A 69,833-nucleotide genomic window follows, 5' to 3' on the forward strand; every position below is an offset into this window, starting at 1 on the left:
CCAATACCCGCTGTTCTCTGGCGAACTTTCTAAGAGCTTAAAATCCTACTCACCCTTTCGGCTCATTACCATGGATTCCCTGTCGCTCAGCCCATTGAACGAAGACCTCATTCTTTCTCCGCCTGAATTTCCCCTGGCAGTCCTGGATCCGCAGCCTGTATTTCCAAGCGGGGCAGCCGTGGAAAGCCCGATTACCACCGGCCCGTCCGGGGAGCGCTCCAGCGGCCATTCTCGCCGCTCGGCTGTATCCATTGCTCCGAACTCCTCTCTCCGCTCGCTTCAGCAATACAACGGCTCTGGTTGCTGTTCATCCCAGCGAAACTACGACCTCCGAACCGCTATTAGAGGTCGACCCACCTCCAGCAAAAGTTCAAAGCGGAGCTCCACACCGGATCACTCTGAGACACGTCTCCAGCACTGCGGAGCACCCCGGAAATCAAAACCATCTCAGTGTCCAACTCCGAGGAAACGCCGCTGTTCCCACGCCCGGGTGAGGTCTCCCGAAGATTCTTTACCGTCGAAGGTCTCGGACTGGACCATTGCCTGTCTTCAACGAGTTTTGAAAGAGAGAGGCATTTGCTTTCGCCGGTTCATGGACAAAAGAATTTCTGTGGCTGCAATATGACGAGCTAAATAACCAGGGCTGCACATAAGTGGTCCGCAGGTGCGCATTCACTGTCAAAATAAAAAACACGCACAAGGGTTAGGGTTAAATTTAAAAACTGTACTTTTGAGTTAAAATATATATTTATAATTTTAATAAATGACAAATTAAAAAGACATGAACATTTTTTTGTATCGAAAAAATATTGAACCGTGACACCAAAGTATCGAACCGTGAATTTTGTGTATCGTTGCACCCCTAATATATATATATATATATATATATATATATATATATATATATATATATATATATATATATATATATATACGTACATACATACATAAGCTGGGGTCCTCTACCGTCTGTATCTGGAAGTCCCACAGGATCTTAGCTCGGTCATTCCCCATCACCCTTGGGGGCATCTCCCATTTTGACCTCAGGACTTCCAGGTAATATTTGCCACAGATGTTCCTGTACACTATACAGGCAAGGGATACATGAAACACCACTTGGTTATGGCGTTCCATGTATCCCCTGCCTGCTAGCATCTTGCACCCTGCTGTTATGTGCTGGATTGTCTCAAACCCTTGAGGAGTTTGCCCCCTCACATATGCTAATGTGCCACAAACAGGACTTTAATATCACCAACCATTCCCATGTTATTACGGTGTATCCATATAAATGGTTCACCCTGTATATGTCTATGAAGTAATTTTAAGATGAGCTACTAAACAACAGTTACCCAGTGTACTTCATAAAACTAGTGCCTATCGCACTTTGGTAATATAATGTAGATATAATATGTCCAAAATTAAATTCATTGTATTAATAAATGATATGTATTTAATCCATTATATCTCACTGTGAGGCAGTTGTCATCGCCCATTTAAACATTGAGGAGAGTTCATGTTAAAGTTTCAACATTAACTTTTAACCCATGAACTTCCCAAGAGACATCTACTGAACATCCTGATGCAGTCATGTGACAAGTGAGTGTAAACATCGGCTTGTTCCAGCTGTGGGAGTTCACAGCAGCACTGAGCTCAGCCTTTTAACATCCAGGATCTGTCAAGGCAGGGTGGCCAGTGTGTTTGCATAGCGGATGAAAAAGTAGGAACGGGAGAACAAAAAGTGAGCTGTTTATTTGGCTGATAGGAAAAAAAAACACAAAACAAATACAAGGGAAACTGGGGCATAACTAAACAAGAAACTAAATTGGGGAAAGCTAACACTGTCATGGTCCTGGGCCATGTTGGCCCAGTGTTCTTAGTTTTCTTGTATGTTTGTATTTTGTTCCTTGCTTAGGCCATGTTTTCTGAGTTGCCCTGTTGTGTTGTTCCCTAAGTGTTTTCCCTTCATGGCTTTTACCCCCTGTGTGCCCCTCTGTGTATCTGTGAGCCCTCGTCTCTCCTTATGTTTTATTCCATGTTTCCCCTGCCCATTATGTCTAAGTTCTCCCCGTGCTCTCTCTTCCCCCTGTGTGCCCTCTATGTATTTATGAGCCCTCGTCTCCCTTTGTGGTTGTTTCATGTTTTCCCAGCCCGTTATGTCTGTGTTTTCCCCGTGCTCTCTCTCTCCTCCTGTCTGAACCTCTGTGCACTTCCTGTTTACTTTGTGACTCTCACGCCCGTACATGTCATGTTCAGTTCACCCCGCCCTGTCTCGTTATGATTATCAGTGTCACCTGTGTTCCCCGTGTGTTCCCACTTTCCTCGTTAACCCTCTGTGTATTTCTGTCTGCGTCTCCCTCTGTTCAGCGTGACGTCGTCCCTCATGTTGTGTGGATCTCCCTGTGGCTCTCTGCGTATGTTAGTTTACTTTTCCCAGTTTAGTTTTGTATTTCCTATGTTCTGCCATTCCAGCATTAAAGCTGTGATTTTGAGTTCATCCCCGTGTCTGTGAGTTTTGCGTTTGGGTCCTCCTCCTGCCAGCCACACAGCCCAGCCGTGACAGTACGACGTCACCAGATATGGACCCAGCAGCACTCAACCCACCAGAAGACCTGCGTCTGGACATTATCTACTCCGTGGAAAGACTCCTGCATCTGTGGCTCGAACATGAGGGAAAGGAATTTCGCCGTGCTGTGGAAACCAAACTACAGCGTTTAATCTCTGGTCTTCCCTGGCTACTCAGTGCGCTCCACCCACTCGAACAGGATTTAATCCGCAACGAGCTCCACCTTCATCCCCCAGCTGCTACTACCCACCTGCCTGAAGGGCCGGATGTGGAGCCGCTCGGCCCGTCAGAGCCATCATCAAAAAAGAAACGGCATTCACGCCGCCGACGCGCCACCCCACAGCCGGACATTCGGCCTTCTAATTCACCTGCTGTGCTACCAGAAGCTCCGTCGGCTCCCTCGCTGCTACTTCCAGCTCGGTCAGTTCCCTCGCCGCCACCCTCAGTTCAGTTAGCTCCCTCGCCGCCACCCTCAGTTCAGTTAGCTCCCTCGCCGCCACCCTCAGTTCAGTTAGCTCCCTCGCAGCCACCCTCAGTTCAGTTAGCTCCCTCGCAGCCACCCTCAGTTCAGTCTCCTGTGTCCCCGCTAGCTCAGCCATTTACTCCACCACAAGCTCCATTTTCACCTCTACCATCGCTTCAGTCATCAGTTCGGTCTGCCACTCAGTCGCCCTTAGCTCCATCATCCACACTACCACCTGTTTCTCTTCCACCACAACCGTCACTACACCCAGCCACTCAGGCTGCTACTCAGTCAGTCATTCAACCCATAGCCCTGCCGTTACCATACCCTGTAGCTGAGCCACTAGCCGTCCGACCCACAGCCACTTCAGCCACTCCTTCACCCGTTACACCTCCACTACAACCATCACTGCAGTCTCCAGTGTCCCCAGTGCAGTCCCCAGTGCAGTCCCCAGTGCAGTCCCCAGTGCAGTCCCCAGTGTCCCCAGTGCAGCATCCCTTAGCACAGTCATCCACTCAATCACCAGCTCCACTTTCCCCTCAACTATCACTACCACCTCTAGCTCAATCTCCTGTGCACTCACCTCTGGTTCATTCTCCTGTGAAGTCATCTACTCCACTGCCTACTCCACTCTCACCACCTCCGTTACAACAGACATCAGTTCAGTCCCCCGTGCAGTTATCTACTTCACCACCATCAGTAGCTCAGCTCCCACTCTCATCCGCCTCTCCAGTAGCTCAGCTCGCACCTGAACCATTGGCCCAGTCCCCGATAGCGATACGGTCTTCTGTTCGGCTTAACATTCAGCCAGGGGTCCCAAACCTCTCTGGCTCTACATCAGCTCCTGCTGGAAACTCGGATGAGCTCATCCAGGACTCCGTGGCTCCCACGCCGCCATCTACCTCGTCCGCTGGGGGTTCCAGTGAGCCCGGCCAGCACCTCCTCGTCTCCGCTGGAGGGTCCGAGGGGCCCGTTCAGCCTCCTGTCTCCGCTGGAGGGTCCGAGGGGCCCGTTCAGCCTCACGCCGCATCAGCTGGAGGGCCCGAGGAGCCTGTCCAGCCGCCATCTGCGACCGCTTCGTCATCGCCTGGGCCAGCCTCAGCCTCTGCTTCTGCTACGCCTGGCCCGGCCTCAGCCTCTGCAGCTCCGCCTGGCCCGGCCTCCGAGTCTTCGTCCTCGTCTGGCCCGGCCTCCGAGCCTTCGTCTGCTGCAGCCTCCTCAGAGCCTTCGTCTGCTGCAGCCTCAGCCTGTGCTTCGCCTGGTCCCGCCTTGACTGGTCCCGTCTCGACTGGTCCTGTGCCCACCGGGCCTCGGCCAGTACGCCTGACACTGGAGAGCCGCCGCCGCTGCCTTCCGCGCGGCCGGCCCCCTGAACTGCACCGTCATCGCCTGAGTGGCCGCCGTCGCCTTCCGCACGGCCGGCCCCCGGACCGCCTTCGCCTGGGTGGCCGCCGTCGCCTTCCGCACGGCCGGCCCCCGGACCCTCTTCTCCTGGGTGGCCGCCGCCGCCTCCCGCGCGGTCGGCCTCCTGAACTACTCCGTCGTCTCCTTCACCGCCGCCGTTGCCTTGCGCACGGCCGGCCTCCTGAACTGTTTCCACGTCGCCGCCGTTGCCTTGCGCACGGCCGGCCTCCTGAACTGTTTCCACGTCTCCGCCGTTGCCTTCCGCATGGTCGGCCCCCTGAACTGCTCTGTGTTTGGGTTGTTTTCTTGGGCTCCGGTGTTTGCTGTGCTCTTCTTTTGTTTTCTGTTCCGAGCCCTCCGTCCTGGGCCCCCGCCGCCCGCCCTGGGTTGTTTTCTGTTTGGTTTTGTTTTTCTGTGTTTGGGCTGTCTGGAGCCAGCCCTTGAGGGGGGGGTACTGTCATGGTCCTGGGCCATGTTGGCACAGTGTTCTTAGTTTTCTTGTATGTTTGTATTTTGTTCCTTGCTTAGGCCATGTTTTCTGAGTTGCCCTGTTGTGTTGTTCCCTAAGTGTTTTCCCTTCATGGCTTTTACCCCCTGTGTGCCCCTCTGTGTATCTGTGAGCCCTCGTCTCTCCTTATGTTTTATTCCATGTTTCCCCTGCCCATTATGTCTAAGTTCTCCCCGTGCTCTCTCTTCCCCCTGTGTGCCCTCTATGTATTTATGAGCCCTCGTCTCCCTTTGTGGTTGTTTCATGTTTTCCCAGCCCGTTATGTCTGTGTTTTCCCCGTGCTCTCTCTCTCCTCCTGTCTGAACCTCTGTGCACTTCCTGTTTACTTTGTGACTCTCACGCCCGTACATGTCATGTTCAGTTCACCCCGCCCTGTCTCGTTATGATTATCAGTGTCACCTGTGTTCCCCGTGTGTTCCCACTTTCCTCGTTAACCCTCTGTGTATTTCTGTCTGCGTCTCCCTCTGTTCAGCGTGACGTCGTCCCTCATGTTGTGTGGATCTCCCTGTGGCTCTCTGCGTATGTTAGTTTACTTTTCCCAGTTTAGTTTTGTATTTCCTATGTTCTGCCATTCCAGCATTAAAGCTGTGATTTTGAGTTCATCCCCGTGTCTGTGAGTTTTGCGTTTGGGTCCTCCTCCTGCCAGCCACACAGCCCAGCCGTGACAAACACTAACTACAAAAACTATGACATGAGAACATGAACATGAGCAGGAGCATGAAAAACTCTAAGACCTGACATGACATGAAGAAATACAAACAGATGAACCGACACTGAACAAACGGAGCCAGAGGACTTCAATACATAGGAGAGCAGTGAAGGAAGTGGAAACACCTGGGGAAAAACAGCTGACACAAATGAATATGGTTGTGTCCAAATTCATGGGCTGCATCCTCCTGAGGACCCGGCCTTCGCGGTCTACGTGGGCCGGGTCCTCAGAAGGTCGGGTAGGCCGGAAGTAAACTGCTGTGAAATTGGACGGTCTAGCCTTCTGATTAGCGTCACCGCTGTCTCGGTGGAGTTTAATAAACTCAGCCGTCTGCTCCTTGCTATCTAAAATATAACAGGACACTGGCGTAAATTCTCGACCGTCTCATACTTCTCTTTAATCAGTTTTCTGTTTGACGTTTAGTCAGCTGTGTAAAAACCAAGGAGGAACCCACCCGGGTGGTTAATAAAGTTTTATTTTATCTAATCTAATCTAATAACTTTAATCTCAGCCAAACCAATTTACTCACAAACAAACAAAACACTGAAAAAAGCCCAACAATAATATTTTTAGGTTGTCTAAGTAACTTATATATCACGTTTAACCTGAGTAGCGAAAGTCCGCGGTGATCTGAAAATGATGTGCCGGGAGTTGTGCCGTTCTCGGCCGCATCAGTAACCCTCGAGCTCCCGGCTAGCTATCGAGCTGGTGGGTAGCAGACGTCTCCGAAAACGTCGAAGCACTTTTGCAAATATGCGATATCTTGATAAACCGAGCAGATATTTGATGTTTACACAGCTACTTTCTCGCCTGAAAATATGTTAAAAGTTTATTTTGTGACCCAGAAAGATTAGTAAGCGTAATCTTAAAACTTAGTAGCGGCCGCCATTATTGGAAACTGGAGTTTGGCTGGGCCGCGCTATGAATTCTGGGATGTGGTAGGCCACGAAGGACACACCCGACCCATCCTTCAAATTCGGGGAAAAGGAGGACGCATTTGTCGGCTGCATTCGGAGGAGTCTACGAATTTGGACAGCCTTCGGCGCGTCGCTGTGACGTAATCGGTCTACAAATGCGGCCTCAGGAGGATGCAGCCCATGAATTTGGACACGACCTATTATGCCACAGGGGAAGCAAAACTAAACACACTGAACAGGGAAACCAGACCTTTAAAATAAAACAAGAAACCTGGAGAGACACGACATGAACTGGGACACGCAAGCTTGAGACAAGAGACAGAGAGGAGAAGGACACAGAGGAGAGAGACACAAGGGGAACCTTTATAGACAAGGAGATAACACATGAAAAAAAGGAAAAAGACTCATAAACAACGAGACATGGACAACAACATAAACTAGACTAAACTTCAACTAAGACAAGCTAATAATAACCCCAGAACTTAACATTATCTCATAAGAGAAAAAAACCCCCCACAATAACTCAAAATGCTGGGTCAAGGACGCAGGCCCAACACAGGATCTGGATCAGGACCAATCAGAAGTCAAGGATGATCATGGAGGTCAATAACCTGTAGGTCAGTCCGAGTCACCGTGGAAACCACCTGAGAAGATAAACCAGACCCCACTGTGACTGCTGAACAACCCTTCATCCTCTCTGTGGTGTCACTTCCTTCTCTTAAATGTTTATCGTTGGTATTGAGATGGACATTTACCTTAAGCCAGGGCTTTTCACTCACTCAGCAGTATATTAAATTTATTACACGAAGACAGTTGGAAACAATCTCATTGGTAGGAACTCAGAGAATATCTTTCTCTTAAATTGAATGGAGACATTTCTCTGTGGGAAACATGTTTGCTACACCACTAACAATCAGAACTTTGTATACAAACACTTCTCAGCACTATTAAAAAAGCAGACTGTGTCTCACCTAATGAGTCCAGGCCATGCTGACGAAGGCTTCACCTTCATATTTGGACCTGGCAGATCTGCGTCTGCGAGCACCTGCAGGACAAGTCTAAAGACAACGAGAGACAAAGTCCAGACTTTAGAAGATCAACACTGATCCTTTCATTCAGAACTGAATCTGCTGAGAACATTTGAGTTTTTGTGTCAGAATAGAAACAAGAATAAGTGAAAATAATCTGTTTAATGATCGTAACAGAAGAGAGATACATTTGATTGTGTGTGATGTGTTTGGTAACAAAGCTGTACCGGGACACAGTTGTTCTGTTTGGGGCACAGGTGGAGTTCGCAGTGCAGGTAGACTTCACCAGAGCTACCAGTAAACTGGAACATACTGAAGGAGAAGTAGTTGGAGGTTCCCAGTCCGTTGTCCTCCACCTGCACCGTCTGGTCAGCAGGGTTGGCACAGCTGCTCACAGACAGGAAAACACACTTTGTTCAGGAGTCCATGAGAGAGATCAAAACCACATGACTCTCTGAGTCTGTCTCACCCATTTATGATCAGGTCGTATCTCGGAGTGCTGTTAGTTGATGGCTGGTCAGTTGCCCAGCAGGAGTCGGTCACCACGACGACCACGTCGCCATCCAGCCCATCAGTCTTCAGCTGCACCCTGATCTTCTGGATCAGCTGCACTTCAGTGCTGGACTGCACAGCTTGTGTGTGTCCAACATCAGTGGTCGCACACATGGTGAGAGTGTAATCCCAAACTCCAGATGTGATGTGCTGGATCACAGAGCTGCAGAACACAAACACACTTCAGGTTTCTCTGACTCACAAACCTCATGAGAAGCTTCACATCTTAAAGTAATTCAACCACACACCTGTCTCTGATCCTGAAGGTGGCAGTCTTGATGTCTGCTTGTGTTTGGACGCAGGAGAAGTCGATGGAGACTTGGTCGTGACGAGTGATGATGTCAGAGGAGCTGTTCTGGTTCATGATGGTGTTTTTGTAGATCACTTGGCTGTTGTTGGTCTGCAGAGTCACACAATCAGATGTTGTTACTGACTTTTAACATCTGATAATTCACTTTATTAATCCCAAAGTGCACTGAATCAGTTTTATTCAATTAGAAAAAGTGAATGTAAATCATGCTCTGTTTGCTTTATTTGCACAGACACATGAAGCCACGTTAACTTTATTTTCAGTCTCTTTACAGTGATTTTAATCTGAGAACATCAACACTTTGAAGATGATGGACCTCTAACTCAGACGTATGAAGTTAAGTAAGTTAAGTTAAGAAAGTGTCCTTGTTTTTTCAGTCCAATGTTTATGACATCTTGTCAGTGATTATAATCACAGATTTCATCAGAAACAATCTGCTAAATAGACACGTCAAAAACATCAAACTCATTCACTTTGTTCTTAAAAGCAACAACAACAGCTTTAGTCTCCTTTCTGTCTCTGCCTTTGACCGCTCGTGTCACGCAGACAAGTCGAGCACATCAAATGAAGTCACTTTATTTTGACACAGCACAAACATTAGAGAGTTTCTCCTTGTACTGAATCAAACTCCTACTCTGATGTTTCTGTGTATGAACTTCACAGATCATCAACGTGATGAGAAGCCTCAGAGCTCAGAGGTGAAGCTGATCCCACAGAAAGATCTCAAACTGCAGCAGAGCAGGAGAAGCTCAGCAGATGATGGAAGATGTTTGGCTGCTTGTAGAAGGTAAAGAGGAGGAGATGAAACCCACCGTGACCACCGTCCCACAGCTGTTGCTGCTGTTGAAGCTGAAGGTCACCATGTGGGTGAGCTCGTCCACCCGACCCCTGCAGGTCGGGTCGTTGAGGTGTAAGGCAGAGTAGTCGATGCCTTTGTCCTCCAGGAGACAACCGACCAGAGTGACTGAAGCAGAGTCCTGCATGCAGACCGTTGCATCACCTGAACATCACAATATCAGTCAGAAAAATCACAGTTAGAAGTTTTCCTCCATTATTCAGCCCTGTTGTCATGGTGATGTCACAGCTGTCGTACCCAAAGAGTTGTTTTCTTGGTACTTGGAGGCAAAAATGTCCCGACAGAAGCAGCGAGTGTCACCACCGACCGTCTTCTCACCACAGAACTCGTGATCGCTGCAGGTCCTGTCCTGACAGAAGGCCTCAGAGGCTACAGAGGAACACACTGATGTATTATCCTGAAAACATGGGAGCTCTAAAACTCCAGAGTTCAGGTCTTTAACAAAGGAGAGCTTATTAATGTCTTATTAAGGTCTTAATAAGGTCTTACAGCAGCCGGTCTTTGATGTCCAGCCATCCAGAGCGTGGTTGTGTTGACTGCAGGCTCTGGCGTAGGCCTTCAGGAACTGACAGTTGAGTCCGTCCACTGCAGGATATTTACACAAAGTGTCGGTGCAGGCGGTTATGTAGGGCTCTGGGTCAATGTCAGTGTTACAGGAGGAGAAGGGCGCCTCCTTCAGGAGATTACAGCTGTACCACAGACATAAGAAGAAGTTGAAGATAATAAAATGATCATCTGTAATCAGATGTGTTATCTTCTATCTGTGCTGCAGTTATATGTGATGTACCACAGAGATCAAGGTACAACACAGATGTTTCCTACTGTGTGGATCTGCTCACCGTTCAGTCACACTGGTGCAGTCGATCGTGCTGTCAGCAGTCTCACTGTACTGCATCTCACAGCTAGGGGGCGACAAACAACAAAGTTCAGGCTCATTCATACAAACAGAATATCTGCAACATCAGCAGCAGCAGTCAGAGGGACTCGGAGCTTGTGATGAGGTCTTACCTGGTGGAGCTGTACTCAGAGAGTCTCAGGTCACTCAGAGAGCTGCTGGAGTTTCCACACAGACCCTCCACAGATGAACCAGCAGGTCCTGCACAGGATCAGGACAGAATGAGTCAGATCAGCATCAATATTTAAACTGGACACACACAACAGCTCAATAAATAACAGCACAGTTTACAGTTTATGTTACATGAATTAAACTTTATCTTCTGCACCTTCTAAGAGGATCTGTGCGGTGTAGCCGTCAAAGAAGACAGAAATGTTGAGGTTGGAGAGTTCGGCAGTGACTCCAGTTTGGTCCTTAGAGAGCTGCACACCATGAACCAACTGAGATGAGCTGCTGAGGGTCAGTGTGGAGTCGTCCAGCTGCATCACAGCAGAGACAAAGTGGAGGAAACACTGAGTGAAACATGTCAAACACACAAACAGGCTGATTTCACAGCAACAACCACTGAGTCCAGCAGCTCTGAAAGAACTGCTTCTAACAGCCCTGAGAAGAACGATGCGAGGAGACACAGCAGAGGATGAGGGAGGACTTTGGATCAGACTCCACTCTGACACATGAACTGTGGCTGTAGGTCGCTTACCTGAACTCTCCCACCTTGTTCCAGGTGAATGTCATGCCCGTCCACACGCAGCGTCACACTGTCCAAAAAGCTCACATCTTTACGACGTCTGTCCCTGAAGTTCCCCAAAACATGGAAGTCTGGGAGTGACGGAGTCGAGAACAGAGAGTACGCACACCGATCCTGGATGGAGTTAATCTGGCCGTGGACGTCAATGACAGTGGGGCCGGTCACAGTGCAGGTGGAGGCCAACATGGTGTCCAATGTGCAGCTGACAAATGCAGAAAATTCCGCTTCATTCAACTTTATGTTCACCAAATCACAACAGCAGTCACCTCAACGTAAATATTAGAGAGAAAACGCAACAATCATATGACCCCCTGTGTGCAACCACTTTGGCAACAGTGGGAATGAAAAATGGTCAGGAAGAAACTCTTGTGGATTTTTTGGGATGACACGTATACCTATATACACGATATATCGATCTGCACTGAGTAAATATCCTGTAAGACTCTTAAGCAAAAGATGTTTTGCTCTCTCCCCAGATTATTGAGCCGGTACAGTAACAGGGCAGTTAATGCCAGGTAGAGACGAACAACTCCATTTCCAGGTCCAATAACTAACTCCCCCCACACAGCACACACTCTACATTTGTTATGCAGCATAACCAAAGTATGTCTTTTAAAGAAACCAATAGTGAACACATCACAATAACATCACCTTAAGGATCATTACAATACTATATAATCATACACACACACATAAACTATATACTTAGACTGGAGTGTTTATGTAGAAAAGTCAGTGTTTGCATGGACTACATTACCAAGCAGCCTTTGTGCAGTTGTGGGATTCGCTCCTGAGCTGGAGAGCCTGACTTAGTTACTGGGCTGATGATGCTGGAGAGAGCTGCTGGGAACCAAAGCGAATAATCCATCCTGTTTATTATGAATGGTGTGCATCACATAAACATGAGTTCATGTTCCATGTTTAAGATGCTGCACCCTACTACTTTTGTGCATATTGGTTCTAGCTCGTTGTATATAGTGTATATCTTTTTTATTTTGTATTTCTTTACTTAATATTCTTGGTATACTTGGGCTGGTTTCAGTCTTTATGCAAATGTACTGTTTATAATATTGAAGAAACCTGCAGTCAGCTGAGACTGAAGAAGTCACTTGGAGGAGTGATGAAACGTTTCTGCCACTGAAAATGCTATGTCCAGATGAACAGAATTAGCATTTGGAGATTCTTGGTATACTGTTTGTGTTTATCTATCTATACCTACCTGCCTACCCTACCCTACCTTTGGAATATGTGCTAATTAGTGATAGATTCTGGCATTGTTCCTTTAGTGTTCCTGGTCAATTGACCGGTCTGTTTTAACAGCTCTTAAATTAGCATATCAAACATTTTTCACCGTGACATTCAGTTCAGTGGGTTTTTCAGTGGTCGTTTAGTCAACTGGGTGGGGGGAATAAATGAATTCCCATTCATTTCCTATGGCAGTGACTTTTGATCGGGAACACCACAGATGTAACAAGATAGATTAGAACACTCAAAATTCAATGAACGAGGTAATCATCACTTTTATATGCTAAAGTTCATAGTGTGGAAGAAATTATTGTCGTTTATTATTGTTCGATACATATGCGTACCGAACCGAAAGCACTGTATCGAACGGTTCAATATCGATACGAATATCGTTGCACCCCTAATATATATATATATATATATATATATATATATATATATATATATATATATATATATATATATATATATATATATATATATATATATATATAATGTGAAAAAAAAATCCATGAATCCACATGGTAGGATTTGTAAAGAATTTATTCGTAAATTAGGGTGGAAAATAAGTATTTGGTCACCTCAAATAAGGAAAGTCTCTGGCTCTCACAGACCTGTAACGTCTTCTGTAAGAAGCTTTTCTGTCCCCCACTCGTTACCTGTATGAATGGCACCTGTTTGAACTCATCATCTGTATAAAAGACACCTGTCCACAGCCTCAAACAGTCAGACTCCAAACTCCGCCATGGCCAAGACCAAAGAGCTTTCGAAGGACACCAGGAAAAGTATTGTAGACCTGCACTAGACTGGGAAGAGTGAATCTACAATAGGCAAGCAGCTTGGTGTGAAAAAATCAACTGTGGGAGCAATCATCAGAAAATGGAAGACATACAAGACCACTGATAATCTCCCTCGATCTGGGGCTCCATGCAAGATCTCATCCCGTGGGGTCAAAATGATCATGAGAACGGTGAGCAAAGATCCCAGAACCACACGGGGGGACCTGGTGAATGACCTGCAGAGAGCTGGGACCAAAGTAACAAAGGTCACCATCAGTAACACACTACAACGGCAGGGAATCAAATCCCGCAGTGCCAGACGTGTTCCGCTGCTGAAGCCAGTGCATGTCCAGGCCCGTCTGAAGTTTGCCAGAGAGCACATGGATGATACAGCAGAGGATTGGGAGAATGTCATGTGGTCAGATGAAACCAAAGTAGAACTTTTTGGTATAAACTCAACTCGTCGTGTTTGGAGGAAGAAGAATACTGAGTTGCATCCCAAGAACACCATACCTACTGTGAAGCATGGGGGTGGAAACATCATGCTATGGGGCTGTTTTTCTGCCAAGGGGACAGGACGACTGATCCGTGTTAAGGACAGAATGAATGGGGCCATGTATCGTGAGATTTTGAGCCAAAACCTCCTTCCATCAGTGAGAACTTTGAAGATGAAACGAGGCTGGGTCTTCCAACATGACAATGATCCAAAACACACCGCCCGGGCAACAAAGGAGTGGCTCTGTAAGAAGCATTTGAAAGTCCTGGAGTGGCCTAGCCAGTCTCCAGACCTCAACCCCATAGAAAATCTGTGGCGGGAGTTGAAAGTCCGTGTTGCTCGGCGACAGCCCCAAAACATCACTGCTCTCGAGAAGATCTGCATGGAGGAATGGGCCAAAATACCAGCTACTGTGTGTGCAAACCTGGTAAAGACCTATAGTAAACGTTTGACCTCTGTTATTGCCAACAAAGGTTATGTTGGGCTGAGTCATCAGTGACTTCTGCAACTCATTCTATTCGATTCATAAGATCCTGATTTTATCAATCCCTGATTCAAATTGATTCGATTCAATTTTGACTCAGACAGTCACAAATAGTTCTGTGAGCATCGCAGCAGATGTGTCAAAGTGACTGAGAATAAAACTCAGAAAAACATGAAGGAGATTTTCCTGGCCTGGCTTTTTACAGCAGATGACCTTAAAAATATTCTGCAGTAGATCAAACACTAAAGAAAACCACGAATCAACATTCACATGGTTTTCAGCACCTGATGCTGCTGAAGTGGAGCAGATTGATTTGCTATGTGTTGTCTTGCTGTTCATATAATTCTGTTTATTAAACTCTGTCATCACAGCGTTTTTTTGAAATACAAAGAGGATATATTTACATGCCGTTGCCTTGACAACGCTCCAGCGCACCACAGCTGGAGGTGTTGAGGTGTGCAGTCTCATTACAGGTGAAGCTGAAACAGGTTTGTGGAGAGTTGATCACTGTACCAGGTCGATACATCTGACCTGAGGATTGAAGAAGAGTTTATTTTAGTTTAAACATTAACAGATCACCTTTCTGTCGTGTTTTTTAAAAAACTCATAAATATTGTGTTTTACATCTGATTGCTCCAATGGCTTTATGACATCCTCCACACTATGCTGACCCCCTGAATGGCCCACTGAATGACCAAATGAAAGATCCAATTTTAAGACCTACTGAACAACCCACTGAGCTGAATTTGGTTGTGAAAAATGTTTCTTATGTTAATTTAAGAGCTGTTAAAGCCGAATGGTCACTTGTGACCGGTAACACTACAGTAAGGGGTGCACACAACAGAGGGTATTAACAACTGTGAGCACAAACATCTCTGTAACATTCAAATAGTTACATTTTACAGAATCCCAAAGTCAAGTTTGGAGCTTTAGATTCACTTACCTGAGTGTCTGCATCCACTGATGTCCAAGAAACCTCGAGATGAGGAAGTAAGATTGACTGTATCAACTGTGGTTCCACCAACCTGAAGCTCATACACCTGGACAGAAACAAACACAATCAATGTTATGACCACAAAGCAGACAGGTCAAGATGAAAACAATAATTTTTGTCTATTTCATGTAGTATGTAAACATGGCCAGGGTGAAGGGAGTATCTGCCATCAAACAAGAAGACAGCCGCATGTAGCTATGATGATGTTTGCTAGTTCACCTTACGTGCATTAATGTAATAACGTGGTTAGCCTACTCAACGTAAATTACACACGAACAACATTAAGCTACTCACGCAGAGAAGAACGGCTGCTGCTGCCATCATCATCCTCATCATTTCTGCTACACTGGCAGGGCTAGGGGCCAGGACTCTCCTCTCGGCGTTTTTTGGGGGATATTGCTAACTCCGGGTCCGATAACAGGCAACCCACCCTCAGTAGATGCGCTCGGTGTGAGATCTCGCAGCAAGCTATCATATGGCGCATTTCTGGGCTTTTAAAAAAAACGCTATGCGTCGCCAGGTGTTTCATTGGATTTGAGTTGTTACCTCCTTTGACAGTATCACAGTATCAGCTTAAAGCACTTGTTGCTGCTGAGTTTGCTTATTTTGCTGTGAAGTACAGCCAGACTTTTGACCGCTTCGCCTTGGACTTTTTTAATCTGTAGCTCTGCTCTAAAAGAACGTACGTACCTGGGCCCGCCTACTATCCTCGGAAACGTAAAATGATTGGCTAGAATCTAAAGTGTATCACAGCTCAGGAAAAAAAAGCACCGAAATAAAGCGCCGAAATGTGCGCTGCTTTTCGGTCTGGTTACTACCGTTTATGTCAGAACCGGTGCCATCATGGCACCGGACACCGGTACCCATCCCTATTGGTGATATAGGTTACAAGCAAGTCTGGCGCTGAACAGAAATTGTCGCGCTATGCTCCTTTGTTTATTGTGCATAAATAGTGAATTGTCCTGACACAATATTGCGTTTCGCTTCTGTTATTATGGTACATTGACAAAAACATATACTTTTATTCACAGGATAAAACAGGTTTTTTGTATCACTAATTGCCCAGTACGATTACAGCATACAGTATTATTGTCACTGCTACATTTCTGTGATGCTACCAGAAATTATTTCCACTGCTAATTAATTACCGTTGAGCTCAAAGGTCCTATTAATAGACGGTTAATGAATGTGTATTTATGACGACGATTTGTGAGACTGGTAAACTTATGATACGTACGATGGTCTTTACTTTCTACACGGTGCATTTCAAGGTCCTGCACCCATCCGTCGGTAAACTGTACCTGGGCTTGTTGCAGTGACCGGAAGTTACTAAACTTCATGAGTGTATGCACTCACTCCAAGAACCGTATAATTATAAATATGCATATAAATATGCTAAGATGAGATAGTTGACTTCATCTAACTAGCAAATGTTGTCCAGGCTACGTTGGTGATGCAGTTTTTTTTAATATGTATGATATTTTTGTCATGTGATTTTAAAGCCGGTCCTACAACCGCATCCAAGAATAACATGCAGCTTATCTCAGAACCGTCGGTGAAAATTATTCTTGGAGCTAGGTTTAATTGAGCTGCATTTTAAAGAGGTGCAATTTCAAAATTTGTGTATATTTTCTAAGTTCACTATTTTGTCATGTGTTGAGAAAAACACAGATATAAAAATTACATGGTCTAATATTTACATTTAGCATAACTGCAACATTATTTTTTCTTTTTTTTTTTTTAAAGACTCGAAAGGACTTGAAATTCAAAGTTTCAGACTTGTGACTTGACTCGGACTTTTACACCAGTGACTTGAGACTCGACTCTGACTTGCCTGACATTACTTGAGGCTTGACTTGTGACTTGAGGATAAAGACTTGAGACTGACTTGAGACTTGCAAAACAATGACTTGGTCCCACCTCTGGTGGATAGTTGTTTACAAACACTCAGAGACTCACCACTGGATCAGAGGTGTCCAACACCAGAGCTGCTTGTGAGCTGCTCCCAAAGTTTAAAGGATAGAAACCAAACTGTAACCAGCAAACAGAAAAGTTTCAGACACTGTCAGGAAGTTTCCTCTAAAAGCTTTTACAAAACTGTTTGATGTGATAAAACCTTAAATTTTATTTTTGGTTTTCAGTGTTTATACAATTAATTTGAGGTAAAACATTAAAAAGTGACACCAGTCAGATTTAACAATGTGATAAAGAAAAACACTCACACGAAGAAAACTTAGCAAAAAATAGCATTCCAAACTGTTCTGAATGGTTGGAAAATTTTGACGAACATAATCCACATCACCAGTGGAAGGTTGTAGCATTATGAAAAATTGAAATTGCTCTGCTCCCAGTGAACGCTCCACAACACAGTCGCCTCCAGTTTCAGGACTGAAAAAGCCGTTGAAACAGACGGTAACATTTCCAGATGTTATGTTCACCTGTGGAAAATCAGAGACACAACGAGTCAAACATCAACATCTTTTGTGCTTTGAGTCATTTACAGCTGAACTGTTGGTGTCAGAGCTGCTCAGGTTTCAGTCAGAGCTCTCACTCTGCTTCAGGAAGCTGCATCAGGTGATGTCCACATACTCAGCATCACTGCAGAGGACATTAATGAGACTCTGAGCTTAAAGCCAGCTGCCCTCTGTGGGCCTGAACCCGTGAACAGAGAGTGTGTGACCTTCATTCACTGCTGATGTTCACTCAGTCTGCAAACATGATCTCTGCCACAGGTGGAGACTAAACAGCAACAGTGATGGAAACACAAAGATCTGCTAAAACATCAGGCTTCATCCTACTCACATAGAGCTGCTCGTACTGCTGTCCATAATACGTGATGGGACATGAGCTGATGTTGACCACTGAAGACTCAGTGAATGTCTGAGCACCTGAAGACACAGAGACACATGAGAGCTGTGAGCTACAGTCTGTTAGCTGGTCGGACAAACAGGGAGAGCTGCAGGCTGAAAAACTGACTTCATGAATGGATTAAACAGCGTTTGTTCACCAATCAGTGTAAAGCTTTACTATGACATCATCAGTTAGCTTTCTTGGAAACAAACATAACAGGAAACGACAGCTTGATAAACTTCTGGATACTGAAGGTAATAAAACTGCAAAGATGAGAAGTTCAATTGAAAAGAGCTTTTTGTTTTGCTTTATTGTTAAACAATAATAAAAAAGAAAAAGATAAAACTTTGCTGACGATGTCAGATTATTTGTACTTAAAGCTTTCTTCATCGTCACTCTCATGTTTTTGTACTCGAGTATTTTGAGGACACTTGCAAAATGGCTGCCAGGTGTGTGCGTTTACCTGTCAGTGCAATGAGAGCACACAGGCAGAGCAGAGGGCGGAGCATGATGGAGAGGGCCAATCAGCTGACAGATCCCTGAAACACAAACACATTTTGAGAAAACTGCATGAAATTCTAACATTTATAGTCAGTTTATTTATACTTTAAACTTTTCTGTAAAGTTTAACTTCACAAATATAAAGTTTGAAGCCTTCACCATCCAGAGAATACAACATGATCATGTGTTGTAAACCTGTTTGTAACAAGTTCACTTCACTTGTAGTGTATGAACTCATCAAACCCAACATTATTTATTTTATGACTCACAGAGTTCAGTATTTGCCTCGAGCATAAACATAAACATGAGCTTTGTTTCTGTGGAAAACCAACCTGTGCTGTTTGTGATTCTGCTGAAAACAAGACAAAAATCAGTTATTGTAGTTTGAAGTGTTTAATGTATCAAATTATACACAAACACAAACTCTGTCACAGCAATCATGCAAAGACAAACTTATAGATGGCATAATACATTATCAGCTCTATATAACATCACACATTAACAAAATACAAAAAACTTTATTCTGTAACAACAGAAAAACTCTCTGAGTGTTTTTGTGTCCACTGAGCAGTGCTGTCAGTGTCATGTGACGCTGTGTTCGGACTCTTTGTCAGCTTTGACGTGTTCACAGGTTTCTGTCACCTGGGCCTGAGCAGCAGCTTCCTTTAGATAAGGTTAAATAAAAGTGGGCGTGTCTTCAGCAGGCGGGGGGCGTTCGGGGCTCCAGAATAAAAATAAATGTTTATTAAAGTAAAGATGTGTTCAGGCGTCACAGTTTATCTGGGCAGAAGTCACACTCACGTCTCTGACCAGACTACCCAATCATCACCAACCAATCACAGCACTGCATTCCTCCGACAGCACCTGTAAGCTGACAGTGTTGATTGGTCCAGGTCTGACAAACTGGTGTTTGCTAACCAGCTGAAGCTCATCAACCATGGACATGAGAAGCTTTATTAGAAAGAAAAGTGAGGGAGGGGCAGGAGGGCGAGTCACCAGCTTGTTGGAAATTCACCAAATTATTCCAACAATGCAAAGCTGGCTTTACTTTATGTGTCAGTCAAAGCTTATTTATACAGCACGTTTAAAACAACCTGTTGACCAAAGTGCTGTAGAAGTTGTACAAATATACACTGCATACAAACAGTCAGTAAATAAATAATAAATAATAAATCAGATAAAACAAGTAAATAAAAGTGTGAGTGCATAAAAAGCCAGGATATTGACCTCAGCTTGAGCTGAAAGTAAGCGAGGTTCCTGACAGGAAACACTAACAGACCAACGGCACTGTCGTATCCATGCAACAGGTTGGGATGTTCAAATAAAATGTTTCTGTTTTACTTTAGTTCAGTTTGAGGAAGTTTGTCTCCAACAATGATAAATTAGACAAACATTCAAATCTATTCTCTGTGGAGCTTTGTGCTCCAAGCACATCAGGAAAGGATCTCCTGACGTCCAGTAAGAACAGGAGGAATGATGACCACCAGCCCCAAAACACTGAACTCAGCTTTTAACATCTGGATAAAACACTAAAAGTCGGCTTTCACACCTTCATCTGTCTGTGATGTGTTTGTGTCTGTTAACAGTCCTAACACTGATGTGTTGTTCAGCTCTGAAATGTGTCCACTGAGCCGTCCTGATGTGTGTTACAAGAGGCAGAGCAAGAGTCCAGGTGTGCAGCTCGTCTTACCTGCAGCTCTGATGGAGGATGAGGAGGATGAAGGCTGCTGCTCAGGAGGCTCTCTGGTGATTCTGCAGGTGGTGTCTCTGTGAAGAAGACGCTGCTCTCTCCGTCCGTCTCTCTTTATGTGAATAAAGAGAGACGGACGTGGACTCCACCTCCAACCTCAAGAATGGGGATGGAGGTGGAGTCCATGGTGGAGCCACCTGATGGGAACCTCCCACTGACGGATGCTTATTCAGCCTCTTCTTACACAAACAGGACAACAGCAACAGGAAACACTGAAATAAGTTTGTCACTGCAGGATTAAAGACATTCAACAATAATGCTCTTCATGTCTTCTTAAAGCTCTTTGTCCTGCTAACAGCTGTGATACAACTGCATCTACATTTTGTTCACACTCTTCATGACTGTGGTGTAATGTAAAAAGATATTTGGCCTCACCCAGTGATGCATTTAATGCAAAAACGTACCATTTTTAAAATTTTGTTCTGAAACTTTGACAGCATTGATTTGTTTATTCATTTGTCTTCACAGGACCTGAGCAGCAGCATTCTTTAGTGCTGAAGAGGAAGTCACATGATGCAGCGTTGGTTCCTGGAACTAGGTCTGCTACATGTGGTGCGTCAAGAACTTGTACAGCTCCTCTTTATGAGGCTGTGCTCTGATCTCACTCAGAAGTCACTGGTTATTCAGGTAAAAGTGTCCCAGCATTTAATGTTCAATATTAAACTCATAGCAGAAGTTAACATGTTTTACAGCCTGACATAAAAACAGTTTGAGCATCTCTCTGTGGTTTTCTCCTTCATAATAACCATAATCCTCAGTTTGGATCACATCATGGTTTTATATCAGGGGCGACTCCATAATGGTTGATGTGATGTTTCACTTTGTCACTTATTTTGTAGGGAAATATTTGGGGTTAATGCAAAAACAAAACACTGCACAAACATGGATCAATGCTCTGATCAAATGAATAGATTTTTATATTTTGTGCAAGACTGATGAGATATGTGCAAATCATTGTTTTACAGACAGGCAGAGCAGAGGGCGGAGCATGTTGGAGAGGGTCAGTCAGCTGACATTTCAACACCTCTGATTGGACAAAAAACTGCGTGCTATGTGAAATGTGTACATTGTCAGACAAACAAAGAGAAAACAAATGTCTTCATGCTTCCTCATCCATCTGTGAAATTGGAGTCATCACACTGACATTTGACAGATTTGCTCTCTAAACAGCAACAAAACACAATTTTATAAAAGTTCAACCTCACAAATGCAAAGTTTGAAGCCTTCACCATCCAGAGAATAAAACATGCTCATGTGTTGTAAACCTGTTTGTCATAAGTTCACTTCATTCATGGAGGCATAAATACCAAACATTATTTCCTTTTGACATATACAGTTCAGTGTTTGCCTCGAGCATAAACAGGAACATGAGCTGTGTTTCTGTGGAAAACCAACCTGTGCTGTTTGTGATTCTGCTGAAAACAAGAACACAAAAATCAGTTATTGTAGTTTTAAGTGTTTAATGTGTCAAATTATACACAAACACAACCCTGTCACAGCAATGTTACAAAGAAACAGGGGTTGTTATTGATCATAAGTCAATGACCCTCTTAAGGCACGACCCCCACTGGCCTTTACATTCCTGGGACTCTCCACCATTTTGTTTCGGAACTGAAGAAGCTGCTTGGATGAGAAATGAAACCTCTTCAAGTAGCTTAAACAAGTCCAGTAACTTTTCTTTCCAAGCTCCTTAGACTACCATCAGTCGGATGGCTGAGATCCGTCAATACAAAATGAATACTTCCTTTTTAAATTTTAAAAGTTCAAATGAGTAATTCGTTAAATATAAACAACACTTTTATTGAGAGAAATGAGTTTGATACAACACAACTTTCAGCAGATTTACAGGATATCCTGCAGGCGTATAAATGTAACAGCAAAGTCTGTTTTTGGATCTTAGCGTTACTCTGGATCAGGTTCATCGCCCCATCACCCGACTTCTGGTACTGATACCACAACATCTAATATTAAAGTTCTTATAAATTATTTTAATATGATTGACAACAAACCTCCTCAAATTTTCACACAAAGTATATAAACATTTAACAAACTGTTTCATGGAAGCACTGAGCACATGCACAACCAACCACTAAAGAGCCAGTACTGATGTACAGTATTAATATTGAAGAGCATTTTCTCCTCTGAGACGTTCACATTTAATCCCGGCACATTTCAAGAGAAAATAAACCTCTGTTTAGTCCTCAGTGGTTGTTTGTTTCTAACAATACTGGAATCCAGCAAAGGCCCGACTCAAACAGCAGACACACCCATTCTCTAGGACTAATCTGTCCGAAGGCTTAATGACTACCATTTTCAATCACTGTCACTGTCATCCTCCTCTTCCTCCTCCTTCTCAGTTTCCTCTACAAGTCCTGAGAAGAAGTCATTGTCACCATGGGCCTTCTTGGTGAGAGACTTCATCCGACCGTTTTTCTTCTTTCTCTTGCGGTACTCATCGACAGTCGTGTTGGGTAAACTGGAAATATCCCAGAACTTTATGAGCTGGTCTTGGGCACAGCTGACCAGGAAACGTGAGTCCCAAGACTTAGCGAGCTCTTCAATGGGTTCACCAACATGCTGCCCGATGCAGCCGATGACTCGGTTGGGAAGAAGGTTGACGGCTCTGATGGTGGAGAGACAGAGTGTGTTAGTAAGTTATATTGACAATCTGATGTCTGATGAGTCTTAACGAGTACCATTTGTTTATCAGCTTCAACATAAAACAACTCTGACTCAATGCAGTTTCACAGATGATCAGACAAACGTGTACTGACAACTTTACAGATGGTGTATACTGGTCACAAATGAGACCAATTTTTTTCCAATGGCACGACGGTGCGACCAACTGTTCGAGTAACAAAAAAAAAAAAAAAAAAAAAAGTCTTTGCAACTCTGAAAGTCTTCGTGTGGTCAACAGCAGACACACATTGTGCCCCTATCGTGGTCTAAGCCAATCAGAGATAGTCAGGGGAGGGACCTCTCTGATTGGTCGTGGTCCAGATATTCATGTAGTCGGCGTGTACGTTTGAAAGTGCAGGGTGGGCGGAGAGAGAGAGGTGAGTAACCCACCAGTCTACCGTTGTTTACAGCGCTGTCGGCCACTGTGGGTTTTTTTTTTTAACTTAAATGGACAAGAAAGTCTAATTTCTGCTGTTCAATACTGAAGACATTTAAACTTTTTAAAATTATGCAAAATTGCAGAACATTGCAGAATATTTTTAAGGTTATCTGCTATAAAAAGCCAGACCAGGAAAATCTCCTTCATGTTTTTCTGTGTTTTATTCTCAGTTACTTTCACACAAAGGCATCTGCTGTGATGTTCACACCTCTGATGAAGTCTCACATGTGTCAGTACTGATAAACGATCAGAATTATATTATTTCTGACTGTCTGAGGCTAAATTGAATCTAATCGGGACCTTGTGAATTGGAATTGAATGGATTATAGAAATCAGTGATGATACCCAGCCCTAGTGAGCAGCCTAGGCCTGAGAGAAGTGGATGTAGCTGTAATAGGAAAAGAACTATTGCTAACTTTTTTGTTAACTTAAGGCCTGATCAGTCTGAAATTCACAGCCACTGCTCTGACACAGAGCCATCAACCTCTGAACGCTGAAAAAGCCCAGTGTATCCAGAGAACACTATATGTTGTGGTAAATGCACTGCCCAAGTGTCCCCTCTCCCCACTGCCTTTCAGCGACAGCAGCAAACAGAGGAGGCCGATGTGATGATTAAGTTTAAGATTTTCTACAATATTGCCAAAGAATACCAAAGCACTTTAAGCACAAGCACAAGATTGTTAGTTAATCATTTACAAATCAATATTGTCTGTATTGACATCAATTTCCCCCCCAAAAATGTGCACATGTAAAACTGCGGTGTTGAGCAATGTGGTTGAAAAATCTGGGTGCGCCTAACTTTTGTGCTAGGCGCACCCAGTGCAACTGTGGCAAAAAGTTAGTCTAGAGCCTGCTGGTAGATGATTTTTTCTTGTCACCAACATGTTGCACAGATGCTAAATTACCTGAGTAACGCTCTGTGTTTTAGTGATTCTGCAGTAAAGGCTAACAGACGGCTAACAGGGCTTTTAATCGATAGTAATGTCAAAAGCAAGAAGAACTTTCATAATCTGCTCAAACTGGCAGATATTTCCAGCTGTATATCACACTGTATTTTGTATTAAACCTTCAATGTTAACACAACTCACCTGATGTACCCGTCTGTGGAGGCGGTGCACATGATGCTGTCAGTGATTGGGAGGATTTGGTCTATGGACTCAGCCTTGAGAGCGAAGCGGTCACTGGTGGCTCCAAAGCCGTTCCAGTTGAAGATGTAGATCGTCCCCTCGCTGGAGCCGCAAACCACCTTCTTGCCCCGTTTCATCAGCGCCACTGAGGTCAGATCACCACTCTGGTACTCTGACAGCAGCTCAAACCGCCGCCTTTTGATGTTGAAGACGCCCATGGTGCCATCGCCACTGTGACAAATCACAGCAAATCAGATTGGAGCTCAGATGGTGAGCTCAGGATCACCATTTCTGGCTTTTTTCTGTACCTTAACTCCATCATATCTAATAAAACCCTGAAACTTTATGTTTTCACTAAGAACACCTAAGCGCATAAAGTTCGGTTGAAATTTGGGAAACTTTAAAATTCATGTGATTTTTTTTATAGCTGCACGTGACGTCCAGGTGAAAACTCCAAGGCTAAAAACATATCGAAGCTCTGCAAAAAACTGCAACCAAACGCCCACCTCAAGCGTCACAGTCTGTAATGGTTTTGGGTTTCCTTGGAGTATCTTGAGTGTCTTACTGATGTAAAAACAAAAAAAGAAGCTTAAGTTAAGATGAGTCAAAGAGTTGCTGCTGGGTCAGGGTTTGATCGCTGATGGTGGGCTACAAACTGGCTCAGGCTTCAAGCCTTTTGAATTTTAAATGAGTCGTCCAATTCCATCAGGTGAGCTGCTGTCATGACTGACTTCTGCAGTAAGTTCTCTTGTGGAACTTATTTCTCGTGAAAACTGTACCAGGATCTAAATTAATGTTGTTTTCAGTTGGATGTCAACTCTTCATTTTATTGCTATAGCTCTGTACAGAAGTCTTGAGTCACCCGTCACGTCTTCATATTTTCCTTCCAATGAGTCAGGCTTTCTTGTCATTTTGGAAGCAGTTTGGAGCAATCAGACGCTTCACATTTGGGAAAGAGCTTTATTTTACAGCATTATAATGATCTTAAGCACACTGCCAATGCAGCAAAAACATATCTAGAAGGTGGTCATAGCAACTATTGACTTGCAAGCTTGTTAGAACCATACAAACTCTTTTGCGCTTCTATACTATATTTTCATAAATGCCTGCACATTTGCCATTTTTCTGGCAAATATAAAGAAATGAGGGCTGCCTCAGCACTTTGCACAGAACTGTATCTTGATTCACTTTATAGTAGCAGCTGAGCAGCACACACGCTTGATGCCAAGTTGGGAAAACTCGACATCAATGACACTGTGATTATCAAAACATCAGAAGAAGATCCAAGTTAGACGTGAGCCTTCAGTCAAATGTACGTTCAAAACAAAGTGCTGACAGCCACCAGTGCTACTCCTCAGCCTCGTAGCAGCACACCTGTGTTATTAAATTTGACAGGTGATGTTTAGAAAAACTTGACCTCTGACCATGACCTTTTGAGGCCATGTTGTCATATTCACATATTTTGGTGGTCACGCCGTCGGCCTATCACAGCTGAGAGGTAAAGACGAGACCTGCCACGGTGGTATAACTTCTAGAGCAGCAAACTATGGAGGAGTTTTCTTATTTTCTACATTCAGTTATGCACGTTGTTAAACTTACCTTATTGTCAAAGCTGGATAGAGCCAAAAAGTTGCAACTTGGGGTTTAGTATATTTCACAAGGTTAATTTTGCATGCAGACTGGAGCATCAAGGAATCGAACCACCAACCTTCTACCTCCGGAGCTACACCTACACCACTGTGACACTTGGAGGCTGTGTAAATATGATTTGTTTGGGAATATTTCCAGTATTTATCAAGTTTTCAGAGCTTATGCTCTTCAGAAAAGAGACTCTCAGAAAATAAAGTATTAAGTGAATGTAAAGTTTGCATGTTTGTTGGATGTGAAAAGATCCAAGTGATCCAGAGAGATTTTTGAATTGTTCAGTAGATTTTGTCTATAGTTGATCAGTAGTTGTTGTTACCTGGCTGTGAGCAGGATCCTCTTGGCTTGGTCCACAGTGATGTCACTGATGTAATCCTCGTGGTGTTTCAGGTCCATGATGGCAGTCCCCTTCCTCATATCCCACACCTTCGGAGAGGAAACAAACGACAGGGAGGTAAGCCTGAATTAAAAAACTGAACTCACTGAAAGGGGACATTGTGGCCACCAAAGACCAGAAGAAACAGGGCGACAGCATCAATCAATACAGCAGAACCCATCTCCAGTGCTCCAGTGGCGGTGTGCTTAACATCACTGCAATGCTTTGTATTGAGCTGGTTAATGTAAGGCTTAGACGCAGCTGATTTGAACCCATTCCATGGAGCTCTCTACGCACTGTTGTTGAGCTGATATGAAGGTCACATGAGGCTTGGAGGTCTGCTGTAACTGACTCTGCACAAAGTCAGCGACCTCTGCACACTATGTGCCTCAACATCCGCTGACCCCACTCTGACATTTTACCACTTCATGGCTGAGTTGCTGTCATTCCCAATCACTTCCAGCTTGTTATAATACCACGAACAGCTGACTGTGGAATATTTCGTGTTGAGGAAACTTTATGACCGGACCTGTTGAACAAGTAGCATCTTATGACGGTACCACGCTGGATTTCACTGAGCTCCTGAGAGCGACCCATTCTTTCACAAATGTTTGTGGAAGCAGTCTGCATGCCTCAGCGTGGCAGTGGAAGTGAATCAAACACCTGAATGTAATGTTTTGGATGAGAGAATGAATACTTTTTACAACAGAGAGTGAGAACCCTGGAGGGAACAAACATTACAACACTTTGTTTCCATCATGGCTGGCACTGCATATGAAACATCCGGACATCACTACATGGTAATTAGCACACGATGCACCAGTATAAGCATAAATGGCAACAACGGCTGCCACTTGCTTACAGGATGTAAATAATGAATGGACTAGTTGTTATGCACGGTTTTTCACTCTGAACTCTGAATGTTCTTTACACAACTTGCTCCATAGACTGCACGTCTATGTCAAAGGATCACGGAGCCCAATCGTCCAGCATGGTTGGACTGCAGCTTACAATTGTAGTCGTTCTTTTCTACTCCAGAGGTCCTCTGTGAGCTCATGGGTCACTACAATCAGAACCGACAGAAGGTGAAGAACAGGTTCACGGCATGTTACGGCGAGCAGAGCGATGACTGCGGCCGCAAACTAAAGGAGTGGAGAATGGTGAAGTCTGACGGGGGCGCAGAGGTGCAATGTGCTCTACTTCAAGAGGTCTGGTTCAGGGAACCTTCCAGGCTCTGCTTTCTCATCTAAACCTCACTCAGGATGCAGCAACTTGACCCCTGACAGGCACAGCTAAACGAGGCCACATTTGACCTGTTTTGGCTTCCAGTACGTTTGAGATTTAAGTTGAAAATGTCTGTTTTAAGTCACCAATTGCAGAAGCAGACTCAAGAACAGAGGAGACAGAGGCTTTGCTTTAGTTGCTTCTAAACATCAGAACAAGTGCACCTCTTCAAATTATGACCCCTCCGACACTCAACATCTTTAGTCCTCAGTGTTTAAATTTTGAATTGTTGCGTATTAATGACTGAATCTGGCACAAAAAGATCTCTTAAATCTCTTTCTGGTAACTGGGTGTGTTCTAAAAACACAGATTCAAATTCGGGGTAAAGACGGAGCGAGACCCTGTTCAGACCTTTAAGGTGCCTCCATCGTCTCCGGTCGCCACGATGTTCTCGTCTACAAGGAGCAAACTGTTGATTGGCGCCCCGTGGGCCCCTCGGATCCGTGTGACCAGCTGCCCCCGCTCCACGTCCAGTTGGTGCACGGCCTTGTCTCGGGACACGCTGTACAGCTTCTCTCCGTCCGCCGTGAAGCGAAGCTGGCGGCAGGACTTCAGGTGGTGCCCCGAGGACCACAGCTCCCGGTTCTCGCCCTCCGTGCACGAGTACGAGAAAGCGTACACGTCCCCGTCCACGTCCCCGCAGGCCAAAACGTCCCTGGTCGGGTGCAGAGCAACCGTGTTGGCAATCGCTTCCAGCTGGAGGTCCATGGGGGTATCTCGGATTCTCGGTCCTTGCGGCTCGCCCGCATCCTCGTCTTCGTCCTCATCAGGGTCCGGATCTGGCTCGGAGCCGGCCGGCTCAGTATCAGACGTTTCGGGGTCTTGGGTGGTTTCCGGAGCTTCTTTTTGCTCAGTTTCCGAACTTTCTGACGCTACTTCAACGTGTTCCGTGGTAGCTGCCATGTTGTTTTGCCTTTCTTCTTCTTTTACGTTGAATTAAAGAAGCGATGCAGGTGAAAACCAGCCTCATACCGCCCCCAAGCTGTAGTTAAATAAACCACACATACGCAGAAGAACACTCAGCAAATTAATATATTTAAAGGTCAAGAGTTAAAAATAAATATGCTGAAGCTTACTCGCTTATATTGTGTGTTCTGAGGGGAATATTTGTAACTCTTTAATATAATGAAGTAACTCTTTAATATATATAATCCTGTGAGTACTCTTTCATGTTCATCTAAAAATAACTAAATTATACCAAAAATACTAAATTTAATGAAATATAATTTAATCTGATAAACTGCTCTAAAATTGAGTATAAGATAAATAAAATGCATTCAAAACAAATAAAAATAAATACGTAAATAAAAAACTTTAACCAGCCAATCCAGCGCTGATCCGGAAGCGACGTACTGACGCTAAAGATGGCGTCAGATTCAAACGGCTTCGGTTTTAGTGCGACAGTAAGTGTTAATAACAGTGTTTTAAACGTTTTCTTTCTAAATATGTGCTTAGATAAGATGACACTGAGCGTCGCATAATGATTAAACACGGGTTTGAAGCTTAAAAAACCCTCCAATGTTGGTTATTTATTAAGTAAGAGTATTTTTCGGGACTGTTTATCGTACGAGAACAAAGCTTCATTCACAAAATAATGGAGTTCGTCGCTGACTCGATAGATAGCAAGTGTCAGAGAGGTAAGTGAAAACTCAACAATTTGGTTAGGATGAAGACAGTATTTTAAATAATTCGGTACACATTTAAGCCAACAAAGACTTATGTAAAATGACAAAAATCCCAACAGGAAACACCTGACAAGTATTTATAGCGCTTGAGGATACACGTAGAGATTTAAGTTATAAAGTAGAAATCTTGCGGAAATACGGTTTTTTGGGGGGCTCTGTTACTGATGCCGAATTGATCACCTGGTCCGTTTATTCATCACTAGTCGTAACTGTTTTTGTAGAACTTGTGCAAGCTTTATTATTTGTTGGCAATAATGAACTTAGACGATTTGTAAACAGAGCTCGCTGTAATTTCGTGTGCGTCTGCTGGCAGGGCAACAGCAGCGTCTGAGCAACCAAAAGAGTCTCCGGGGTCACAAAGAGGAAATCGGACAGCTTCAGGCGTGACAGTAACAGACATTTAAATGCAATTCCAGGTTCACTGAACTCAGATATGCAGACGGAAACAGCAAAGAGGAGGAGACAACCTGACCGAAGCGAGAGCGGGGAGAGGAGAGCAGAGCCGCGGGATATCGAAGAGAGACCCGCGGGCAGCAGAGCCCGGAGCTCCGGGGAGGACAAGGCAAGGTGGGTGCAGGCAAATTTTAAGACCTAGTTGGCCTTAAAAATGTAAACTTTGGATGATTGAAGAATTAAATGACTGTTTTTTCTTTAGTTTTAAGATTTAAACTAAAATAACAGCCAAAAAGGGAACAGTTTGAAGGGGGGGGGGGGGGGGGTTAAAAGCATACTTCGACATATTTTTTAAAAAGATCTTAAAAAGGCTACTATATAAGAAGTTATAATTTTTACTTAAGATAACTCTTTATTGTCATTGCACAGTCATACATAGTACAATAGTACATTGGAAAACTGTCCCACGTACAACACAACACGACATTATAAATGTTGAAATTAGTCTTTTATGAATGGTATAAATGAGTCATAAAAATGTGGCGAAATGAGCTTTAGATTCTGTGAATTTTGAGATAAAAAGTCAGAAGATAAGGTGGAAATTAAACAAAAATGTCGATTTTTTTTTTTTTTTTTTGAAGAATCTGAAGAATCTGGACAGAAGGCTGATTAAAAACAATCTGCTCTTTGAAGGTGTTCACAGCATCAGCTAAATTTAAAAATTATTACATAAAAAAAATCACATTTCTGAGATTAAGTTAAGCTGTTATGTGGGTATTTAATAAAAAAAATTAAAAAATAGTTTCTTGCTTTCTTCAGGTCAAATTTGAGCTTTGACGCTCCGCAGCAGAAACAGAAGCAGGCAGTAGGAGACCGACGAAGAAGGAGGGCTGAGAGGAAAGGAGAGGAGGAAGAGGAGTGGGAAGAGAGAGGAAGAGGGAAAGACAGAAGCGGAGGACATGGGGGGAGGGGAGGGAGGAGGGTGGCGTCAGAAGGGCACGATGGGGGCGAGGACTGCAGGAGGCTCAGGTGGAGAGTCAACGATGTGGAGAAAGAGAAACTGCAGCTGAAGGCGAGCCACAACCAGGAGGTGAGCTACAGCCAATCATAACCTGCAGTTCCTCTAATGTCCACTTGAGGCTCCAGCAGCAAAATGTCCAACTTTAAACATGTTTACAGCCTGCTACAAAAACGGTTTGGCTCTCAAGAGCTAATTTCCCCCTTCATGTCATCTAAACAGTCTAAACAGAGGTGAATCGTTTAATAAAGTCACCTGAAATTGTGACCAAAGATGAAAATCATAATTATGATTAAAAGATATGAAGGAGTGAGAAAGAAGGTTCAGAGTTTTGGCAAAAAAGTGCAAATAATGCATCGAAAATCCAAAATGTTCAAGATAGAAAGATAAAACTTTGGACAGAAATTAATAATTAGCAAATGATAAATAATCAGCTACAAATAAATAATAATAATGTAAGTGTGTGTGTGTGGTTACTGTGGTGTTTAAGGTGTGTCGGCTGCAGGCAGAGCTGACCCGGCTCCGGTGTTCGGTGGAGCGCGGCGAGGCTCAGAGGGTGGAGCTTCAGTACCAACTGACTCTGAGCCGCAGAGATGCCGAGCGAATCACCGAGCTCAGCAGAGACAAACAGGCGCTCACAGGTACACGAATCCAACGCACCTTTCTGCTTCATGCTGCGTGCGATCCCCCGCAGGAGCAGGCTTCCCGAAATCGGCCAATTAGAATAAAGCTGGCAGTGTAGTTTAGTGCAACACATGATGTCACTTTAACAGAGCAGACTTTTAATAGTCCTTCCTTTTTGATTGTAGAGTGATCTGTGAAATGAAGTGCTACAAAGTTCTGTCCTTGTAGAGTTTTTCATGTCGACAAGTCAAAGAAATATAAGAACTCTTCATCTGTACTCAAGAAATCCTGTCCTCAGCAGGACCGCATCAATCCCTTGCTCTATAAACGTCGTGGCTTAGAGCACCGACAGCTCTGACAATGTTTGTGTTTGTGTGTTAGAGCGAGCGGCGCAGCTCCAGCAGGCGGTCGAGGAGCTGCAGAAAGCTCTGGACATCACGCGGCAGGCCAGCGAGGGAGACCGGCACGCTTCGCAGCGTGAGGTGGAGGAGCGAGATCGACTGATTCAGAGTTTCAGCTCTGAAAACCAGAGACTGCACCAACTGCTGAAGGTTAGAGTCACAACAGAAAAGAGCTCTGTTTTTAGTCTTCATGTGACAAAGAAAAACTCAGAAATGTAACTTAAACATGATTAAAACATTATGTCATTTACCAGCCTAATAATGGGCTGAAAAACAGATTGAATCCAGTATTTCTTCACCCTCAAACAAGTTTCTTGGGGTTTGGTTTGTGTCTTCTGGTCTGCAAGGATCAGGAGGTTGCTCTGGAGGAGTCAGAGACGAGGCTGGCCAAGTTGCAGACGGAGCGAGAGAAGGAGGCCGAGGTGAAAAGACGACGTGCCGACGAGCTAAAGCAGCTGATGGAGAGAGAGGAGAGGAGCCGCAGGGAGAAGGAGGTGAGGCCAGACCCTGTTCCTGTTTTTAACATTGGGTGGGAAACGGGAGGAAGAACAGATGTGTGTCTTCTCTCTCCAGCTGCTGGAGCAGAGGGTGAAGTCTCTTCAGTCGAACATCGAGGCAGAGCGAGGTGCTCACCTGGAGACAAAGTTCAACTCTGAGATCGTCCAGGTAACAAACGCGCAGAGTCGGAGCTTTAACATATTCAATTAAAGTGCAGAGAGGTTTTCACTAACAGAGAAAACACATCAATAGTTTTTTAAACACCTTGGATCAGATAAAATCTCTGTGTGATCCACAACTCGAATCAAGGACCAGCTCGAGTTCAGAACCTGTGAAGCTGTTAAAAATGCAAACAAGGTGAACGCTTTGGTTTAAAACAACATCCCGGCTTCAAAGCAAGCACTTTGAGTCAAAGTTAGGCCCTTTGTAGTGCAATACGGTGTACATCAGTCAGCCATTTAACTTTGTCCCTTTTTCTGTCCATAATGCTCTTAAAGTGTTAGATCATAGAAAATCTTCAGGACTGATTTAATAGATCCTTACTTTTTGACGCTGGCAGCGCATTTTGTGGCAGAGCCTCCCACAACAAAGGAGGTGACCCAGCAGTTGTAACTAATTATAGACCAATATCTGATCTATCTGTGCTAGCCAAAGTTCTTAACCTTCTAAGACCCGAACTCTTCCACAGCATTTTTAATTTCTCTTTGATATTTGGGCTGATTGGGACCTGATGAATGTAAAAACAAAGAATTACCAGATTTGTTTTTTACTTGATTTTTGTTTCTAAGAAAAATGAGAGCCACATATGAGGACATTCGTTTAAAATTTTGATAGTACAGTAGCAGTATAATGTCCTCGTAGGTGGATATCAGGCCCCTGTAGAGCAAAATTGGGTATTTTGGTCTAAATAACACAAAATGTGATGTCCACATATGTGGACGCCAGGTCCTAGGAGGTTAAAATAAAAACGATTCACTAAAGGAACTCATAAAGAATCACTGAAGTATCAATGAAGTCTTATCAATATCTCTCCCTGTTCATGTAACCACCAGCTGCGTGTGCGGGACCTGGAGGCGGCGGTGGCGGTGGAGCGGTCCGGCCAGCAGGAGGCACAGAGCAGCCTGGAGCTGCTGAGAGCTCAGTTCAGAGAGGTGGAGAACGCTTACAGCCGGGAGAGAGAGAGGAGCAGCAGCACTGAGCGCGCTCTGGAGCGGTGAGGTCACTGCAGAAAATGCGGCTAAAAAAAATATATAAACTGTCATCTGATCTAATCAACCAATCACATCACTAAAGGCTGGATGTATTTTCTTTAGTTGTCTGTAATTGGGATTTCTAACATGTGCACAGGTTGCAGTTAGAGTACGAGCAGTGCAAGTCTGTCATGAGCGCTGCTTTGGAAACGGAGAGGAAGACGACCTACGACCTCTCAGAAAAACTTGAGGAGGAGGAACGACAGCATGCAAACACACACTCACTGCTGGAGCAGGTAAAACGTACACACACACACACACTTTAACTTGGTGTGTTCATGTTTGTGTGTCGTGTGCATGTCGCGCTACGATCATATCTGAATTCTTCTTGCTCATTTCTGTGAACTGTGTTTAGGCCGTTCAGAGGCAGTGCGACACAGAGGAGGCGTTTGTGACCTGTGTGAAACAGATCAGAGGCGCTCTGCAGCAGCACACCAGCGAACCATCAGCGCAACCTGCAGAGGATGATGGGAAACAGAGTCTTCCTGCTGAAGTCCTGCAGCTGCTGAGGACCACGCTCAGCTCATACCAGCAGAGGCTGTTAGACGCTGACAGACAGGTACAGATTCCTCTCGTTTATTTCTGCGTTTCTTCTGGTGAATTGTGATTTTATTCCTCTGCTCTTCTTCTGTGGCAGCTCCAGGATCTGCTGCTGGTGTCGGAGAAGCTGCAGGAGGAGAACCAGACTCTTCAGCAGCTGACCTCAGATCAGAGGAGTCAGATTGATGTAAGTACAGGTCTTTATCCTAAATGGAATCCCAGACAACGATAGGACTAATGTGGACTGCCAGTGCTGGAAAAGTCAGGAGCACTGGATGAGTTTTCTTTTTTACATAATAAATAACGGTAAAAATAAATAAAAGTGCTCCTTGATAGACAGAATCCAGCATGTATATAAATCACATGACGTGATATAAGCAGACATAAGAGTGGAAACACCAAGTTTGCTTTTTTGGACAGATGGGACTAACACAAGTGTGTCTCTGTGAAGCAGGGACTGTTACTTTCAAAGGACGTTTATTTAAAGATTCTCAGTACGTTGCTGGAAGGTCAGGATCTCTGTGTAATCTGCAAAGACATTTTCTGGTTTGTTGGAAGGTGAGGACATTTTTATGTCTCAACCTGTTTTTCTCTCTCTTTTCTTCTCCAGGAGTCTCAGCAGGAGACGCTGAAACTGAAGGAGGAGGTGTCTCGCTTACGCCAGGAGAGCTCTGATTGGTCGACACAGAGTCAAAGCCAGGAGGCCGAGCTGCAGAGAGAGAGGGAGGAGAGGACAGCAGACGTCCAGGAGATAACTGAACACTACAAGAAAGAGTCGACGGTGCTGAATCGAGATTTTTAACATTTGTTATAATTCTGGTGCTGCATTAATCTGTCCGTTACTTTCAAACTATTTTTATCTTCTGTTGACTCAATTTAAATGAAAAAAGTGAAACGTTGTCAGTTAAACACTTGTGTTGTGTGTGTTGTGTGGCAGCAGAGTCACAGTTTGAGCCTGCTCTCTCAGCAGCATGATGTCATTATATCATTACAGCTGAGGCTTAAATGCATTACAGCCTCCTCATACTGAGCCTCTGTCTGTGTGTCAGGCCCATCTGTCCTTCCTCTACTGCCTCTACCAGCGCCTGCTGGCTGGCTGCGTCCTCCTCGATCAATCCCAGAGCATTCTGGGTAACTTCACCTGGAAGGAGCTGTGTGATGTCATCAGCGAGCAGGTGGACCAGCTGACCTCTGACCTCAAGAAAGCCAACAACAAGGTAAACCAAGCTGAATTCACCCACTGATACCCATCCTGTCTTCACCTCAAAAACATTTTTTACTTTCATATGAACACAATTTATAAAATAAATGTGTTTTATTTAATAAGACTTGAAACTAGAATCTGAAACCAGGATTAAGTGAAGTCCAGATGAGTCGCCCCCTGCTTGTCATTAGAAACAATCCAGGTTTCGTTTCAGGTGTTTTCTGTTCAGCTCTACTCTTCAGACCCCAAGAATAAAAGTATGATTGACTAATCACTGCAGCTCTGATGATTGTTCCTTTGGTACAGAGCCAATAAAATTTGTTGTTAGTGAGAACTTTGTTTGCCTTGACTAACTTCTTTCACAGCCAGATCTTAAGAAAAACGGTAAATTGTTTAGGTGCAAGTGCCAAACCTGGTCACCACAGGGTTATTTAAACTCTAGTTGCCCTTAAACGTGTTCACTCTGCTTTCATGAGTTACTCACCAGTATCTGTCAATCCCATTGCTTCACTGGTTTTCCTTGATGTTGAGAAAATACATCTCAGAGCCACTTTGTGTCACCAAGAGTCACCTGTAGATGCTGAATGTCATTGTCCTTCTATGGCAGGATGACAAGTTATAATTTGAAGTAGCCTAACAGTTGCATCAGTGACTGCATACAATCAGCAACTGGCTGTCAAATGAAACAAAGAAAGTACAATTCTACAAGATTTCAACGATGTTTAATTATTTATTATTGCGTTTTAATTATTTTTCACAAAGATGTAGTTTAAGGTTCGTCCTTTTTCTTTGTCCTTATTTACATTTTACAGTTTTACAGATTGAAATTACTGTGCTGTAAATACAAGAGAAGTTGCGCCAGGTTAATAAATCTAAAATCTAGTAATAGACCAGGGTCTGCCTAGTAGTGACGTAGTGTGTATGGTTTCTGGCTATCATGTCAGAGGGAATCAGTTCCTGTGTGGTCACAGCTGTAGATAACTTGCATTTAGATGTGTTTGCCTACTTGATAATATGTTAGTCAAAATATAGACAGTCTGAGTGTTGAATTTGAATCAATTGATATTTTGATGGTGAAAGAACTTTACTCGAATGCCAGTCAAATTTCTGTTTGTTTAAATGGGCTTCATCTGATAAAAGTGGCTTTATCTTGTTTAATGCTAGCAAACATGTTGATAAGCGATATAGGAGCGAGCCGGCTAACATTAGCTTCCTGACTATATGAATAAATTGGGGTCTTGTCCAGGACTGTGGCGTCATTCAGAGGCCTGAGACCCTCAGAGTATTTTCACAAACCGGTGAGGTGACACTGAGCTACAAGGTTTCACTTCCTGTACCTGCCAGCTGTGACACATCTGCAACAGTTTGCTGACAGACTGTGAACATTATATTTCCCATGTGGCTAAAATGTTGCCCCTCCCCCACCCTGTTTTTCTTTGCTCTCTCGCTGCAGATCGCCCACTTGCAGAGCGTGTGCGACAAGAAGAGTGTGTGTGTGCGCGAGCTGCAGCGGAATCAGGAGTGTGTGTTGTCCCGTCTGGAGGAGAGCGTGAGGAGGAGGGAGGAGGAGTGGAGCAGACAGCACACGCACACTGTGAGGGGGCTGCAGAGCGAGCTGCAGGTAACACTCACACACACACTCATCCCTGGGGTGTTTCAGCGCCTCGTGTACGTCAGTCACGTCGCCCTGCAGCGACAGAGGCACTGTGAGCTGAATCAGCAGGATGGAAGCAGAAAGATTTCAGTTATCAGTCCCTTTGGTCAGATTCTCCGAAGAGACGAGACGACAGATACAAAAATCATCTGTTCACTTCCAACTTTGTTGTCTCCGAAAGCATAAAATTCTCTGCAGCAACATTTACAACAGAAAAAGTTCACCGAAGAGTGAAGAGCAGAAAAAGGCAAAGCTTAATAGGGATTTGTTACAAAGTTATTACAACCTTTGTGTCACTGAGCAGCGTCACACTTTACACGTTTTTTCTCATGAAAACGCAATAAATGCGAAAGCAGAGAAGAAAAGACATGTTAACACATTTCATGTTTAATGTAAAAGAAAATAAGTAGCTTTGTTTAACCGTGTAAACAACTGTCACCATTAAAAATACCGTGACACCCAGCATTAGGGCTGTTCGATATAACGATATATATCGGATGACGATATAAAAACATCTATCGTTTCATTTTACGCTATCGTTTGTTTCGCGGTGTTGCAAAATAAACTGTTTACGGCGATATTTTTTTATCGTTTTGATGGTCGCTGTAGTGGCTATATTAATTTCTTAAAGTTCTCTCTTTCTCTTATATGTAATATAACCACACTACAGACGGACAAGCGCCTGTTTTTATGCGTTGTCGTTAGCAACAACGACGGTAAAACCATAGTGTGGCTCCATCGTCTGGTTCAAAATAAACCGAATCACGTGAAAGAGAATGCAGAGAGTTTACGGATGAGAAGCAAAAAAGAGCCGCCAGGTGCTAAAAAATAAACCTTAGACTCAAACAGGCTTTTCCCCGCAGCACGCCGTGTAATAAATACTCACACTCCGTGTTAATACCAGACGTGCACAGTTACCTAAGATCTGAAAATGGCAGATTTTGTTTGTTTGTGTGTTTTTACGTTGGAGGCGGCATACACATCAGCTCCGCCCACTTCCTTCTCTTTGCTGAACCAGCGTGTTTCTGATTTTGGATGCTAACCCCTCCACGTTTTGTTCCAGCTCTGCCGCTCTCAGTGCGACTCTCTCCGTGATCGCACCTCCTCTCTGGAGCAACGCTGTTCCTCGCTGACCTCTGACCTCTCCCAGCTCAGAGGCCTCCTCTCTCGAAGCCGCAAGGAGTCCTCGTCCTTCTTCTTAGCCTGCGCCCTGCTGGGTGGAGCGCTGAGGCACGCTCACCACCGTCTGTGTGGGCTTTCTGAGCAGAAGAAATTCCTGTGCCGGCAGCTGGCAGAGCGGGAGCAGCTGGAGGAGGAGGTGAGGAGGCTGGTTGATGCTCTGGAAGGAGAGAAAGACCAAGAGAAGGAGGAAGAGAAGAAGAGAGAGAGGACGAGGAGGGCAACGAAGAGGTGGAGGAGGACTGTGTGCGCTGTGCTGGCAGTGAGGAGGTGGTGTTCGCTGGCCAGGAACACGACAGTGTTGCTTCGTCTGGAGAGAGGAGGCGGAGCTCCAGCTGTCTGCGTCTGTGGAGGGGCGGATACGGCGACACAGAAGGGTCGAGACACAGCAGGTACACACACCTCCACAAACAAGAAAGGAAACACTTTCAGTGTGTTTGTAGCAGCTCAAGGAAACACCGTCTTCAGAAGGTAACACACTGATGTTAGAGAGGCACACACAGACTGTGCTGCACTGCTGTGTGTCACTGACGTTGTACAGCAGCTGAGAGAGCAGCGTAAATACTGTGTATCTGAGTGTCAGTGTAATGACAAGCTACCAGACTCACATACATGCTGTGGAGCTGCGGTCCTGTGAAAAACAGTTCAGCCCACGATTCAGTCGCTTGTGGAACGATCTTTAGCAGCAAGAAGTTGAAGTCATCACTTCCTGACTATCGATCTCTCACATCTCTGTGGAGGAAATTTGTCCCACTCTGCTTCACAGCATTGCTTCAGATGATTGAGGTTTGTGCACAGATCTCTTAAAGTCCTTCCACAGCATTTCAATCAAGTTGAAGTCTGGACTTGGTTAATTTGGTGGGATCGTCGTCCTGTCGTATGACCTGGTTTCAGCCAAGCTTTAGCTGTCGGATGCATCTCCTCACATTTGAATCTTAAATAACAAACAGACAGTTGGTATGAGGTGTTTAGTTTTCTCCAAACATGGTGTTGGGCATTATGGACAAACATCTCTGCTTTGCTCTCATGTGCCCATCGGTCACATCGTTCCAGAAGTCTTGCGGTTTCTTCAGATGCAATTAAACCATGCTACCTTATTTAAGAGTGAAGAGGCAGGGTCTTGAGAACTCGAGCATTTAGCGTGCTAACTGAGGACCGTAGGGCCTCAAATTACACTCCGAGTGAATTTGCGGGGAGGTCCACTGCAGCAGCAGCAGGAAGTTTGGCAGCAGCCTCCAATGTTTTCCATGTGGGATTAATCTGTTCTGACTGTAGAGATGGAGTTCAGATTGTTTAACAATGGCTTTCTCCTGCTGTCATAGAGGCACTCACACATGATCGTGAGTTTAATTGAGTGTTTTTGATTATCAGCACGTGGCTGCTGCTTAGCCTCTGAATTCCTGTGGGCGCAGTAAGGGTGGACTTAGTTTTTCACACGTCACTCCTGGATTTAGACGCCATTTTTAAAAAGTAAATAATGAGACAGTGTGATATGTTGTGTTTTGTAGTTGGTTTGGGATTTCCCAAATTTTAAGATTGAAGGATTTTCATGTCCTGATTTATAAAACCTTAGAGTTTTGGCACAGTTAGTTCATTGGCAGACATTAATAAGTGTTTCATTCATGATAAATGTTTGGTGGAGTGTGTTTAAAAAAACAAAAGGAAACTGAGAAACTTTTCTTTTTTTTTTATTTAGACAAAAAGCTGACTGACGGTCGTGAAGGTCTTTGTGCTCGTTTGTTTGGATCTAAACGTCTCTCATCCACCATCCTGACCTCCATGTCTGACCTGCAGGAGGCTCTGGGAGACTCTGGTAACCACAAACACACACGCATGCACACACACAAACAAACACACACACGCACAAACAAACACACACACACACACACACACAGACCTCCTCAAAAAAATCTTGTTTCTTTTGTTTCTCGAGATTCGTCCCCTCCACTCTTGCTCTCAGTGGCTTGCGCAGGCTTGTCCCGCCTCCTTGATCTCCTCCTCGACCAATCAGAGTCCAGCCTATCATCCTGTGGCGTGAAGGAGGAGACACTGAGCAGCCGAATGAGGCTCGGTCTGAGTAGCCTGACGTCTTTGCAGTCTGACACAAAGGTCGCTAAACACAAAAGAAACTCAATTTTATCTGAGAAACTGTCTCCCTCTGCTGACCTTTGACCTCTGTGCGCCAGCAGAGTTTGGTGTCGGTCCTCCAGCAGCATTTCCTGGTCTTCAGCCAGCGGCTGCATTCGGCAGAGGTGGAGAGGCGGAGCCTGCGGCTGGAGGTGGCCAATCTGAGGAAAGGACTCCGGAAGGAGACGAGCAGAATGGTGAGGCAAAACACACACACACCTGCATGCTAAACACCTTCATGACGTACGTGTGTGTGTGTTCAGGTACCAGACGAGCGTTTCCAGAGTGTGTGCGTGGAGCTCCGTCAGGCTCTGAGCAGAGAGCAGGAGGCTCAGATGCTGATCCAGGAACAGTCCAACCAGCTGCACACGCTGCAGCGGCAAGTCGACGAAAATGCTGCCGAGCAAGCTGAAACACAGCGCACACTGAGACAGACCACACAGGTACGCCACACACAAATATTCACTCTGCTCTTTTTGAACATCAACAAGTGTGTTACTTGCAGCAGGTGGGATTAGGCCACGCCCACACAGAATCTGACTCGACCTGGGTTTGATGGACGCTCTATTGAGAACATGTTCACCACTTTGCCTTCTGTCAAACAGCCCTTTCTACAGTAAGCAGGAAGTCACCCAAATTGCTGTCCACCAGACTCCATTCATAAAAACAGTAATTTTACCTCACAGAACACAGAACTGCCTCCTGCTGCCTCGATTGATCGGGCAAGTTTGCCCTGTTACGTGACTTTGGTGTTTTGATCCTTTGGTTCAGACACAAACTAGAAAAGTCTGACCGCAGCCCCGTCATCCTGTCAGAGAAAAGTTAAAGTTTAGTTAGTGGAGTTTGGTGGAAAACAATTCATCATCTGTTTCCACAAATAGGTGGGTAGATAAAGCTTTAAACACATTTCAAAACCAATGTAAGAACTGGGTGAACTGGAACTTAGAAAGTGAGACGCTCTCTCTGATGCTATCATGTTTAATGTCAAACTGCACGGATTTTAAATATACAAAAAGGTACAAATCAAAAATCTAGCATTAATATTCTACATTAATAACCAACAGGAGGAGCAAGCCCCACTCCTTGCTGTTACCTTACGAGAACCTAGAGTTGTTTACTGTGAGCTGTTTAATGGTGATGTTGTCAATAATTTACCTTCACAGTTAATGTGGAAAAGATGCCTGCAAGCCTGTGTTACAGGTACCGGGTGGCAGCACCTGTAGACAGCTATATATGTGTCCTGTAAACAGGAAAGAAATGATCAGACAGGGAGACGTGGCTTGCCGTTTCCTGAATACTCCGCCATTATTTATTAAAATTCACAATTATGCACTCCTTTCATTACTTTTACAGTATTACAACTGTGTATTTACTTATTCTTAACATAGCTCACACACACATTCTCCATAACACATTCCAATGTTATAAACATGACCAATTTTCTTGTAAGACTTGGTTCAAAATGAATTCCAACAAGACAAATCTATAAATCTCAAATAGCTTGAAAGAATGGTATAATCAGCACCATCTTGACATGTGCACTGAATTCACGGAAACACTTTATGGCAGAAACAAGATACTAAAACAATACAGGATAACGGTGGAGCCGATCACTAACATCACAGAGCATAGGAGGTGTGCGACCCAAACTAACATGCTAACCTTAGCATGCTGCTAAAGCCGTAAACAAATACTTACAAAAGTGTAATTTACTGTACTACACAATGTTGTACGCTTTCACTTTCCAACCGTAATGGTTAGTCTATGCTATATAATGGATGTGATTGCTATTATATTCTATTTCGGGCACGATACGAACCTGTAAACAGGAAAGAAATGATCAGACAGGGAGACGTGGCTTGCCGTTTCCTGAATACTCCGCCATTATGAGAAAACAGCGCGGAGCATGCGCTTCAGGCTGCTAACAACAGGCCAAACCATGGTCTCACACTGCCACCTATTGGTATAAAAATGAAGCGTCCACTACAAATATCCCAGGGTAGTTACCAAGTTTCCTGTTACAATTACTGTAGTTATTTAGGGCATTTCCAAATGGAAATATCACTTACATTGAAAGTGAAATTACTTAAATTAATTCACATAAATGTGATCACACATTAGTGGGTATCACACACTCCCTGACAAAAATAAAATGGCTCCCAACATTCACAAAATCATGACATTTTGAACTTTTGCTTCTCAAATTCTTATTAACTCTTATCAGTCCAAGAAGTAGTTATGAAACAAGCAGTGGGGGTGGTGTGTATGCAGATGGGGTCAGTGATGCGTGATACTGGTATGGTGAGTATGGTATTGGGGTGCAGTACATTGGTGACTGTGACATACACATGGGCGGCACAATTGCCAATGGTGGGTATGGAAATACAGTGTATGATGGTATGGTTGTGGCAGGTAACTGTGGTGCTGTGCGTTCCCCAACTAGATTAACTGCCGCATGTGACTGCACTGAGGGTTTACCCAGTGATTCATAAGTCAGAAACTGTCGTGGTTTCCTGTGACGGGTAGATCTTCTAATGTCCGTACAAGTATGTCCCGGTGGTTGAACCTGTACGTTAGACTGCGAATGAGTTTCACACTCCTCACCAGACCCTCTGGGTTCAGATAGGTTGTCACTACCCACTTCCATTTCTTCCATCTCCTCTCTCAGAGAACATGGCAGGTGTGAGCATTCTCTCCCAGTTTCCTCTTCGAATTGTTCAATGCTGACGGATGGTGAATGCTCAGGCATAGTCAGTATGTCTTCCATCGTCTGCACAGGTGAATGTCCATTTTTTGTGTTTGTTGTCACTCTAATAGGTTCTTTGGTCTGGTATGACTGAGATGCAGGGTGTTGCTCATGGTCCAGGTTCCTTCTCACGGTCCTTTCAACAGGTGCTCTTAGCCAGTACCCCGAGCAATCACTCTCAGAACCGCTGTCAGAGTTATCCCACATGTCTGTTTGTCTTTGTGCATCTGCAGATCTTTCCATCCTTCGTCTGTTGCGTGTTGTCTTTCCAATCGCAGGCTTTGCCAGGGGGGGAGTGACTTGAACAGGTAAGTCATTTACAAGTAACAGCAGATTACGATGCAATGTTCGGGTTCTTTTTGGGTCTCCAGCTTCAGGATGGACTACGTAAACTGGGCTATCTGCTAGCTGCTCTTTTACTATATAAATAGTCCTCTCCCAATATGATCTCAACTTGCCAGGTCCTCCCCGCTCACTGAGGTTTCTGACCAGAACTCTGTCTCCTGGCTTAAGCATGACTCCTTTTGCCTTTTTATCGTATGTTATTTTGCCTCTTGCACTAGACTTCTTGCTATTTTCACTAGCAATCCGATAAGCTTCCGACATTCGTTCGGCCCATTTCTTGGCATATCCTGTAGGTGAGTATGTTTCATTCTCCCCCTTCAATCCAAACAGCAGATCAACTGGTAGATGCGGGTGTCGTCCATAGAGGAGATAGAATGGTGAGTAGCCGGTGGACTCATGTCGAGTACAGTTGTACGCATGTACAAGATGTGGGAGGTGGTCTTTCCACTGTACTTTTTCCTTTTCGGTTAATGTTCTCAACATCTGGAGTATTGTCCTGTTGAGACGTTCTGAAGGGTTACTTTGAGGATGGTAAGGTGATGTTCTAGAATGTCCGACACCAGATAATTTCTGTAGTGTCCTGAACAGTTCATTCTCAAATTCACGACCCTGGTCGTGATGTAGTTTGGATGGGTATCCAAATCTGGGTATGAAATCCTGGAAAATCCGTTCAGCAGCTGTTTTCCCACTCTTGTTCCTTGTGGGGTATGCTTGAGCAAATCTAGTGAAATGGTCAATTACCACGAGAATATACTCATACCCTCCACGGCTGGCTTCCAAATGCAAAAAGTCAATACACACCAGTTCTAAAGGGTAGTCCGATCTTATACTACCCATGGGAGCCCTGACGTGTGTTACTGGTTTCTTGGACATGATACAGGGACACTTCTGGGTCACATAGGCTTCAATGTCCTTAGCCATAAAGGGCCAATAGAATCTGTCCCTTGCGAGATGTAGCACTCGGTCTGTCCCAACATGACCCATCGTGTCATGTAAATGTCTTAATGCTAAAGTCCTGTACTTGGCAGGAAGCACTAATTGTCTTCTGTCACTGGTACATCTATACAAGAGGTCATTTTCAAGATGTAATTTACCCCACTCGTGGAGGAGTTTATGGGCAGTTCCTCTTACCATCTTGCGTATTTCATCTGTCAGTTTTGCTCCATCTAGTTTCAGCTTGAGGATTTGGCCAATGGCTGGATCCTCTCTTTGAGCTTTAACTAGATCATCATGGCTGATGCTCAGCGAGTTGATATGAGGCTGCTGATGGGGGTCCAGAGAAGAGATATTGAGCATGGCTACCCAAGCAACATCTTTCTGTCTGGCCACCTGGCTTCCATCCCAGACTGCCTTCACTGCCTCATCTGGAAATCCCTCTGTACAAGCAGTTTCATATTTCTCTATATCCAAGGGGAGACGAGAAAGAGTGTCTGCGTCTACATTTGACTTTCCTGGCCTGTATCTGATGTCGAACCGGAAATCTGAGAGCTCTCCAACCCACCTATGTCCCACTGCGTTTAACTTTGCGGTACTCATTACATAGGTTAGGGGGTTGTTATCTGTATAAACTGTGAAGTGTGGGGCATAGTACAGGTAGTCACGGAATTTTTCACATACAGCCCATTTCAACGCAAGGAACTCTAATTTTCCACTATGCAGGTGGTAATTGCGTTCTGCTTGTGTCAGAGTCCTAGATCCATAGCCAATTACTCTCAATTTCCCATGTTGACGCTGATACAGGACAGCTCCTAAGCCCTGGTCAGATGCATCTGTATGCAATGTGAAAGGCAGGCTAAAATCAGGATATGTCAGAACAGGGGGGTTGGTGAGGAGGGTTACCAACTGTTCTAACGCTCTCTGGTGTTTTAGAGTCCACTCAACGTGCTCTCGAGAGGACAGCTGTGAGTGTTTGCTGTTTCTCACAGATTTTGGACACTGAGTTTTGCCTGGCTTGGTCTGAAGGAGTTCATAGATTGGTTTAGCTATCCGGGAAAAATCCTGGATATACGAGCGGTAGTAGCTTAGAAAGCCTGCCAGCTTCCTCACATCACCAACTGTTTGAGGTGTCTTAGATGTCAGGGTTTTGACAGCCTCCAGGTCTGCCGGGTCTATTCTGACTCCTTCAGCGGACACAAGCCGACCCACATATCTGACTTCTTGTTTGAAGAGGTCACATTTCTCCGGCCTCAATTTTACTCCATGTTCTTGGAGTGCCTGGAGAACCTTGCGGAGGGTCTCAACATGGTCGTCAAATGTTTTTGCATAGCAAAGTACATCGTCGAGGTATGGGATGCAACATTCATCTCTAAGAGAGCCAAGCATCTCTTCCATGCTCCGCTGAAAAGCAGCTGGGGCATTTGTGAGACCAAATGGGATGCGAACCCATTCATAAAGACCCCATGGTGTTATGAAGGCAGTGAGGTGGCGAGAGCCCTCAGCTACAAAACCCTGGTGGTAAGCTTTTCCTTGGTCTAAGATGCTAAACCATGAGTACCCACCCAGAGTATCAATCAGATCCTGTATCCTGGGCAGTGGGTGTCGATCAGGAACAGTCTTTTTGTTCAGAAGGCGATAGTCTATGCATAAGCGTAAACTGCCATCTTTCTTTCTGACACAGACGACTGGGGCGGCGTACGGGGACTGAGACTTTACTATCCAGCCTTTTACCAAAAGTTCTTGTATGTACTCTTTAACCTCTTTAAAAAGTGGCTTAGGGATGGATGAGTAGGTTTTCTGAACAGGGATATCATCTTTCAAGTTGATTGCCATTTGCAAACTGGGTATGCATCCTATATCACTACTGTCACGAGCAAAAGCCCCAGCTTCCTCGCAAAGCATTTTGTTAACTTTTGCCTGTTGTTCCTCATTAAGATGGCTGATGTCGACAGGAGGCTGCCATAGGGGTAAGTTGGTATGAGTAGATGTAGAGGTGGCACTATTGGCTGTCACTGTGGGCTTAGATTCTCCTAGTGAGTCCATTGTAATCACCTTCTCAACAGAATGAATACTGCCAAGGGCTGTTTTCCTTGGTAGTGTGATGTTATGTTTTGTGTTGTTGCCCACAGGTACCTCTACAAAGGGCCTCTTGGTGCTTTGCACTTCAAGCAGTCCTTCACAGACATCTAGCTCAGCAAGCTGTGTGTTGTTATCATCAGGCTCAAAGAGGAAAACAGATTCGGACAGGTTCATGGCAGGTGAGACTGGACACTTAACCCAAATCACCTGACCCGCTGGAATAAGGGTGTCATACCTGCCAGTCCGCAGGCGTCCACATTGTGCAGGGGCTTCATCAGCCTTGATGAGGTTTACCAGGAGCTCTGCCTTTTCTGTTGGTATTGACATGGCATTGCAAAGCAGGGTGACGAGAGTTGGCATGAACCGTCCTGGTTGTTCCTGCACAAGTTCCTCCATCACATTGAAACCCAGCAGCGGTCTCTCCAAAACAAAACTGCTTACAAGAAAAGGCACAGTTATTGACAAATTAGGGTCTTCATTCCCTCTCAAATTAACTGTGATTGGCACCCAGCCATCAAATGGGAGAGTGTCACCATTCACAGCACGGACTTTTAACTCTTCTTCATTATCAATGACTTCATCAAGTGACCTTACAGGTGTATCTGGTAGATACTTATTTTTCCACTCTCTGTCAATCATGCTCACTTGAGCTCCCGTGTCCAACAAAGCACTAACTGCTAAACCATTTAGATGGCACTGGGTGAGCGCTTTTTTTCCAATTAGTTTGGCTAATTTTTCACTTTTACTGTTGGGTGAACTGCCAAGAAGTATAGCAGATTTATTTTCTTGGTTATTCTGTCTCTGGGTTGGCACTACATTATGTTTGGTGTCAGCGTCACACTTTGCCAAACTTACAGCAACAGTCTCACTAGTACTACATAGGTCAGATTGGGACGGAGAGTGGGACACGGTCACTGTTTGTCCCGTGACAGGGACCGGCTCCCGTTTCCCTGACGTATTGTTTTCTTCATGCAGCCAACTGCGCGGTGGCCTTCCTCACCACAGTGAAAACAGTGGGGACAGTCGGGGCGGTCTTGTTCTATGCACTTTTCACAGCCATACTTTCTTTCTCTGTGGTGATCGGTTTTGATTTTCTTGTACTGGCTGCTCTGTTCAGCTGTTATTTGTAGTGACTGTGTCATTTGTTCAACAATGCTTGCAAGTTTTTCGACTTTCTCTGACAGCTGCTGGATCATATCCACCTTAGGTCTTTTTCCTGCATTTTCCTCTTTCAATACAGGACACTGCATACCGTTAATCTCAACTTGTGTGCTGTGCACATTGGTGTTTCTCTGACGGGTGACTGATCCTAGACGACGCTGTCTTTCACTTTCATCACTCATTACTTTCTTCATTTGTTTAAGGATAGTCTCATCTGTGACATTGGCATCTGCAAGGAGTGGCTTTAACTCTCTACGAATGTCACTATGTTTGTGGCCCAGTCCTTGATACACAGTATGAAGAAATACATCCTGAACTGTACTGGCTGAGTACTTTACATCTGAGTTGGTATGTTTCGAGGTGAGCAAGATCTTTTGTTTGAGACCTATGACTCGATACAGAAACTGTTGTGGTGTCTCACTGTCACTTTGTTTGGTGCACATGAGTTCCTGGAAGAGTTCTGTGTTGTTTTGCTCACCAAGGTGAGAATGGAGGAAGTCTTTAAGCTCCTCTACTGTCAGTTCATCCTTGTTCATTAGCATGTCTTTGAAATTACCAGGTTTGATAACTCTCATGACAGCCCTCACAATTTCGGCATCATTAAACTGTTCTTTGAGACCCTCTTCAATCTGGCGGCAGATGCTGTTATAACTGATGTCTGATCCCTGGTCTCCAATCTGGCCCCCGTGAATCTTAAACTCCCTGCGATGGAGGTAAGACAAGTCTCTTAGGGACACCACCTTGTCATGTCTCATGGGTGCTTGAGTTTCAACTAAGCTGTCATTGTGTGGTGTGCTTCTACAATGAGCCTGTGATGGTGTCTGAGAGGTGAGTTGAGAACCTGATGTGGGCATGTACTGCTTAATTTTCTTAGAGAGCTCTTCGTAACTGAAGAGTATTTTTTTGTAGTTCTATATCACGTTGGGAAACAGCAGTAGAGCTGGTATTCTGGGTCACACTGTCAGTTACTTCTGTACCACTATTATGACCATCTTCTAAAAACATTGCATTAGTTGGACTCATTTCAACACTGACATCATGAGGCTGAGCATTTGGACATAGATCACATGAATCATTACCAGTGGCAGCCTGTATCTGCAAATCAGACATAGATCACATGAATCATTACCAGTGGCAGCCTGTATCTGCAAATCAGAAACATGACCCTGGGTAACAGCATCAACAACATCTTTCAGTGACAATAAGTGTGACATGCCCTGATCTTCTGACTCTAATAAAGCCTTACTGCACATGAAACCACTGATGTACTCGAAGCAGCTGTCTTCATCCCCTGACTTAAGGCAAGACTGATCCACTCCTGGCACTGGACCCAGAGACTTGGCAATCTGGAACAGTTCATCAGCAGAGAGGGTGAGAAGGTCTTTCTTGATGGCCCACACCAAGCTCCTCCTCTCACCTTCCGCCATGGTTGCTTCCCTATCCCTTGCAGTGGGTCACACAATGTCAGCTTTCGTACAGTTTTTGCCTTGATGGGGGATGGTCCGAGCACCAAGCAGCACCAAGCAGCACCAAGCAGTCCTTATTTATCTTTTTTTCCTTACTACTTGTCCATTGCGCTAGTTGTGACACATGGCCAATGCATTTCCTGCACAATCAGTAGCATCTATTCTCCATCAGGCAGCAGCAGGTGTAGGTAACAACCAGCAGACTGGACTTGTCGGTGTTTTCTTGCCACTCTTGGCCCAAAGTACCGGTATTACTGGATCAGCTCCCAGCCTCAAAGGCAGGACTGATCCCGGACGAGCCCCCAGAAAACTGTTACAGGTACCGGGTGGCAGCACCTGTAGACAGCTATATATGTGTCCTGTAAACAGGAAAGAAATGATCAGACAGGGAGACGTGGCTTGCCGTTTCCTGAATACTCCGCCATTATTTATTAAAATTCACAATTATGCACTCCTTTCATTACTTTTACAGTATTACAACTGTGTATTTACTTATTCTTAACATAGCTCACACACACATTCTCCATAACACATTCCAATGTTATAAACATGACCAATTTTCTTGTAAGACTTGGTTCAAAATGAATTCCAACAAGACAAATCTATAAATCTCAAATAGCTTGAAAGAATGGTATAATCAGCACCATCTTGACATGTGCACTGAATTCACGGAAACACTTTATGGCAGAAACAAGATACTAAAACAATACAGGATAACGGTGGAGCCGATCACTAACATCACAGAGCATAGGAGGTGTGCGACCCAAACTAACATGCTAACCTTAGCATGCTGCTAAAGCCGTAAACAAATACTTACAAAAGTGTAATTTACTGTACTACACAATGTTGTACGCTTTCACTTTCCAACCGTAATGGTTAGTCTATGCTATATAATGGATGTGATTGCTATTATATTCTATTTCGGGCACGATACGAACCTGTAAACAGGAAAGAAATGATCAGACAGGGAGACGTGGCTTGCCGTTTCCTGAATACTCCGCCATTATGAGAAAACAGCGCGGAGCATGCGCTTCAGGCTGCTAACAACAGGCCAAACCATGGTCTCACACTGCCACCTATTGGTATAAAAATGAAGCGTCCACTACAAATATCCCAGGGTAGTTACCAAGTTTCCTGTTACAATTACTGTAGTTATTTAGGGCATTTCCAAATGGAAATATCACTTACATTGAAAGTGAAATTACTTAAATTAATTCACATAAATGTGATCACACATTAGTGGGTATCACACCTGCACAGTGGACACCTTAGCCCTGGTGCAGTGACGGTTACTTTCAGGTAACTCTAGGTCTCTCTCTCTCTCTCTCTCACCAGGTGCTGTCAGAGGCTCGGCAGGAGGTGAATCGGAAAGAGCGCTCACTGAGGATTCTGGGTAAGCACCTATCAGGGATTCAGAAGGGGAAGAAGCAGGTGGAGGAGAGGCTGCAGCGAGCTGAGGAAGAGCTGAGCGATGCCAGCAGGTAGCGGGCCTTCTTTCCCTCCGCCCAGAAGTTTGTTTACTGTGAGATTGTTGGTTGTTGACGTTGTTGTTTCTCAGACGTCGGGACGGTGTGGTCAGCTGCATGAAGGCTGCAGAGGCGAGTTGCAAGCAGGTGAACACATGCGCACAAACACACACACACAGTGAGGTGACCTCACTTTGACTGCTGAAAACTCACTCTGGGCCTCACAGTTGTTGAAACAATGCAGTGTGCTCTTCAGTTCAGGGACAGTCTCATCCAATCACAACACTCTCTGAAGGCCAAGCCCCGCCCCTTGCTGTTACCCCACGAGAACCTAGAGTTGAGTGGAGCAGAGAGCATCATGGGAGCTCCTGAGGCGACAGCGTGCCAGGTAGCAGAGCGAGGAAGGAAGTGTCTTTCTTTTCTTATGTTCTCCCTTCTTTCTTCTTCCTTCCTTCTTTCCTTCCTTCCTTCTACACCTTTCTCTCCTCTTTAGCCTCCACCCTTCGCCGCTCTCAGTTCATCCCTTCATGTTTCTCTTCCTGTGCAGAGTTTTCTCTCCGCCGTCTCTCAGCTCTGCCACACCTGCAGCTCCAGGATTGATTGGCTTGAGCAGGAAGTCTCTGCCCACCGCAGTCATGTGACAGCACTGCGTAGCGAGCTGCAGGATGCCTGTCTCCGTGACAACTTGGCCTTTGTTCCTGTAAGACTCCCTCTCCTTTAAATACTGGTCTCTATAAGCCTCTATCTTTAGTGTAATGAATTATTTTTATACATGCAACAATTCCTGTTTACAATAAATATTACCTTTGTTTCTCTTCAGGTGTCTGATTTCACAGAAACCTTTCCTGTCGCTGACTTGGAAATACCTCAAGCTGTTCCCCTCTGTGATTTGTCAAAGAACCCGATGATCACTGTAAACCACTCCCCCTCTAAGGTAAACCCCACCCCTCCATCAAAAGCAAGTTCCTCCCCTACATCGGCTTCTTGCAAAGTCACCGTGGGTCAAACGAAGTTGAAGAAAGCCACAAAAAAAACCAGAGGTCACGTGAAGAGCGGAGGGCGGAAATGATCACATATATAATGATACAAACCACAGAAGAAGAAACACTTTTTTGAAGTTGTGGAGGCATTCTGATTTTAGAAACTTCTCCTTCAAATAACCAAAACTTTATTCATCTGCAGTAGCGGGCAAACATGCTCTCTCCACAGCTGTCTGGTGACAGACGCCTGAAGGCCAGATGGTCGAGCGTTACGACGGCGACTCGGTGACGGATCAGCAGCTGCCGCTGCCACCAGAGCTGCTGTCACTCAGACGCTACTGCTCGTGTGCTGTGGCCGAGTGCGTTCTCAAAGGATTCATGTGAAAGAAAACATCACAGAGAAAGCGTGAAAATTCTTCTTTAGTGTGTTCAGTCGGTTTTACTCAGTTACCTCACTGCAGATTTTCTGTTCGTGTTACTTTTTCGCTCTCGTGTGAGCTGAAATTTTGTTTGTTTGCACACAGAACTCACGAGCAGATACATGTCCAGCTAAAGCAGAAAAACTAAAGAAATATAAATGTATGTTTTTTTGTTTATTGTATTTGTTTTTACTTATTTATTGTCAGATTTTCACTGTTAGGAATTAAAAATGAAAATAAAACACTAAGGAGTGACGGCAGCATTTTCATTTTACTAATCTGTAAGTAACTGAACACAGCAAATAATTTTTAAAGGAGCAAAATGATCACAAACAAAAAAATAACCCCAAATAATCTCTAAGGACACAGGACATCATCACAGACACAAAATGAGTCCTTAAGAGGAAAAAGTAGAAAACAAATGACTTAAAGGAAAATTAAAATTATACAATTAAATAAATAAACTAAGCAAAAAAAAAAAAATCTCAGGAACACTGAATGACCACTAAGTTTAAACATACATGACCTCAGAGAGAAACAAATTCCTCCAAACAAAATATTGCAAAAATAAAAAACATTAAAGATCAAAAAGTTGTGAAAACAAAAGTTTTCAGCAGGAAAAGCAATCAAGACAAACATTTCATAACTACTGCATCAGCACAATAACTCTGTGTGTGTGTGAAGCCTCAGGCGGTGTGTGCTTCTTTTTCTTATTTGGCATTACCATGAGACGGCCAAAGAAATGTCCTCGGGCTCTGAGTGTGTGACGTCTTTACAAAGTGACTTAAGCTGCTGACACACAGAGAGCCGCGCTGATTCAGCTGAACGCGACTCTCTTTCCTCTGGAGGGGTTCGTCGTTTTTTTTTTCTCTGTCTCTGAGGAGTCCCTTTGAGCTCCCCCTCCTGTCTTACACTCTTCCTTTCATACTTATATCCAACTTATATTCTCTGCTTTTTACTGTTGTCTTGGGTTCTTCTTTGCACTTAAAGAGAAACAAAATGAACTCAAACAGAAAAGAAAAAATACACATAAGTGCCACTCAGTCCTAATGAAACTTCAGCTCTTATCAATACAAAGACCGTTTTCAGTGGGCGTAACATGACCTGCTCACCTGCTCTCACCTTTTCAGTTATGAGTCCTGGTGGCCAGTCCTTCCCAGCTTACTTTTTTTAGAGTATTTATTTGTCACAGATTACACAGTTTTAGTTTTATTTAGCATGCAAGCTTTAAAGTCTCTATCAAAGAAACTGCTGGTGTGCACAGAAAGCTTTTTCCTTGACAGTCACTGGAATCGGGTAAAAGCTGTCTCCCTCCTTCAGCTGTTGACTCCTCTGTCATTTGCTTTGAAAGGAGTGGGTAGCTTAGCTTAGCATCACAGAGAGGACAGCTGGGTTAGTGTTTTCCACCAATAGAAAAGTGACAGGTTCATTGAACAGGAGGCAGCGGTCAGAGTTTGTCCCGCTCTCAAACGACAGATTAAGTTTAATTCCTGATGAAGCAGCAGCTTCTCTCATAGAAAACCAGATTCAAATGACAAATCTGAGGAGCTGTGAATTCCCTCAGAGGATAAAAAATGTAATCCAGAAACAAAGATAAGCTCCGGCATGCAGCGACACAACAGGATCGCCAGCTTTAACCGCTTCGACTCGTGCCACAGTGACCAGCAGCTGCACTCGAGGCTGCTTATCTCAGCGTTTCCCAGAAAATTACATACAAACACAATGTCTCCTGTGACTGTTAGAATCTGTGAAGTAAAAGTATTTCCACTGGGGACGAAAACCTGATAGTATCCATCCACAATATTGGCTCTTCTCGTAGTTAAAGCCTTTGCTTTAAAATGTCACAGTCTACAAAGGAAGGATGTGACGGAGTGGCCATATGTCAATAACAGAACACTAACCTCCATGGAATAATATCCAGGAGGTTTTCAATGAAGCAAAATGTTTCTGCGCTTTTTATTTGTAATTCTTAAACCTCTACAGAGTTCAGGCAAATTTGTTAAGGACTACTTTCATGTTTAAATGCATGAAATATAGCAGAATTTACTGTGTATGAGATCAGGAACTTCAAAAACTAAACAAACTGACAAACTTTATCTTTACAGTCAGTTTGAGACATTTGCAGGTGTGAAGATCTGAAAGGGGAAAATTGTTTTGGCTCAATGGTAGTCCAGAGAGTCAAAGGCAAATCAAAAGGTGCACCTTGATGGTATATTAAAGAATTATCTGAGAACCCCAGGCCTATAATGGTTAGTAGTGTTTCAATGGTGTTTGATGGACTATGAGTCCAAGTGCTTGGGTATATTGTTCATGGTGATCTGGATATTTGTTGAGTAAGTAACTGGTTTGCAGTTTTGAGGTTCAAATATTACAAGTTCGTTCTGATTGTGTTTGTTCTTTGGTCGTGGAAATTTGGTTCTGGAAGGTTATACCATTTCTCTCTTTAGAGAGTGCCAAAATCGAAGCCCTTAGTATTCAAGAGAACACTAGAACTGTGTGGTAATTACCTTCTCAAATGGTTTAAATCATCTGTAAAACTGTCCAGTTTTTCTTCTTAACCATAGTCGTTCCTCTGAAACTTGTTAAAGATCAGTAAATACAGCTACTTCATTTGCAGGATGACTTTAGGATTGCAAACCTGCCGTTTGCAGATGGGTGGAGTATCGTTACCCATCGGCAGCCACATTAAAGTATTGATAATAAGCCCTGACTTGTTTCATGTGATGAATCGGCCTCTGCTCTGAAGTCTGATGTGACACCGCGAAATGTCAAACAGCAACTTAATCCCATGTTATCCTTTCACACACATGACAGACGTTAATCCACAGCGCGATCCTCAAACTGTAACAGGATTAAAGACCTGAAAGAGCCGCCTTTTCATGGGTTTGTTTTTCTATCAACATCATAGGAACTTTCTTCCAAGTTTGAGCCTCCTGTTCATTAAATAATAATACGACTAAAGGCTGGAACACTGAAAGAAAACAAAACATCAGTACAAAAAGAATGAATTAAAAGGTGTCAGCGTCCTGTTTCTGTTCTCGATCTCCCATATGAATACTCCACAAACTTTTCTTCTCCATCTCCGAGTCCTCCCAGCATGCTGTCCTAGTTCCACCTGTGACAGCGCACACATTTCATTTAAGCCCACACTTAAACACACACTTTCCCAGCAGTGACTGCATTGCTGCCAAGTTGGACTCGCTACAAAGAGAAACCCTCTCACTCTCCAGAGCAATGACACAGATACAAAGGGGGTGGGATAAGGGACTGCAAAGAGTGGGGGAGGAACGAAGATGGAAAGAGAGGACACACTCAGGCACTCAACATGTCCTGTTAAATATATGTTTACCACAAAACACACACAGAGTCTTTAGTGTCATGTAAAATTCACCTCTGGAGCCCGCTGAACTCAACGTTTGAGGTGACAAATGGCAGAAAAGTGACAGACGGGGAAAAGCCATGCTGGAAGCAGAGCAAATTTTTAATGTATTAGCTGTTTAAATGGAGATCAGGAATACTAAACCCAAACATGTGCAGGGGGCCTGAGGAAAGAGCTAGTTTGAATAAACTCTTTAGAACAACTGAAAGTCAGGTTGGATCACACCAAGGGGCCACACATTCTTCATTCCTGTTTAGATCATTTGAATTGAGTTTGAAGCAGAATGTCAACTTCGTCATGCATTTGCATCGTCTCAGAATCACGTGTTTAGAGATGAATTGATCTAAAGTAATCAATAAAGTTGGGACACTGTGTAAAATGTGAATTAAAAAAACCAAAACCAATTTGGGTGGCTGTAGCTCAGGTGGCAGAGCAGGTGGTTCGATCCCAGGCTGCCTCCTGGCTGCATGCCGAATATCCTTGGGCAAAATACTAACCCCATGTTTGCCTACTGGTGGTGGTCAGAGGGCCCGGTGGCGCCAGTGTCCGGCAGCCTCACCTCTGTCAGTGCGCCCCAGGGTGGCTGTGGCTACAACGTCGCTTGCCATTGCCAATGTGTGTGTGTGAATGACTGAATGTAGCGTAAAGCGCTTTGGGGTCCTTAGGGACTGAGTAAAGCGCTATACAAATACAGGCCATCTTAGTGCAGCGTATACAAATGCCGGCCAATTTCCAATAATCTCATAAACCCACATTTTATTCACAATAGAATCCATGAAACATTTTAAATGTTTAAACTAAGAAAATGAGCCTTTTAAAGAAAAATATTAGTTCATTTTGACTTTGATGGCAGCAACACATCTCAAACAAGTTAGGAGGACATGGCAACAAAAAGCTGTAAAAGCAACATTTGCAACTACCAAAAAGTTCATTCACAAAAGCACCTAAAGTATTTTTAAACACCTTGAGTTAAAGTGTTGTTTCAAACATACTTTAATGTTAAAGTGTCGGAGAGCCAGTGTAACCTGGTTCACTGAGTTTCCTGTAGACTGAGCCAAGAGTACAGGACCAGGACTTACAAACACACATCAGGACGAGGAGAAAGAGGGGGTGGTCCGCTGCTGTGTTTCAAACACCACCCCTCAGAGAGGTTCTGCTCAGGAAGTATGTCAGGGAGCGGCAATGATCACGCGCTAACGGGGAGTTATCGTCTGATATTTTAATTAGTACGACATCAAAACGGGAAAGAGGTCCATTGGATCCCAGCAGACAGACAGCCTGTCCAACAGCCCTACCTTCACTGTATGCGGGTGCCTCCACCTCACAGCAACAATACAAGATACTTTTCAGGTCGTTTCAGTTCCCATGAGGAACAACTGTGAAGTCTCTCTGCTTCTGGTATGACTGTTTTTTTTCTTCTGCTGATCTCGGTGTGAAGGACTGAACTGAACTCTGGTCTACTGGATTATTTTAATTCACAGCTTAATTTAAAATTTTCTTTTTGTCCTAAATCTGCATAATGGGTTCTTAATCAAGCCTAAATAAATGTTCTAATTAAAGGTTTTTAAAAACATTAAAAGTACTTTGTTTAGGATTTGGGTGGTAACATCAATTACACTAGTTTTATTCTAACACCAATAAATACATTGACATATTTCATCAGTCATCTTATTTTATGTCTTATGAAATAGTTAATTCCATCTCTCTTTGGTCTTAAGATTAATTTAAAAAAGGCTCCAAGAAAGAATTAAATGTGTAGTGAACAAACGTGAACAAAAATATATGCAGATCACTTTAAAAAAAATAAAAATAAAATCTTGAGCAGTAACTATCCAAAACAAGTCTCAGATTATTCAACTTCTGGATGTGACCCAAAGTATTTAGATATGGAAAGTTACAGCGCTCAACAGAGGAAAGTATTTAAAAATTTTAGTTATTTTAAAGATCTATACAGAGATAAGATTATTGAGAAACGCACAGAGAAAGGTAATAACTAAACTTAGTCCTTAACAAGAGAAAATTACATATTTGTGCAGCAGAAACATTTATTATTATCTCCCAATGCCTCAGATTTAGCTGACGATCAGATCAGATTCTTTAAAAAGAAAAACACTTTAACTTCCTTTAGTTGGAACAGTGTGACATTTCTTTCTTTCTTTTTATTCACAAGAGAACTTGACTGCTTCATTAAAGCTCTGAGAGAACAAAACTCTCAGGACGATATAATCAATTTAACCTTGTTGCTGTTTCTAACTGCAGGGCAGAAGTCCCACTGTCACCCTGATTCAATCTGACCCTCGGGTGGGGAACCTTCCTCCCTGGGGGAAGCTGTTTCTCAGGGGACACAGATGCTGATGGACACACCAAGGGCAGCCTTATTTATTTAGTAGTCTTAGAGCGGTGTCTCTCACATTAGATGACCTGTGAAAGAAACAAAGTAATAATCAGTTTTTAAATCTGCAACCAGGACTATGGCTAAAAGAAGGTGGAAACAATTTTCGATTTAACAGATAAAACATTTTAATTGATTTTTAGATTTCTGGGCAAGCACTACATGGCTTGCTTATCCTTTCTAAATGCACATACTGTTGTGTACTTTATTCTCTTTTTGACTAGCTTCTGAGTTTCTTTGCAATTAATTTTTTTTGTTTGTTTTGCACATGCAGAAATATACAGGGTGGGCCATTTATATGGATACACCGTAATAACATGGGAATGGTTGGTGATATTAAAGTCCTGTTTGTGGCACATTAGTATATGTGAGGGGGCAAACTCCTCAAGATGGGTGGTGGCCATGGTGGCCATTTAGAAGTCGGCCATCTTGGGTACAACTTTTGTTTTTTCAATAGGAAGAGGGCCATGTAACACATCAAACTTATTGGTAATGTCACAAGAAAAACAATGGTGTGCTTGGTTTCAACGTAACTTTATTCTTTCATGAGTTATTTACAAGTTTCTCTTTGTTCACAGCCATTGACATGTCGAAGAGGTTAACACGTGAGGAGCGGATCGAAATTGTGTCGATATCTGGTGAACGCAGTAACCGGGTCATTGCAGCAGATTTCAATGCAAGACACCCTACGAGACCACCCATCTCCCATGCTACAGTTAGCAAACTGCTTGCTAAGTTTCGTGAAACTGGTTCAATGTTGGATTTGCCAAAATGTGGACGCAAGAAAACTGTCACTAATGAAGAAACATCAGTGGCTGTCCTAGCTTAATTCAGCAAGAGCCCACAGCGTAGCACTCGCCGCATGTCACTGGAGAGTGGCATTAGTCGAACATCCCTTCGGCGGATATTAGCTACTCACAAATGGCACCGTTACAAACTCCAGCTACTGCAGCATCTCAACGAGGATGACCCAGATCGGCACAGAATCTGCAGAATGGGCAAAACAAAACTTGGAACAGGACCCTCAGTTCACGCAGAAGATTTTGTTCAGTGATGAGGCAAACTTTTATGTGAATGGTGAAGTTAACAAACAAAACCACCGCTATTGGTCTGACACTAACCCACATTGGACGGATCCCTCCAAGACTGTTGGAACAACAAAAGTGATGGTTTGGTGTGGTATATGGGATACAACGATAGTGGGTCCATTCTTCATCAATGGTAACCTCAAGGCCACTGGATATTTGAAATTGCTACATGATGATGCGTTTCCCTCTTTATGCACTGAAGCTGGCACGTTCCCTGAGTTTTTCCAGCAAGATGGTGCACCGCCACATTATGGGTGCCAGGTCTGAGCATTCCTAGATGAACAGTTTCCTGGAAAGTGGATTGGTCGTCGTGGGCCAGTTGAATGGCCCCCAAGGTCTCCCGATCTGACCCCCTTAGACTTTTATCTTTGGGGTCATCTGAAGGCAATTGTCTATGGTGTGAAGATACGAGATGTGCAGCACCTGAAACTACGGATACTGGATGCCTGTGCTGGCATTTCTCCTGCGGTGTTGCTATCAGTGTGTGAAGAGTGGGAGAAGAGGGTTGCATTGACAACCCAACACAATGGGCAGCACATTGAACACATTTTATAAGTGGTCAGAAACTTGTAAATAACTCATGAAAGAATAAAGTTACGTTGAAACCAAGCACACCATTGTTTTTCTTGTGACATTACCAATAAGTTTGATGTGTCACATGGCCCTCTTCTACGGTGGCCCTGAGAAGCCAAACGGACTGCAACTTCAGAAAACACTTGCAAAAAGAAAAATGCTGCAAAAAGAAAAACACTTGCAAAAATCATTTTCTGATGTGACCGAGGTATTTTAACATGTGCTAGATGATGCTCAGGATGTTTGATGAGGCTGTGGTGGTGCAGCAGATAACAACAGACTAATTAAACTGATCCCCAACGCCAGTAATGCACCAGGTTTCAGAAAGGAGGAAGCTGTCCAAGCGTCAGTCAGTAGATACTGTTTCATATTCTCTTAAAATCATGCTGGACAGCCACAGAAGCGCATTCAGTAAAAGACTCAATCAACATCATGTGATGCATCACAAAATATCACAGGAAATTATTCCCACCTGTGAGTATCAAAGTTTAACTCCTCCTTGTGACATCTGGATTGTTTTCACTTGTAACATTTTGTAAATACTGTTGGGTTTTTTTTTAACTTTGAAATATTTCATTTCCATTTGGCCCTATTTTTTTTATATATGACTTACATTATTTTACAAAAATGTCAGATGATTCAATAAACACAATAATTTCAATAAATTTGGCAACTATATCATGATTTGGGCTTTAAAGGGCTGAGTGTCTGTAATAATACAATTTCTCCTTGGATTAATTAATTATTATGATTCTGATTATCCATACCAAATTTGTTTAATTTTTGTATTTGAAACTTCTAACCTCTGTTTTTGTGGTGGGGATGCTGGGTGTGTGGCTTACAGGTTTTCAACAAAAAAACAACAACACATGATTGTTATTATTATTTGCTTATTTCAGATAGTTTTCCAACTTCTGTTTTGAAAAGCATCAGAAACATGAAACTACCATCAGCATCATTGCCATTATTATAATCATGATATTCTGTCAGGGTGGGAGACAAAGAACAAAAGGGCCCAATCACATCCAGTGAGTGTAGCTAGAGGGTGGAGTCAAAGGATGGAGCGCCCTAAAAAGGAAAATAAATACATGAGGGAGAGAGAAAAGTGGAGTTTTGTACTGGAGAGATAGAAAGAAATGAGAAGACAGAGTGAGTAGGAGGAGGAGGGAAAGACGGAAAAAAGAAATGAAGAAATAAAAAGACAAGAAGAACCACAAGGAAAGGAAAATAAAAACCAAGAATCCTAATAAAAAAGGAAAAGGTTCAAAATAGAAAGAAGAGCTTTTTTTGTTCATCAGTGGAGAATTTAACATCGGCAAAAAAGGTCAGTATGTCTTTTTTTTTATATAATATAAACATTCTAATAACTTTAAACCATGAAGAAAGAACATCTAAATATTAATTTCACTAAATTTTCAAGAAAATATACAGTGTCTATATCAGGGAAAAAATTATATCTCAAATATATAAAAACGATTTCACTCAACAATAATAAAAAAAAATCTGATTTGTTAAACAAGAAAGTTGGAAACACACTAAATTAAATGAATTTAAATGAGCATAAAATAGAAATATTTTTTAAAACAGATTGTTTAACATCATTTAAAATTATATTAAGTATATAACAAAATAAAATATATAATAAGTCTGACCATTTCTGAGAAAGAAGGAAAAGAAATTGTACATTAATGATTAATAAGAATATAATAATAATAAAGATATTAATATATAATGCTATATAATATTATATATTATGTTAAAACAGTACTTCATATGAATCTTAATAAGTTGTGATCAACACCCAGTTATCAAAAAGGAATTTCACTAACTGATTATCATTAATCACACTCACAATTACTCCCAACTGCATTGGTACTTAAAACAGTGGTAAATCATGTCTGCAAAAAAGAAGTCATCAGCACATTTATGATAAATATTCATAAAAGTTTTAAATAATCACAGTGACCAGTCAGATAGAGGTTACGTTGTATTTGACCAATCAGAGGCCTGAGCTGATGTTTCTGTTCTGACTGCAGGACCGAGACGTGAGGATGACTCCAGACCCAGAGGAGGTACCGACTCTGTTAATGAGGCAAACACGTTTGTGTTTTATTACAAATATGTCAAAGTGGAAAATGCAAATGTTTAAGTCTCAAATGTGTCGTGCTTCGGCAGTCCATCAGGTGCACTTTATCCTGCTGCAGCTGCGTGTGTTTCAGACCAGGAAGTGTACAGCTCAGGTCATGTGATTGCTGTGGACACGGCTGGGTGGCACATGGTAATACCATGGATACACATTTTATATTACACTGTTACATACACTGTTTGTATTTGAGAGGACAGTAACATTAGCCTTAATGATTATTGATAATAAAAAACTGTCTCCATAATATAGGTGACAGGTTAATGTCCCCGTGATGCAGGTATTCGAATAGATGTGTGTATTGCAAAGTCCTGGAGACTGAAAAAAAATGTTTATATAGGTTTAATAAAATTTGAGTCCCCAAATGGCAATATTTAATTAAACTGTGTTAAATAAATTTCAATAAATAAAACTGTGCTTTTTGATATGTAAAACAGAGGTCATGTGTCTGACGAAGCTAAGTATTGAGTCAGAGTCGGCTTCTTTTTGTAACGTGAAGTCGTGGAAAACAAACTTCTTGACAAAATGTCAGTAGTCATGTTAGCTCTCAGAGTGCAGATGTGTGCTGTCACTATGGTGACATGGAGTCAGGTGTCGCTGTCATCACATCAGTGTGAGCATCTGGAGTAAGCATCTGTACACTCGCACACACAAATGTTGCAGTGTGTAGATGGTAAACACACATCTGTTGCTTTGACAAACAGGTGAGTCGTACCTGTGGCTGGCCTTCAGAGGCATCTTATCACTGTTGACCTTTTTGTATATTTTTTAATCACCAGATTATCACTGATGTAACTCATTTTTCATTTGTATAAATACAAAACTTGGAAACTGTATTTGCCCCTTCAGCACTGGAGAAGCTCCAGGCCCAGCCTCCCTCCAGCTGTGGTCCAGTGGAGGTGGCTCTTCCTGGGGTGGTGTTCGACCTGAGCTCCCTGGTCTTGTACGGAGCTCAGGCCATTCCTGTTCGTCTCAAGATATTGCTGGACCGCCTCTACAGCATCCTGACCCCAGAGCAGGTAAGTAAGTGCACCTCTGTGATTGGTAGTAATGCAGAGAAGCCGTTTGAATTTGCTTTTTCTCTTTTCCAGGTCGGACACATACTTCACACTTTGGGCTGGAATTTGGGGGATTATGTTAGAGGCTACATGCTGCAGGTAAACTACTCACAGTAGTGACTGAGTGAATATGAACATCTAATGTCTGACATTAAAATAACCTGTACTTTGTGATACCATATGAAGAAGTAACAGCTAAAACTAATATAAGATTAACATTAAATCATTACAAATTAATTGTAAACCAGCAAGCATGAGTATATTCTTTACCTTTTGGTTTTTAAGTTAAGGATTCTCAAAATTGAGTTTGTAGTTTGGGGGCATTCAAAAAGCACCAATTAGATGTAAGCATTTACTAAACCCAGGTAAGAAGAAGTACACACCTTTCACCAGATCCCAGAGGAAAAATCAAACAAGAATTGCTTTTATAACTGTGGCTCGGATTAAAAGGTGGATGATATTTAGAAACTAATGAGAAAACTAAAACTTGAATTTCTGTTTTTAAAACTGCTCCTGCTTCTGTTTTAGCAGATTTGGACTAGTTCTTCACTATTCACACGTAATGTACACTCATTCTGCTGAAGTTATAAAACAACTGTTGCATGTCGATTTTAAATTGTCCTCAGATGAAGAAGTGCTGAAATGTGTAAAAAGTATGAATGTCAGTGTAAATATGACTTGAGCCTAAAATACTTTGAGTAGTCAGTAAGACTAGAAAACAACTGTTTAAAAATAAGTCCATCCAGCTAAGCAAGCTTTTTGACTTTTCGTGCCAGTAGGAACCTCTCCTCACGTGCTCTCAAAGCATCACTTTAGATTTACAGTAATTAACTGATTAAAAGCAGTGCATGATGGACGTTTTCCAACAACCAAACTTAAAAGAGCTTTCGTCCTCTGCAGTTTCCCAGTGGAAAAGTTTTGGACCGCTGGTTTATGGTGACTCCAGAAGAAGAAGTGCTCATCTTCAAACAGTTCCTTCGCTTTGGAGAGACGCGACCCATAGTCGAGTTGATGCTTCAGACTGCAGACGGTGCTGAAATCCTCTCTGATCCTGAGCTGAAACCCACACACAGCAGCTGCCAGTCAAGCACGAAAGAAGGAACGATGATGATGTTAAGGAGTTCAAGAGGAGATTCACGACTGGTGACCAGTGTCTGTCATTTAGAAAAAAGCAGTCCTGCTGACCACAACAATAATGTCCGCCATTTTGAAAAGTTTGCTGGTGGACTTTCTTTTCTGCTGCCATTCCATTTTCCAAGCTCGGCCTTCCACTGTTTGGTTTCTCCCACTAAGGTAATCAAATGATATTAAGTTTTTTAAATACTCGAAACCTCTTACATTAAAGTTCCTCCAGATTTAGGCTTCTTACATTTACAATTACCATCTTTTTTCTATCAGGAGCTTATTCCTCCCAGTAAGCTGACACAGTTTCTACGAAAGTCCCATTGCAGCAAATTGGTTGAGAAGCACAAGCCAGAAGGAGGAAGAACAGACCAAGAGACTGATCCAATCTTACCTCAGTGTATAGGAGAACTGGCCGTAAAAGTCAAAGCAGACCCCGATAAGCCAAGCCCGCCTCGCTCGCTGTGGTATCCCTCCTTCCACAGTGAGCAGGACTATGACCTTCAGAGGGGAACAGCCAAACACGAGAGTGACTTTTCCCTTTCTCCTACCTTAAACCCATCGACAATCATTTCTTCCTCTTCAGTCTTTTCACCCATCTCCCCCTCTCCGTCCTCACCTTTGAAGATTTCCCAAAACGTGCCAGGCTCCCATTCTTCTTCTCTACATCCTCTCCCTTCCTTCTCCTCATCTTTCCTTTGTCCTCTTCCCACTGCCTCACTTTCTTCCTCCCTGCATCCTCCCCCCTCCTCATCTACCACCCTCCATCCACTCCCCTCCACCCTCTGCTCTGTCCCTTCATCTGCTGCAGGAGGTCGGAAAGGGAGGGTCTGCTGTGGCGTTTGCGGGAAAAGCTTCTATGACAAAGGTATGGATCCTCAGGCCTTTGTGAGTGTGTGTGTGCAATAATAGAGTCTGAAAGAAAAAAATATATATATATATGTATATATATACTATAAATTATCCTATAGTATAAATATAGGACTTAATTTTTGTGTTGCACTTTTATATGTGCTGTATATCAAGTGTCTTGTGCAAAATGAGAGACCAGAATGTGTAATGTATACCTCAGTATCACTATACTGATAACAAAATTTACTTGGACAAAGTTAAAAACATCAGATGGATATTGTGTAACTAAGTTACAGCTAGCTGGCTAACCGCGTAATCTATGCTGTTACTATAGAAAGTAAATGTTAGTTATGCATCCTTAAATGGTTTACTGACAGCTTAAACAAGACTAACATTAAACATGATAGTATTATGTATAACATCCATCCCACCATTTTCTTCTGCTTATCCAATTCAGAGTTGCGGGTTGGGCTGGAGCCTATCCCAGCTCTCTTAGGGCGAGAGGCAGGGCACACCCTTGGCAGGTCACCAGTCTGTCACAGGACAAACCCAGAGAGACAGGGTTTCTGCCCCTAACCCTAACCCTCTTTGGACAATTCAGAATCGCTAATTAACCTAACCCCGCTAACTGCAGCATGGTGGTGTGGTGGTTGGCACAATTATCTCCAAGCAAGAATCAGAATCAGAATACTTTATTAATCCTGAGGGAAATTAGGGATTAGGGAATTAGGGAAGAAGGTCCTTGGTTTGAATCCACCATCTGGTTGGGGCCTCATTTTGTAAAGTTTGCATGTTCTACTCATGTCTGTGAGGGTTATGTACAAGTACTGCTACAGACATGCAGTTAGTTATAAATTTGGATAACAAAGTATTTTTTGGAGTACCACAGGGTTCTGTTTTGGGTCCTATATAGTTTATCTTGTTTTCTTGTGGTTCCCCTTACTCCAATTGAATATTCTCTATTTCCTTACTCTATCTTTAGACTCTATCCCTTACTTCATGGTATACTTAGAGAGTCTTTTTTCTGCCAGTAAAGCAGCCTATAAAAATGACCTGTGTCTGTCCGATGGAGATCCAGAAGATTTAATTCAAGGTCTACTACTCTTGTCTATTAATGATCTCATTTTTGAATCATACACCAGCATTAATGAAAAGAAACTTTGAATTTAATTTAATACCATTTAATTTTCAGCCCTGAAAAGTTTTTATTTGTAGCTCGGTAGCAACCTAATAAAAATCCCATTTTAATTTGTGCAGGAACACTGAAGATCCACTACAACGCTGTCCATCTGAAGATCAAACATCGCTGTACAGTGGCAGGCTGCACCATGGTCTTCAGCTCGCTGCGTAGTCGAAACCGACACAGCGCCAACCCAAACCCAAGACTTCACACGAGCAGCAGCAGAGACACCTACAGCAGCTTACACTCTGACCACACAAGCGTTCACACTGATACACAGATACATGGCTCTAAACAGGCTCGCAAAAGCACACAAGACAGTCACATGTATGTGTATAGGAAAAAGGAAAATGCCAACACATTTTGGAAACATACTAAGGATTCACAGGCACATGTGCACACTGTGGGGAGTGGCTTAAATGGTCACAAAAACCTCCAACATTGCTTTCTCCAGAGCATGCCACATCACTCTGACTCAACTCCTGTTTCTTCCCCTCTTCAGCACCAGAACCAACACACCAATCCCATCTTTGCCCTAAATAACCCCCAGGTCTTGCCTCCGCTTCCACCCCACCTCCATTCAGTTCATACTGCTTCTTCGCTAGGTTCCCCTCCCTCTCTGATCCCTGTAGTCAGTTCTGCAACAGACAAAATCAAACACCCCCTTCTGACTAACCATTCTTCCAGCACCACCCCAATTTCCCAAGAAAGTTGTGACACTCCGAGAGCATCCCATTACTACGAAGGAAATCAGTGGCAGCCGGAGTCAATTGACCCCGTGCCAAAGAAGAAGCCCAGGAAGTCAAGCATGCCAGTGAAAATAGAAAGAGAGATGGTGGAGCGGAGGAGAAACGAGAATGAAGAGGAGTACTGAAGAGCCACAGAGTTGCTGTTCAAAGTTTATATTCAGAAGTAAACTTTTTGTGAAAGAACAAATACAGAAAAAACAATTGCAGCGTGATAACAATGGAATTTCTTATCTCTGAGTTATTGTACAGGCCTCAGAGAGACTTACAGAATAGATTCTTCTGCAGAGTTTGAACAAGTATGAAGAAGAATCAGAGAGGCTAATAAAGAATAATTTCTCAGTAACATGACTAAAAATTTTAATAATTTTATAATATGATTAAAAATATTGAAAACAGAATGCTCGTGTTTCACTATAATTTTATGGTATATATCTCAATTTAACCCAATATGTGATTTCAGTATAGTGTAGTACAGAGTAAATACCAATATAGTTCAATTGACCACATAAGTACATTTAGAGTACTTTAGAGTCCATGTATCCGAATCATCTCCAGAATAAAGATGACAGATGAAGGCAAGTGAGAACCACAGAGACACAATAGAATCATTAATAAGAAATATGAAATCTGACAGAACATGAGGTCTGCTTCAGAAGTGATGCTCTGTGGTGAGTGAAACCTGATGAACATGTGGTGTCTGTGGGTCACCTGTGGGTACGTGTCATTATAAAGACACTGTGAGGACAGCGAAAATTAAGTATGGACAGAGCACCACCAGGTAGAAGACCACTCTGAACACAAGGCTGAAGGGAGAAGAAATGAAAGATGAAGCTGTAGTTGTAGGTTTACCTGCAGAGAGAATCCCACCTGTTCAGGTGAATATGTGGATGAAATAAGAGGTGAAATCAGAGTGAAGCTCCTCACCTGTGACAGTGATCCAGCTGGATGGAGACTCTCCATGACCGCTGATGTCACACTTGTAGAGGCCTTCATCAGACCTGGAAACATGCTGGATGGTCATGTGACCTGTAGGCTGCTTCCTGATGAGGGAGCCATCTTTATAGAAAGCAGCTGGGAGGTTGGAGGGAGTGGTCTTTGTTTTACAGAGCAGAGTGACGTCATCTCCCTCCATCACAGGGAGGACAGGACTCTGCAGGATCACTGATCCACCTCAACACAGAGACAAACTACAGCATTTCATCCATTTACACACAGCTTCATCAACACTAACTCCACACACTCAGCTTACCAGTGACTGTCAGGTTAACCATGTTACTGATGGGACCCTCTCTGGACTCACACCAGTAAACTCCACTGTCCAATGGGTCGATGTAGCTAATGTTACAGGACGAACCAGCTGGTTTTCCCCACCCATCTCTCTGTCGTTTGCTTGTGTTTCTCCTCAGAGTCCATCCAGCAGAGCTGTCGTCCTCCTCACAGCTCAGAGACACAAAGTCTCCTTTAAAGAACTGAGAGCTGCTGGGACTCACAGTCAGACGAGCTGTGAGGGTTAAAATGATACAACAGTGATCTTTTATATTTGTGCCCACATTAAAAGCCACCAGAGTATAACAGGGAGGAGACCTGCAAACACAAAATCAAACCAAGCCTGAGGCTACGTCCAAACATACATGGGTATTTTTGAAAGCGCAGTTTTTCCTACCTTTCATCCACACTTAAACAGCGTTTTTGATCACTAAAAACTGCTTTTTAAAAACTCAGTTTTTGCGTTTACATGTGGACAAGGAAAATGGGGATTTAGTCACGCAACATCAAAGGTGTGCGCCTTTTTTTACTATCCCAGTCTAAGACACGTCATTGTTTACATGAGATGAATTTCTACAAAGGCACTTCAAAAGTAACACAAAATTAGCTGCCTTTCCAGAAAAATACAAAAACTATTCCGGAGTACTTAAGAACCCTGTTTACTCTTTACCTCCCATGCTTCTAGACTTCTAATTGGCCAACATTTCTACACAGCTAAATGACAGCATTTGACTGGGTTTTTAGCGTTTACATGTGGACGGAGACATCTTTGCACATGTGTATGGGATTTTTTTTTTCATAAATACCTCTATACATGTGGATGTAGCCTGAGTTTAGCAGACACAATCAGGGAGTTTCAGACTGAGTAAAGGAGGTTACTGACCTTAGTTTTTGTTGCAGCTCAGCAGTGAGATCAGAATGAAAGAGAAACAAGACTCAGGTTAGTTTAGGGTTTGTGGTGTTTAATGAAGTGATCAGAGAGCAGAGCAGACGCAACATGTCTGTTTGCTAAGAATCGGAGCAGAAAGGAGGAAGATTGTTCAGCTGAAACATGTACAGAAGATTCATCTTACAGACAAACATCACTAAAAACAAACTACAGACTGTTTTTTTGAGGGTTTTTTTTTTGTTAGATTTCCTCAGCTGAATCTTCACACAGACTGAACTTACAGAGCAGCAAAAGCAGAGATGTTTCCTCCATGTGAACGTAAAGTTGAGGCTTCATCAGAAAGATGGAGGAGTTTCTTTGAAGGTGTCAAATCTTAAATATAAAGACTGTTACTGTTACTGACAGCAGGTCAGCTGAGAGGAAGAGAGCTGGAGGTGGTGGAGGTGCTGGGGTGTCTGAGCTTCTGTTACATGATGTGGCTAAATGATGTCATTTAGCCACAAAGTTTATTTCTAACATGTCGTTAGAAATAAACTTTGTGGTTAAATGACATCAAACTACACCCACTGAGATGATGTGATGGCTTCACTGTACCTAAATCATTAACAACACAGCTGTGGGTTTGGTTCTTTCTGAGTTTTTTGCAGGTCAGCAAACAACTGGACACAACACCAGACTGAAAGTTTAATGCACCAAGATTAATTTTACCGTAAATGAGCCAATAACTGAAAATGATATGCAATGCACTTCAAACCCTCTGCTGCAGCAGGATGGAGAGCTGCAAACAAAAGATAAACTGATATCAGAACAGCCCATGAGCCAGAACGTTCTGTAGCCAATCATCTCATCAAGAAGGCGAGGGAAACAGGAAACTCTAAAATAAAACAGGATGTAACACTCATCGTCATGAAGGTGATGGCACTCATAAATGTCAGACAGAGCATCAACAACAATAGTGCTGTAGTTTCTGTGGGTCTGTGAGAACTTTCTGGAGAAATAACAGGCTGGTCGATACCTGCCGCTACTGGAAGCAACCTCCATCTTGGTGTTACCCATGCCAAAACCATGACAGAGTGTTGATGGGAGCTATCTTCAGCAAAAAAAAGGCATATGTCAGAGGTTTCCTGTGTAACCCTCAAGGAACGCCACCTCTTTCACATGGCAAGCTGAACCTACCCTGCCAGTGAAATCCTTCACAAAAGAAAGAGGAAGGTAATCAGACGTAGTGACTTTTGTCTTTGCTGAATCAAAGTGTTGAGTCAGCTTTTGTTAATTAAATAAAATAAAATAAACTGCTCTGAAGGCGCTGCTGGTGTGGGGCTACTCCCTCTCCGACGCAGAGCGGCCGAGAAACTCGTCTCTCTCTCGGA

General features: G+C 43.5%; 4 protein-coding genes and 2 long non-coding RNA genes across 12 annotated transcripts; 3 read left to right on the top strand and 3 right to left on the bottom strand.

Moving 5' to 3' along the window:
- Positions 1-6,907: 6,907 nt before the first annotated feature.
- LOC113019455 (alpha-tectorin-like) lies at positions 6,908-20,121 on the bottom strand. Of its 3 annotated transcripts, none has more exons than XM_080298756.1 (20): positions 19,993-20,119; positions 18,635-18,651; positions 18,265-18,340; positions 17,754-17,839; positions 17,174-17,389; positions 16,911-16,982; positions 14,901-14,997; positions 14,362-14,488; positions 10,906-11,155; positions 10,534-10,684; positions 10,319-10,406; positions 10,150-10,212; positions 9,800-9,999; positions 9,548-9,679; positions 9,267-9,454; positions 8,393-8,544; positions 8,062-8,307; positions 7,820-7,979; positions 7,536-7,622; positions 6,908-7,208 (listed from the first exon to the last, which is right to left on the bottom strand). In XM_080298756.1, the coding sequence occupies exons 3-19, from the start codon at positions 18,308-18,310 to the stop codon at positions 7,536-7,538; spliced, it is 2,361 nt and encodes a 786-aa protein (XP_080154882.1). In that variant the 5' UTR covers positions 18,311-18,340; positions 18,635-18,651; positions 19,993-20,119; the 3' UTR covers positions 6,908-7,208. The 3 variants fall into 3 exon arrangements, with proteins under 3 accessions (XP_080154882.1, XP_080154881.1, XP_080154883.1); XM_080298755.1 differs by having other exon boundaries at positions 18,635-18,654; positions 19,993-20,116; XM_080298757.1 differs by lacking the exon at positions 18,635-18,651 and having other exon boundaries at positions 19,993-20,121.
- LOC145425586 (uncharacterized) lies at positions 20,093-21,287 on the top strand. Its single transcript, XR_013906310.1, has 2 exons — positions 20,093-20,679; positions 21,018-21,287. It is a non-coding gene; the product is annotated as an uncharacterized LOC145425586 (long non-coding RNA).
- A 208-nt stretch (positions 21,288-21,495) lies between these two features.
- wdr55 (WD repeat domain 55) lies at positions 21,496-28,742 on the bottom strand. The gene is made up of 4 exons (XM_026163216.2): positions 27,953-28,742; positions 26,261-26,367; positions 24,259-24,528; positions 21,496-22,675 (listed from the first exon to the last, which is right to left on the bottom strand). The coding sequence occupies exons 1-4, from the start codon at positions 28,502-28,504 to the stop codon at positions 22,366-22,368; spliced, it is 1,239 nt and encodes a 412-aa protein (XP_026019001.2). The 5' UTR covers positions 28,505-28,742; the 3' UTR covers positions 21,496-22,365.
- A 181-nt stretch (positions 28,743-28,923) lies between these two features.
- ccdc171 (coiled-coil domain containing 171) lies at positions 28,924-52,014 on the top strand. Of its 5 annotated transcripts, XM_080298753.1 has the most exons (25): positions 28,947-29,238; positions 29,703-29,853; positions 30,499-30,769; positions 31,188-31,338; positions 31,703-31,872; positions 32,070-32,216; positions 32,296-32,388; positions 33,273-33,433; positions 33,568-33,706; positions 33,826-34,029; positions 34,108-34,197; positions 34,621-34,791; positions 35,060-35,227; positions 36,668-36,835; positions 37,932-38,439; positions 39,744-39,860; positions 39,981-40,156; positions 40,237-40,371; positions 40,438-40,617; positions 50,243-50,388; positions 50,466-50,520; positions 50,630-50,761; positions 50,921-51,073; positions 51,194-51,307; positions 51,583-52,014. In XM_080298753.1, exons 1-25 carry the CDS (start codon positions 29,196-29,198, stop codon positions 51,640-51,642), a joined length of 3,903 nt encoding a protein of 1,300 aa, XP_080154879.1. In that variant the 5' UTR covers positions 28,947-29,195; the 3' UTR covers positions 51,643-52,014. The 5 variants fall into 5 exon arrangements, with proteins under 5 accessions (XP_026018972.2, XP_080154879.1, XP_026018969.2 ...); XM_026163187.2 differs by having other exon boundaries at positions 28,924-29,004; positions 51,194-52,014; XM_026163184.2 differs by having other exon boundaries at positions 51,194-52,014.
- Positions 39,844-50,300, bottom strand: LOC145425585 (uncharacterized). The gene is made up of 4 exons (XR_013906309.1): positions 50,160-50,300; positions 41,330-41,363; positions 40,214-40,982; positions 39,844-40,074 (listed from the first exon to the last, which is right to left on the bottom strand). It is a non-coding gene; the product is annotated as an uncharacterized LOC145425585 (long non-coding RNA).
- A 9,241-nt stretch (positions 52,015-61,255) lies between the features above and the next one.
- On the top strand, positions 61,256-66,700 carry LOC145423448 (zinc finger protein basonuclin-2). Its single transcript, XM_080295932.1, has 7 exons — positions 61,256-61,276; positions 61,380-61,482; positions 62,197-62,366; positions 62,439-62,504; positions 63,306-63,548; positions 63,804-64,395; positions 65,637-66,700. The coding sequence occupies exons 1-7, from the start codon at positions 61,256-61,258 to the stop codon at positions 66,431-66,433; spliced, it is 1,992 nt and encodes a 663-aa protein (XP_080152058.1). The 3' UTR covers positions 66,434-66,700.
- The last annotated feature ends 3,133 nt before the right edge of the window (positions 66,701-69,833 follow it).

Source organism: Astatotilapia calliptera, chromosome 3 (genome assembly GCF_964374335.1).
Source record: "Astatotilapia calliptera chromosome 3, fAstCal68.1, whole genome shotgun sequence".
Lineage (NCBI taxonomy): Eukaryota > Metazoa > Chordata > Actinopteri > Cichliformes > Cichlidae > Astatotilapia > Astatotilapia calliptera.

Bases quoted from the DNA above. Each gene is read 5' to 3' on its own strand.
- LOC113019455 (XM_080298757.1), bottom strand. From the start codon at position 18,310: ATGCTCCGCCCTCTGCTCTGCCTGTGTGCTCTCATTGCACTGACAG. The intron at 16,983-17,173 runs GTGAGTGTTTTT...TGCTGGTTACAG, and splicing joins TTTTGCTAAGTTTTCTTCGT to TTTGGTTTCTATCCTTTAAA. The intron at 9,455-9,547 runs GTACGACAGCTG...TGTGATGTTCAG, and splicing joins CCAAGAAAACAACTCTTTGG to GTGATGCAACGGTCTGCATG.
- wdr55 (XM_026163216.2), bottom strand. From the start codon at position 28,504: ATGGCAGCTACCACGGAACACGTTGAAGTAGCGTCAGAAAGTTCGGAA. The intron at 26,368-27,952 runs GTCTGAACAGGG...TCCTCTCCGAAG, and splicing joins ACGATGGAGGCACCTTAAAG to GTGTGGGATATGAGGAAGGG. The intron at 24,529-26,260 runs GTAACAACAACT...GATTTGTCACAG, and splicing joins AGGATCCTGCTCACAGCCAG to TGGCGATGGCACCATGGGCG.
- ccdc171 (XM_026163184.2), top strand. From the start codon at position 29,196: ATGGAGTTCGTCGCTGACTCGATAGATAGCAAGTGTCAGAGAG. The intron at 30,770-31,187 runs GTGAGCTACAGC...GTGGTGTTTAAG, and splicing joins AGGCGAGCCACAACCAGGAG to GTGTGTCGGCTGCAGGCAGA. The intron at 31,339-31,702 runs GTACACGAATCC...TTTGTGTGTTAG, and splicing joins AGACAAACAGGCGCTCACAG to AGCGAGCGGCGCAGCTCCAG.
- LOC145423448 (XM_080295932.1), top strand. From the start codon at position 61,256: ATGACTCCAGACCCAGAGGAG. The intron at 61,483-62,196 runs GTAATACCATGG...TTGCCCCTTCAG, and splicing joins ACACGGCTGGGTGGCACATG to CACTGGAGAAGCTCCAGGCC. The intron at 62,367-62,438 runs GTAAGTAAGTGC...TCTCTTTTCCAG, and splicing joins GCATCCTGACCCCAGAGCAG to GTCGGACACATACTTCACAC.